This window comes from Pleurodeles waltl, chromosome 3_1, assembly GCF_031143425.1.
Source record: "Pleurodeles waltl isolate 20211129_DDA chromosome 3_1, aPleWal1.hap1.20221129, whole genome shotgun sequence".
NCBI classification, from domain to species: Eukaryota; Metazoa; Chordata; class Amphibia; order Caudata; family Salamandridae; genus Pleurodeles; species Pleurodeles waltl.
Genome location: NC_090440.1, coordinates 1,764,437,512 through 1,764,509,600, shown reverse-complemented (window position 1 = coordinate 1,764,509,600; position 72,089 = coordinate 1,764,437,512).

Genomic DNA, 72,089 nt, shown 5'->3' with positions numbered 1-72,089 from the left:
CCAACCCACCCCAGTCCAGTCCACCCAATCAATCCATCCCTCTCAATCCATTCCACCCCATAAAACCCTAATCCATCTCATCTCAATCCAATCCACACCACTCAATCCAATCCACTGTACTCAATCCAATACACCCCACTCAATTCAGTCTAGCCAATTCCACTCCAATCAAGTCCACGCTACCCAATCCACCCTACTCCAGTCAAACCCACCCCACTCCAAACCACCTTAATTTACCTCACTTCAGTCCAGTACTCCCCTCTCTAATCCAATCCACCCCTCTCCAATCCATTCCACCCCACACCAATACACTCCACTCAAGCTGATCGACTCCAGTCCACTCCATCCCATCCCACCCCACCCCATCCACCCCAATCCTACCCAATCCACCTCAGCCCAATCCACCCCAATCCATCACACCTCAATCCACCCCATGCAATCCAATCCACCCTACTCTATCCAATCCACCTAACTTAATCCAGGCCAACCCACCTACTCCAGTCCACCTCACTCCAGCCCAGTCCACTCCAATACAGTCCAGTCCTCCCCCGCTCCAGTCCAGTTTACCCCATGACAATCCAATCCACTTCACCTCCGTGCAATCCACCCTCCCCAATCCAATCCACCATATTTCAATCCACTCTACCCCACTCCAGTCCACCTCATCCACACCACCTTATTCCAATCCACCCCACTCCACTCCAATCCAGCCCACCCCATCCCAGTTCAGTCCACCACACGCCAGTCCAATCCATCCAGCCTAACCCACTCCAATCCACTGCACTCTAACACAATCCACTCTACTCCACCCCACCACAATCGACCCCAGCCCAATCCAATCAACCCCACCCAATTTCAGTCCACCCCACCCCACTCCAATCCATCCATCCACCCCACCACAATCCATTCCAGCCCACCTCCATGCAATCCACCCCAATCCAATCCACCCCAAGCCAATCCAACATATGTCACCCCAATTCACCCCACCCCAAACCAATCCACCCCACTCAAGTCCACCCACTCACTCCAAACCACCACTCTACTCCAGTCCACCCATTCAATTCCAATCCATTCCACCCCACTGCATCCCAGGTCAGTCTGCCCCACTCCAAATCATCCACCCTACCCCAATCTAATCCACCCACTCCAATCTAATCCACACCACACCACTCCAATCTAATCCACACCACCTCACTCCAATCGTATCCATCCAACCCCAATCCAATCCACCCCATCTCTCCAATCAAAACCACTCACTCCAATCTAATCTACCCCACTCAAATTCACCCTAGTCCCATCCACCTCACCCCCCTTCCATCCACCGACCTCCAATCCAATCCACCCCACACCAGTACACCCCATTCAATCCACCCCATTCTACTCTAATCCAATCTATCCCAGTACCTCAAGCCACTCCAACCCACTCCACCTTAGTCTACCCCACTCCATTCCACTCTATAACACTCTCTGCCACTGAGCCCTACACCCCTCTGCTTAACTCTACAACACTCTAATCCTTCAACTCCACTCTATGACATTCAAACACATCCACTCTACTCCCCCACTTCACACCACTAAGTTTTAGCCATGCTGAACAGGAGCCACACTGGTGTACAACATGGAAAAACACATTGCCAAAGCCAATAGCTCTTGTATAAGCGAGACCTATTGGCTTAGCAAAGCTTGTTAAGAAGTGTGTTCTGAGGTCATTGTTCACTGGGATTAACTTGACCTTCTTCGTTTGTGAGTGTGTGTCTTACAAGTAGTGTTTGCCTCTGTTGTATGTCTTGTAAGTTTATGCTTTTTCCTATGCTTCTCTGAAAGCTGTTTTTTTCGCCCTCTTTTGGTTTTGTCTGAAATCTAAAAGTAGGAGTGCTGGAGGCCAGAGACCCTTAATTTGGGGTGTATTCTTTCTACCTATGTCTGTTAGTTTGTAAGCGCGATAGACGTGTATTCTGAATTGGCGACTAAATTCTCTTCCAAGGTAATTCGCGACCTAGGGGAAGGGAGGGAGCTTGGGTGGCCATTTGCTTTCTTAAAACATTTTAGTTCTCTTTATACAGCTCCTTGGGCCCTCTCTTCAATGAGTAGGTACTGCATCAGTAACTGCATCCATGCCATTTTCTGATTTCACCTTCTCTTTCCTTGTTAGTTTTCTCTTGTTTAGGAGTGGTCTTTTTGGACTAATTACCTTGATTCTGTTAGGAGAGAGAGGACCCACGTCTCAAATCAACTAATAGCAGCTATTTAGGGATAATAATTCCCCAACTTTCGTTCTTTTGATAGGAACAGCTCTCTCTTCCTTGGGTGCCCACTCTGTGTCCTTGTGTGCAATGAGATTCTCCTAGCACTGATCTTTTTTGTAATAACCTTGAAGAGCTCTCTCATAATCCCTTTGCATTGTTAGGAAGCTACTCATTGGACTGGAGATGATCATCTTTGACCTACCATTTGCTTATGTATCTATCACATTTTTGGCTGTTCTTAGGGAAAACTGTGGAGAAAGCAAACTTTTCCCACTCCATCTAATGCGTTGTGGGCTCACTTGTTTTTTGTATTTGCTCGTAGGAAGCTGGCTCTGCATATACTGTATCAAAATGAGATATAGTGCGCACAGAGTCCAGGGGTTTCCCAGAGACATTAATAGATAATACTAATTGTCTGTTTGTGGTAGGTTGGTCGAGCAGTTAGGCTTATCAGAAGGTAATGTTAAGCATTTCTTGTACACACACAAGCAATAAGTGAGAACATACACTCAATTACTTAACTCCAGGCCAATAGGTTTTTATATGGAAAAATATTATTTTCTTAATTTAGTTTTAGAACCAAAAGATTCAGATTGCAAGTAAGTACATTAAATGTAAGGTACCTGACATAGTAATACTTAGAACTTTGAGCCAAAACAGTAATGTACACAGTTTTTCAAAAAATGGCAATAAGCTATTTTAAAAGTGGACACAGTGCAATTTTCAGCAGTTCCTGGGGGAGGTAGGTGCAGTTTTGTTAATACGGCCAGGTGCAGAGGTCAAAGAGGAGCCAAAATAACATGGGCACCTATTGAGACAGGGGGTGCTCCAGTCCCAGTCTGCTGGCAGGTAAGTAACCGCGTCCTTGGGGGGCAGACCAGGGGGGTCTAGTAGAGTACTGGGGGGGCCCAAATAGGCACACAAAACACACCCTCAGCGGCACAGGGGCGGCCGGGTGCAGTGTGTAAACAGGGCGTCGGGTTTTCAATAGGATTCAATGGAGGGACCCGGGGGTCACTCAGACGTTGCAGGCAGGGCACAAGGGGGCTTCTCGGGCCAGCCACCAACTAGGCAAGGGTGAGGGCCGCCTGCTGGTCACTGCTGCACCAGTGGTCGGTTTCTCACGGGCCTGGGGGCTTCGGGTGCAGTGCTTCTCCAGGCGTCGGATATCTTCGTCCCGGGCAGTCACGGTCGGGGGGGGGTCCTCTGGTTTCCCTCTGCAGGCGTCGTCATGGGGGTGCAGGGAGGTCAGCCCAAGGTGGACACATTGTCGGAGTCTCCTGGGGCGTTGGCTTCTCTAGACATGGGCCAGGGGAGTTGAGTGCAGAGTGGTGGAGACTCACTCTTCTGGAGTGAGGGTCCCTTTAAAGATGGTTTCTTCTTTCTTTGGTTGGACAGGTCCGCTGTTCACAGGAGTTCTTGATCCTTTGTAGTTGCAGGGCAGTCCTCTGAGTCGGCAGAGGTCATTGGGCCTGCAGGATGCGTCGCTGGGGTGCAGGTTCTCTGAAGTAGGAGACAGGCCGGTGGGGCTCGGGCCAAAGCAGTTGTCGTCTTTCTTCTTCTCTGCGGGGTTTTTCAGCTAGACAGTCCTTCTTCTTTGTAGGTCATCACGAATCTAAAATCCTGGGTTCAGGGTCACCCCTAAATACTGAATTTAGGGGTGTGTTAGGGTCACAGGGTAGTAGCCAATGGCTACTGCCCTTGAGGGTGGCTACACCCTTCTTGTGCTCCCTCCCTTTGGGAAGGGGAGCACATCCCTATCCCTATTGGGCTAAATCCTCCAAAACAAGATGGAGAATTTTCCAAGGAGGGGGTCACTTCAGCTTTGGTCACCCTAGGGGCGGACCTGGCTGAGGGGGTGACTTCTTGTTTTTCGCATTATCTCTCCGGACTTGCCACCAAAAGTGGGGGCTGTGTCTGGGGATGGGCATCTCCACTAGCTGGAGTGTCCTGGGGCATTGTAACACCAGGCTTGAGCCTTTGAGGCTCACCGCCAGGTGTAACAGTTCCTGCAGGGGGACGTGTGAAGCACCTCCACCCAGGACAGGCTTTGTTTCTGACCACGGAGTGCACAAAGGCACTCACCCCATGTGGTAAGAAACTCATCTGGAAGTGGCAGGCTGACACAGACCGGTCAGTCACACACTAACAGTAGAGCTGTCATACAGGGGGCATCTCTAAGATGCCCTCTGTGTGCATTTCTCATTAAATCCCACACTGGCATCAGTGTGGGTTTATTGTGCTGAAAAGTTTGAAACCAAACTTCTCAGTATTTAGTGTAGCCATTATGAAACTGTGGAGTTCGTTTCTGACAAACTCCCAGACCATATACTCAGTATGGCTACCCTGCACTTACAATGTCTAAGAATTGACTTAGACACTGCAGGGGCATAGTGCTCATGCAGCTATGCCCTCACCTGTGTTATAGTGCACCCTGCCTTAAGGCTGTAAGCCCTGCTGGAGGCAGTGGGTTGTGGGCATGGCACTCTGAGGGGAGTGCCATGTCGACTTCTGAGTAGATGATATCGGCATCCGAGGAAGAAGATGTTTTTAAATGTAAAACTGATGGCATTTTTTGCCTTTTTCACGTTGTCTTGTTTGATATTTATAGATCCTGTGATCCCTTGGCCTTTTTTCTCTGAGTGCAGCCGTACCTGGGTAACCAGAGGAGAGGAGAGTACTGCTAAAACAGACATAAAACACTGCTGTGAGAGTGTGTTTCCAATAGGTCTAGAGGGCTGTAAAGCTAAGAAACTAGAGACTGGACTGGTTAAGAGGCATATTCTTGATGTTGCTTTGAAATTCTACAGGTTAAGTGCTCGGAATGCCTCGGAGAACCATTTGTGGATAGGAGATAATGTTCACAAGTAAAAAAGAAGTGTTCTGGTTATGTAATAGTAAGTAAAGTATGCCAGGATCTAAGAGACTTAAGGTACAGTAACATAAAAAATTCCCAGTGTTTTAACTGGGCTGAGTTCCGCCAGTGCTCAGCATAGGCATAGTTGAAAAACGGGTATCAACATTTTTATTTCCCATGCACCACAATCCTTTCATATGATTTCATACAAAACTGAGAGGCTCACAAAGAGGTGAAAACTGGTTGTTCTCAGCACTCATTGCTCGCACTACCCCAGCCAGTGTCAGGACTTCAGGAAGACCCGGTCAGGAAGGGACCGGTCTGAACACCGTTTAAAAATCCCCCTGAGAGTTCACTATTCCTTCTTTAGTGTTTCTTTCTCCGTCTCTGTAACGTGGTACGGAGCCCTCTCCCTACATTGAATAATGACACACACTCATGGAAGGTTAATCCGGAACTGCTGGGTCAGCAGCCCCAACTTTATTTATCACCTCTGGCAGTGGCGCGCCCTTGCTGGGCAACAAAGTGTAGGAGAGCCCGAGTGGCTCGCTACATCCCTCCAAGGCTTTAATTGAAAAGAAAAAATTAAAAGAACAAGGGGAGAGGGGAAACCCCACCCGAGGTAAAGATCTAACAGAAAGGTCCTCCAAGGGTAGCGGAGTCACAAATGGGGAACATACCAAACCACTATCCAGTTACCAGAGCCTGTCACATCTAATGTCATACGATCTCTGTTAGCAGGCAAAATCTCTGAATCTCGGGCTGGGTGCAAGGTTGGGCCGGAGATGATACCTCTCACTCCGACCACCCGACACCAAACCGCCAGTTTCGTCTGCTAGCCCCGCCGATGCAGGACATGGCACCTCCTGGATACCAGATCTCTCCTCCGTCCAATACTCTCCTCCTCCAAAGATACCCTCGTCTTCTCCGTCCTCTTCACCAGTCTCCTCTGATGCACCCGCTAGTTTGAAACACGACATGTTTCTTGTCACTTGTCTCTCTCCTCTGAGGGTTGTCACCATGGTCCCTCTGACCACCACGACCTTCCACACCTCAGGTTCGAATGTGGTCTGAAACTTTCCTCCAGGACGCTGGTTTCTCACAACTACTCGGTCACCCACCTGAAGATCAGGGCATCTGGTTCTCCTTCTGGCAGTCGCCTTCTGATTGGTCTGCATTCGTCGTTGTTGCGTAGCTTCTACATCAAACTTCAGGGGCTCCCACTGAGAGTCAGCCGGGATGCAATCCTGCAGAGCTACCTTGAACATCAGAGCAGCTGGTGCACAACCCGTGGTGCTGTGGGGTGTCTGTCGATATGCTCTCAGGAACTGATGCAGACACCTTTCTACATCTACATCTTCACCTCTTTCCACACCGATCCTCAAGGCTCTGTTAAGTGTCTGCATGAATCTTTTGACATCACCGTCGGCCTGCAGCCAGTACAGCAATGTCTTGTGGAAACGTATTGCAAACCCTTCTAGATGGAACTTAAATTCCTTCCCCTGAAATGGTGGACCATTGTCTGTTGGGATTTCATTGGGGAGACCAAACAACACAAATGTTCTCTCTAGCACCGGTCTCACATTCTCAAAGGAATTAGAAGTCACTACCTCCACCACGGGAAACTTTGTGTAAGAGTCAATCAGAACCTCTGTTTGCCTCCCATCAGGAAAACTCCCAAAGTCCATGCTCAGTTTCGACCACATCTTCCGACTGGGAGGTTCAGTGACTACTGGATTGGTGGGCTGTTCAATGGAGGTGATTACACAGGAGTGACAGCTTCCTACAATGGTGTCTACCTTGGAGTCCATGCCGGGAAATCAAACCTTGGCTCTGAGGTGCACCTTCCTCTTGGCCGCTCCCTGATGCCCCTGATGGGTTAGCTCCACCACCCTGTTCCATAGGCACAGTGGAAGTACTATTTTCTGACCTCGCAGGAGGAGACCATCGCCCCCCACTGACAGCTCGTCTTTCACTCTCCAATTCCTTGCATGGCTGCCCTCTCCTCCGGGTCACAGGCTCTCACACTGTCTAGGAAATGCTTCCATTGTCTTCTGCTCAGAGCCTCCTTTGCACGGTTGAAGACAGGATCACTTTCTGCAGTGTCCGCTATGTCAGCCACTGTCAAGGTTACAGGGCAAGCAGCCTGTACCACCATGTTTATGAAACTCTCCATTCTTTCTTCTTCATGTTCCTGCGATGCATACTGTGGAGTTGTCGGGGGATGCCTGGACAGGTAATCTGCCAGATTGTTCGCACCAGGTCAGTAGATGACCTTAAACTGGTACAGTTGGAGCAGGACAGCCCAGCACTCAATTCTCTGAGGAGCCAACCGCATGGATCCGGCAAACAACGACACAAGAGGCTTGTGGTCTGTGACCACTTGAAATTCATGGCCGTATAGGAATAAGTGGAAGTGTTGCACGCCCACCGAATCGCCAGTGCCTCTCTCTCTACCTGTGCATACTGGGCCTCCACAGCGGACAGAGCCCTACTGGCATATGCTATGCCAATTCCTGGTGACGCTGCTCCTGCAATAGAACTGCTCCCAGCCCCATGGGGCTGACATCCACAACCACTTCCATTCTCTTCTCAGGGTAGAAATGCGCCATGGTCACCTTGTCTTGTCTTTTTCCGCTTCTGGGCTCCACTCCCACTTATGAGTCACCTTCGTTAGTTGTCTGAATGGTTTCGCCATCATGGCTAGTTGGGGAATGAACTGGCTACAGTATGTCGCCATTCCTAGGAAGCTCTAGACTTCTGTCGCGTTTCGAGGAATGGGAGCCGGTGAATGTCCTCTACATTTCTTGGGTCTACTTGCAGCCCATCCCTCGAGAAGATGTATCCAAAGAAATCGATTGAAGTCTGATAGAATGCACACTTTTTCCAGTGAAGTGTGAGGCGCGCATCGGAAAGCCTCTGCAGGGTGGCTTTTAAGCGGCGATGATGCTCCTCACGTGTCTCTGAAAAAATCAGGATATTGACACTCAGGTTGGTCACCCCTGCCAGGCCTGAGAGTGTCTCTCTCATGGCCTTTTGGAATACTTCTGCGACTGAAGATACCTCAAAACTCAGCCTTTTGTAACGTCGCAACCCAACGTGGGTAGAGAACGTGGTGGCATTCCGGCTGTCAGGGTGCAACTCCAGCTGGTGGCAGCCAGAATTTAAGCCCAACTTCGAGAACCACTGGGCTCCATTCAGATCTGCAATCATGTCATCCATTGTGGGTGTAATGTGGCGCTCTCTCTTTATGGCACGATTCGGTAACCGCATATCCACACACAGGCAGATGGCCCCTGGCTGTTTCGGCTTAGGCGCGATTACCAGTGGCGAAACCCAGGGAGTAGGTCCCTCAACCTTTTCAATCACCCCTTGGTTCTCCAGCATCTGCAGTTCTTTCTCAACCGCTGGCCGAAGATGAAAAGGCACCCTCCGTTGCTCCAGCGCCACTGGTGTCACATTCGGGTCAATACGCAGTTTTACTTGCTTGCCTTTGAGCTTTTCCAGTCCCACGAACAGTTGTGGGAAATCGTTGAGGAGGGACTCTGGGCCTGATTACAACTTTGGAGGAGGTGTTAATCCGTCCCAAATGTGATGGGTATACCACCAGCCGTATTAAGAGTTCCATAGGATATAATGGACTTGTAATACGGCTGGTGGTATATCCGTCACATTTGGGAAGGATTAACACCTTCCTCCAAAGTTGTAATCAGGCCCTCTGTGTGTGATTCGTATACCTGGTGTGCAAAGAAAACAAGTTCAAGATTTTACGCAGTATGACACCCCAACAGAGTGCCTCGGTTTCCTTTGACCACATAGAACTTGGCTTTGGTTGTGTCTCCTTTGTTGGTAACGTACACTTCTATGGTGCCTTGCAGGGGAAGTGGGTCACACCCTCCATAGGTGTAGATCTTCATTTTACTTGGCGACAAACTTGGTTTTGGAGACAGTTGTTGGTACATTGTATTATCCATGACGTTGACCGAGGCGCCTGTGTCGATTAGCACCGTTGCAGGGGTGTCATTTATCATGACTGTGCTCATGGGGGCCAGTCGTTGATTATGCTGTCGCGATGACGAAGATGTCCCCTTCGTCGTCCTCCTCATACATCAGCATCTTTGTGTCCATGCGCCCTCCAGGCATACCATCCCCAGGACTTATGTTCTTTACGGTGGCCATCTTTCCTTTGAACTCTCTCTGCCTGACTCTTCCCATCCGGCACATCTTGGCGAAGTGGTTCCCTTTCCACATTTGTTACAGAATTTCCCCTTTGACGGACATCCGCCCAGTGTCTTGTGTTCATATCCACAGCTGCTGCACATCCCTTCCCCTTGTTTCAAGGTGTTCGGCCTCCGCTAGGGGATCTGGCGAGCTTGAATGGCATCGACCTGTTCCTCTTTCACAATTGGCTGCCGAGGGACAGTGGCTGCCGACATTGACTGCCCCCTCACGGCGGCCATGGCATCGGCATGGACAGCCGAGAGTTCTTGGGAATGAGCCAGAATCAAGATTTCGTCCAGGGAGATGCCAGGCTGCCGCATGATGAGTTTCCGTAGCATGTTCGAACGGCATCCAGGATGATTTGCGCACTGATTTCTTCGTGTTGGTTGATGCCTACACACAAGCTTGTGAGCTTCCTCAGCTTGTCATAAAACATGTCTACAGATTCTACATCCCTCTGCTGGGCTTGGTGCAATTTAAACCGTTCGTAATCAGGGTTAAGCCTAGAGTCGAAATATCTATTAAGCGCCACCACCGCAGCGTCAAAATCCCCTGCGTCACCTGTATTGGGGAGTGAGTCGAAGAGCTCATGAAGTTTGTCACCTCCCATCTGCAGCATCAGTGACCTGCGCACTGTGCCATCAGTTTCCCTAGTTGCGCAGAAATAGTTCTCCAGGCGGCCAAGCCAAAGGCGCCATCATGGACCGCTGTGGCAGGGTCCGCCAGCTAAGTAAATGTGGGCAGTGCAGCCACTGACGAATGGGCCTCTGCATGGGTGTGTGTGTGGGCTGCTGCTCCCGACTTTGCTGCGGTGTGCTAATTTTTCTTTCTCTTTTTTTCCAGGTTGCAAAGTCTCGAGGATTCTCTCTTTTTTTTGTGTTTTCTGTGTTAAGAGCCTTTTGTTGTCACTCTTTATTATATACTTTGTTTTTTCTACTTTAGTGTGCCGTTTAGTCCACGTACACGTGATGTTGGTGTCGTAACTTTTCATGTGCTTTATTCTTTTGTTCTCCTTTCCTTTTATTACTTGTGGGGATACAGCTGGTGTTACCGTTGTGTGCCACGTGCACCCGGTCCTGTAGATTAGAACTTGGGAGGCCAAGGAAGGCAGCCACTCATCTCCGTCGTGTTCTGGGCAGGCACCGTGGTGGACACCCTCTTGGGTCCTTGCTACCATGCGGCCCAGCACCTCTCGTCGAGCAGCCATGGCACACACCTAAGCCACTTCCTGACCGGCCACGCCCAGCATCGCTCCGCACCCGCGCTTCGCTTGACACAGCGAGTGCAACCTTCCTGGAGCTGAGGGCAGAGAAGAAAACAGGTAGGCACCTGCAGTCTGTCTCTTACCGTGCCGTCTGTGTTACGGTGTGCCAGCTCCAGGGAGGGCAGGGCACCAGTGGGTGGAGATGCTGGGTGAAGCCACAGTCTGAGTGACGTAGGGCGGCTGTTGAACCCTTGCTCGGCGTGCCGCAGAGGAGTCGAAGCACCACGGGGTTCCCGGCCTTCGTCGCCAGTGTAACGTGCCGCAGAGCCCTCTCCCCACATTGAATAATTACACACGCTCATGGAAGGTTAATCCGGAGCTGCCGGGTCAGCAGCCCCAACTTTATTTATCACCTCGGGCGGTGGCACACCTTCTCGCCTTTGCTGGGCAACAAAGTATAGGAGAGCCCGAATGGCTCTCTACAGTCTCCATCAGTGTGTACTGCCAGGACTGTATAGACAAGTGATTATGCCCCAAGGACAAGGCCACAGCAGCCACTTAGACCCCACGGCTGGCGCAGACCCAGGTGCATCTTCTGTTTTAAGGCTGACTTGGCCCCAGGAGATGCTGCTACTCCAGGGCATATGCAGACAGCTGTAACTTGATGCAGCAGTTGCCTCCCTAGAACCTCAGAACTGAACTATCCAGGTCCCATTTTCCCCTCCGCCTCGAAAGGAGCCGCAGCCATGGCATACTTAGTGTACCACAGCACCACTCTAGACCTTGTACTGAGTCACTGTAAATAGTTGTTCAATTGAATAGTTACTTATTCATCCCAAGGCGACATTCACTGCCTTTTTCTCTTTGCTTGATTTAAAAAAAATGAAATGTGAGAACAAAAGGGAAGAAATAAATACAAACTACATAAACCGCCTTTGATAATATAAATATAGATCATCTGACTCACATTTCTGTTATCAGATCTTGGATGTGCCCAGCAACTGAACAGCTTCTGTTGCATTTAAAGGGAAACCCTGTACTGTTTCTGGCGTTGCTTTCAGATCAAAGGTGTGACCTTGTTTATTCTGGCCACAAACTGTGTATAGACATTAGTTCCACTGTTGTTCAGTTGTCCGGTGTTCTATCCAAAAGCTATGTTTCAAATTGCAAGCACCATATTACACCATAGGACACATTTACAAGTCCCTTGTGCCACACTAGTGTCAGTTTCTTACTCTAATATGGCATTAAGGAGGCACTTTCACAATGCCATATTAACAAAGTGGTGCAATGCATGCATTGTGCCACTTTGCAACCCCTTGTGCCACATTATGCCTGCGCCAGGCATAATGTAGGCCAGGGGGTACTCCGGCGCCGGGAGGCCCGCAGAAATGGTGCAATTAAATTTACAAGATTTCACTGCACCATTTTTCCCGTCATTTTTGAAGCCGCTAAGAGCAGGCGTTAAAATGCCCCCCCCTTTGCAGTCAATGGGCCACCCTGAACTTTGCTGTACTAGCGTGAACATTTTTGACACTAGTGTAGCAAAGCGTCACAAAGGCATCAAAATTCTGACACTATTGTGTTAACAACCACCATGGTGCACTGTATCATAAATATGGCGCACCCATGGTGTCATTAGGTGCGAGTACGGGTGCGCAAGAAAAGTGGCGCATCATAGCTGATGCGCCACTTTCTTGTAAATATGCCCCCATGTATTTATTTGTTCATGCTGAAGAAACTCAAAGCTTCAGACTCCACGGTTTTCTAAAGGTGCCTCTCTCCTTCAAAATAACCTACATAGATTCCTAATAGTCAAAACTCGGAGCTGGGTGTTTAGCATATAAAAGGCTGCTGCACTTTGAACATTACATTGAACTTGCCTATTATAAAAAGAAGATCTGTTCACAGCCATACAAATACCCGAGTTCGCTTCACATGATCTAGCCTCTTGCTGACTCACACTTCCTAATCCTGCAAACTAATTACTTAGGGAATGAAGAGACAGGAGGCCAGGTAGTCCCACACGTTTGTGCATTAGACTCCGAGACAGGCTTGTCAGAAGTTACTTCGCGGCCAGCAGCCAAAGCAGTGCGGGGCCGTCTAGATAGCTGGGTCTCTTTAAAAAGTTAAAGCGATTAAATCTGATGCAGATGCCACTATATGGGCTAAATGTAGTAGTCTGATAGAAATTTTGCTATTAACTCAATTACATATAAAATTGACACGAAGACGCATTTTTAGCTAAACATACCACGTAATGATAGATTTGCATTCAACATAAATGACACATAATTTTGCATAATTTTCATATAATTTCTCGTAAGTATACAAAAGCAAATCACGCACATGTTCACACCACAAATACATATATTTTTTTTAATGATCGTATTTTTTTGAGTATTGTTGCAAAGGGCAGGTCCAAAAACAGCAAAATGATGGAATTACTGTCAGCCAATGGTACATACTTGGGTCTGCATTTCAGTCCATCATTTTTTACCCACTATACCCCTCCAGAGAAAGACCAGCAATATCACATATCAGGCTTCATTCTGTTCCAGTAGGTATAATCCAGTCCGAACAGCCAGGCCACGTACCCACCAGAGAGGAGCACAAACATCCCCAGACCAGTTTCAAAATTTTTGGTAGGGGCAGCTCCGCTGCTAAGGTGGAGGAGCGACGCCCCACTGGATTGTGGAGAAAATAAAAATAAAATGATAATAACTCAGTGTTATTATCATTTTATTTTTCTGGGAGTAAGGGGTGGGGCGGAACTGGGCTGGAGGGAGGGGGCCAGAGGAGGGCTTTTGCTGCACAAAGTGCGCATGACGCTTTGGCTGGCCGTATTGCACAGCTGGGTGGAGAACATGCCCAGGCACCCACTCCCATTCTGAGCGATGAAGCAGGCCGTTCAGACCAACCACAACACTGCTGTCAGCAGCGTCGTGATTGGCTGGGAGCCTGTGTGAGCCAGGAAGGTAGAGGAAGACAAATGCGTTTCCCCTGAAAGTAAGCTTTTAAAAAAAAAATGATTTCCCCCCTCCTCCGTCGTCCCATCCCACCAGCCCTGTTGAGTGGCAGCCGCCACTGTTTTTTGCACATATTGCCTGTATGTTAAGCCTGTTTGCTCTGTGCCCTTGCTACCAGGGGGTTAAGGTCAAGTTTATATAGTGACTTAACTTAGCGGCAATGTGTGAAGTATTTATACATTAATAAAACAGTTGTAAAGTCAAAATGCAAAAAAATAAAAATCTCTAAATAAAGTCTATAAAATGAGTAATATGTAATACACAAAATAACACAAAAATGACAGAAATTCAATAAGGGGAATCAGAGATGTGAATTTTCTAAACGTTAAGTCAAAATAGTGGTCAAGAAGTATAAACTGCAAATGATTGTCAATGATTGTGGTACAACAGAATTTAAACACAATTTGACACTGCCTGGGATGGAGGGTGGGTCCAATACACTAACTAAGTTCGTCCTGGTTCAAGATTTCATCTTATAACTAGGCCTGGGCAGAATTTCAATCACACTGGATTAATTTCAGTAATTCAACGTTACTCTTTGAAAAGGAATTACTGACAATTACCTGATTGCTTTGGGTAATTAAGAATAGTTTTGGGGGGGAAAAGTCCCACTTCACAAGCACATTTAGCAGGCACATGCAGCAGCTCAGGCTCGGTATTTGTGTTCTGCATTCTCGCATCGAGGGACTCCAGGATGGGCGAAGGTGACCTTCTAAAAGCCATCTTGCCAAAATATTTATTGCACATTATATTTATCCGACTTCACCAGTGAATTGAGCTAGTAATAGTTATTTCAAAAGTTTCATAAACCTAATTTTAAAGGTGTTGCCTGGGCAAAGATACATTTAGTAAACTTAACATTGTATCCTAGTGCTTTCCTATGTAACAGCCAGTCCTGCTACAGTGAAAATACACCTTTTAGGGCTTTTTCATTGCAATGACATGTTTAGCATTAAACATTTACATGTCCTACTTTTAAACACCTTAAACTCAGTCTTATGGACAATCATGCCTTCTTCGGAATGACTCAATAAAAAGGAAGATATAGGCCTGTCAAAAGGGGCTATTTTGACAGGTCGAATTGGCAGTTTTGAAAATGCTCAGACAGGTTGCAGTGGTAGATCTTGAGACATGCTTCACAGTGCCACTGCAGCGGATGGAGCAATGAATAGTTCATTCCACTGGTAACATATAATTACCAGGCCCAGGATGCACTTGGTACCACATACTGGAGATGTATGTGTAATCTAAATGTGCCAATAGGAGTATATCAATTTAACCATTTTAAAAGGAGGAGTACAAACACTTTACCATTTGTTAGCAAGGATAAAGTGAACAGAGTTCTCTAGGCAGCAAAAATGGGGTTCAGCAAAAAGGCCAGAGTGACCTTGCAGGAAGGGAAATTTTCCAAAAGCTCTCAAAACCATTATCTGGCCCTCATAGGCCCTCAGCTATCTATCAGAAACCTCTCATCTTTTAAACTGACACCAACAGATTTCCCTCCAATGTCCTTGGCATGTAAAAAGGCATCTCTGTCATGTCTCAGGGACCTTAAGACCATAGACATTTTTTGACTTCTTTCAAAAATCCCCAACCCAGTGCCAGATACCTCTGGCCTAGATATCTCTGACTGGCCCTCAAGATCTTAAACCTGGTTCAGACATCCTACCCAATGTGAAGAAATCCCAAGCAGGCACTCAGACTCAGTCGCGGCTGATAAAGGGGGCGGGGCGGCGTGCACGAGGGGGACTGAAGCAGGGGGGAGTGGCAGGAGGGAGAAAATATTAATAAAATAAAAATAAAATAAACTTACCCGAATGCCGTTCCCTGCTGCCGCTCCTCCGTCTCCTCATCATGCTGCAGGCACAGGCTCCCAGCCTGCCCTGTGGCCAATCTTGACACTCCTCAGAGCAGCATCATGATTGGCTGGGAGTGCCCAGCCAGGGCGCTCCCAGGCAGTCTGGGAGCCTGTGCAGGCTCTCTTCAGCCCAGCAACTGTGATGACAGCTGTCAAACAGCTATCACTTGCTGCAAGTGGAGGGTTCCTCTGTTTCTCTGCCTGAAGACATGCAGTCAGGGAAACCAAGGAAAAAACTGCTCTCATAGAGAGGGCGCTGCACCTTTAGCAGCTCTCGCACTGTGATAGCAATGCCGGCTCCCACAGGAGGCATCGAGCTGACTGGGACAGCGGGGGCATTGAGGCACCCCCATGGTCCTATTGCACACTGGGAACCCTGAAGGGCACCCATGTGAGAGAACTGGGCCCCAGGGAATGGGGCCCCTGGAGCTGAGATCAGTCAGGGGATGGGGGCCGTGTGGGTCTTTCCCCCAAAAAATAGTTATAATAAGGCTGGGACCTGAAGGATGGGGTCCCTGGTGCTCAAATCGGCCAGGAAAGGGGGGCCGAGCAGCCCCCCAAAAAATATTTTAAAAATTATAAAACCAGGGCCCTGGATTATGGGATCCCTAGTGCTGAATTAGGCCAGGGGAGAGGGGCCACATGGCCCCTGTTCCTACATTTTTTGAAGGCCAGTCCCTGGGGGGTGGGGTCCCTAGGGCAGAGAGCAGCCCAGGTAGGGAGGCCATGTGACCCTTCTCTATGGAAGTGTAGTGTACCCAGGAAGATGGGATCCCCGACTCCACAATGCACATTTAACCATGAAGTAGCACTTACTAACTAACCAGTAGAAAGTGCTCAAGTTGGGTTGACATTTTGTCTAAACTGTGGACTCTTGGATAAACGAGAAGGTGAGCTTCCATTCTGGCCATGATGCTCATTTCACAGAAATTAAATCTCAAGAGGAAGCCCTTACAAATATGAATGTAACAAGTGCCCCAGTTGAAGCTCCACTTCTGGAAAGGACGAATGATCCTAACTCTTGAACTTGGCGAAAGCAAACCAAGTGTGCTTACTCAGCGATTCCATATTGAAAAACAATCTGAAATCCTTTGTGGAGGTGAATGCATCTTTCATCTATTGGAGTGCAATCATAGACTCTCACACCCACTCTTACATCCACATAGACCCTCTCACACCCAAACATTCTCACAGCCACTCTCACACCCAGAGACACCCTCTCACACCTATTCTCACACCCACAGAGACAGGCCCTATGACCAACTCCCAAAGCCAGGCCCTGCGGCCAACCCTCGCCACGCAGGGCCAAAGGCTGTGCATGGCGGTGGTTGGATTAATGTATAGTAATGAAAATTACTTTAAGTTGAAAAAAAACAGAAATTCACTGAAAAAAACAAAGATTACACAGAAGGTATAGTTCGCAAATAGAATTAAAATCACCTTATAGATTTACTTAAAAAGCCAAATGTTACAGGGATGTTATACTTGAGCTCAGATTTAATTGATACAAAAGCACTGAAATTCAGCAGTTATAGTTATTTCAGATAACTATAAATCGCGGCCTAAATTAACTATAACTCTCGTCAGTGCCATACACGGCTAATTACACCAGATATGATAATACTCATAGGAACTTTTATAATGTCAATAAAATTATCAATGAAACATTAAAAGTTAAATTATTGAAGACAAAACTGTGCATGGTGGAGGTACGAGTTTAAGTTAACTTAGGCCAAGAGTATAGTTACTTGAAATAAGTAGAACTACTGAATTTCAGTGGTTTTGTATGAGTGAAATCTGAGCCTAACCATAACATAACATCCCTGTAACCTTTGGTTTTTTAAGTGACTATATATATATATATATATATATATATATATATATATATATATATATATATAAGAGTTAGGACCTACTTTCCGTAAAAAGAGTGTTTTTCGTTTTTCCAATAACTTTGGCACCGCTTGATGAATTTTCACACAATTTTCAGCTGCTGTCTTGAAAGTTTTCTGGGTGATCCGCTAAGTGGGGGCCAAGAACTAATTTTCCCCATTTATTTTCCCATAGACTTTTAAACATGACTACAGCTTGAACTGCTGGACGAAATTGCACCAAATTCCACGCATCTGGATTCGCAAATTTTCCCTACATTTTCTTTTTTTTAAAAGAAGGGGGTCTGCTGCCCTCTTTTTTTTATTTTGCCCACAGGTAGGCCAGGTCTTTTGGGCCCTAGGGAATTGAAAGAGGAGGGGGGAGCATGGGGCACCCCTCTTAAGGCTAGTATTTTATTGTTGTTACAACAGCCACGGGCCGCCACCTCCCCGGGGTGAAACATTAATTTCAAATGAGGAGGTACATATGGCCTCCCCCACAGACCTGGGAACAGCCACCACCCGGGCCTAAATTGAAATTTCAATGCGGGGAGGGCGTGCACCCCCCCTGCAATCCTGGGGAACACCACCTTCCTGGGGAAAATTTCAAATGCTGGAAGGGGGACACACGGCCCCCCTCAAGGAGTCAAACATGGCTGTAGGGCCTGCTACCCCCAAGGGCCGGGTCCTGCTATGTCCCTGGATGCCCACCTCTGGGGACATGGCTGTTCGCTCTGACTTGGTTTTGACAGCTCCCACGAAGTCAGAGCAAACATTCCGGGTCCAGCAAGCAAGAGCTGTCAAACAACTCTCGCTTGCCGGAAGCGGGGGTTTCCTCTGCTTCCCTGCCCATAGACATGCGGGCAGGGAAACAGAGGATACAACTGGTTTTACAGACAGGGAGCTGCATCTTTAGCAGCTCCCTGTGTTAAAATCAATGCAGGCTCCCACAGGAGGTGGGGAGCCAGCTGGGACAATGGGAGCCTTCAGGCTGCCCTGCGGTCCCATTGTACACTGGGTGCCCTGCGGGGTACCCAGGACTGATGGAGAGACCTGGTGATGGGGTCCCCAGGATCAAGATTGGCTGGGGGGGAGGGAAGCTGCACGGCCACTCTCCCTCCCCCCAAAAAAATCTATTAAGGTTGGGCCCTTGGGGAGGGGAGGCATGCAATCTCCCCCCCACTGAAATGTAAAAAAAATGTATAAGGGCTTGACTAAGGGGGGTGGGTTCCCCGGGCCGAATTCAGCTGGGGGAGGAGGGCCGCACAGCTCCGTTCCCAAAAACATATTATTACATGGCTCGGCCGCTAGTTTTAGTTATTTGAAATAACAAGCTATACCGGCTGAACTTCTAAGGTTTTGTGCGAGTAAATTCCAAACCTAACTGTAATGTCCCTGTAACCTTTGTGTTTTTTAAGTGAATATATATATATATTCAGTGATGTCACTTAGGCTCTCATTATTCTAATGAGACTACTGGATTTTGAGCGGCAGAATCGCCCGCGGTGTGGGAGACTGAGTCTGACCCACTGCAGGTGACACCTGTTGCTGCAATCCGGGTTTTGCTCCGGCCAACTAACAGTGCCTCATCCCTACCCAAGGGCAGGGATGACTGGGCAGCCGAGCGCATGACATAATTGGTTTCTCAGGGAAGCCGTGATCACTCAGGTCTCATCCGTTTCTCTTGGTTACCTCAGTCTCATATATAAAATGACGAGCAGAGGCAGTATATGTTTCAATAATGATTTTAATAAAAACAACTGCATCTTAGATAGCAAAGCATGAGCTACAATAACCAGAACGGCACAGCATGACAGTATTAATATTGTGACGAGGACAGTGAAGCATAAAAATAACGCTATCATATTGTCACTTCGGTCAATAGACTAACTCCTACCTAGCCTATGATAGAGCACAGTGTGTTAAGCTCTAATTCTGTCCTTCAGGTTCCCCTGGGAAGACATCAGACCCCCATACCTGAGCAAAGGCCTGTGGTCTGCATTAGCATCTGTAGTGAAGCATTCGGCAATCAGCATACAGTTGTGGTTCTCTGGCTGGAATCTCCCTCTAACTTGTAAGGAACAGGGAAGTGTTTTATAATAAAACAGCTGATGTTCTGAGAAAATGTCCCTATTTAAGGATGTGTGTTTTCTACGAATGTCGGAGACTAAACTTATACCACGTTCATTGGCAATGTGCGTGCTGTAGCCTTGGAAGAAGCACAGAGTGAGCTAGAATTTCTTGTTTGAGAACAGTGTGCTGGCATAGACAAAAACATTTATGTAAATGGAAAATAAAACAAGACCGTAAAAGTGGCTATTGTAACAACAATAAAATAAAGCTGAATAAAATATATCTAGGTTAGAGTGCCCAGCAGCTTGGCCTAGTGTGTTAAAAAACATGCATGGAGCTATAGCTAAAATGGCTACACAAAAGTGATGCCTCCCATTTATTTCTTGCCTAAAGTACACAAGAATAAAAAAATCCACCTGTTAGGTGCCAATAGTGAGTGCCACAGGATTCTTGCTAGATAAAACATCCAGGTTCATTGACATCTTTTTAGTTCCGTAGATAAATGCTCTTCCATCATATATCAGGCTTTTTTTGAGCCCCTACAATGGTATACCCTGGAATAGGGAGTTTCTGATGGTGACAGTAGATGTTGTGTCATTGTATACTTAAATAGAGCACAAAATGGAATAAAGGGTTGTAGGTACTTTCTCGATCAACGGGTTTTCTTGAACACACAGAGATGCTGGAGCTCTGTTAACCGCATAATACATTTCTATTCAATGGTAAATATTATCTGCAAAGTCGGGGAACAGCTACGGATACCTTGTTTGCACCGACATACGTAAATTTACTGGTGGGCCACTGGGAGGTGGAAACTATTTGGACAGATGACAAACATAAAATTCCTAGAAAAAATTGTATTATGGGTATGTTTTATTAATGACTTATTCCTTATATGACATGGTTAGGACAGAGTTCATTAGAGCATGGGAGAAGAACCCACAGAAACTTAAATTCACCTATGAAATAAGTGTGACAAAAATCATGTAGCTGGACATATTAGTATATGCTGAGGGTGAAGAGCTGTTGGTCCCCAAGAGATCCACAGGAGAGACTATTGATAAAGAACAGATATCGTTATATAATGGAATATGATGCCTAAAGTAGATCTGTTAAACAATCACTTGAGCAACAATGGTGCTTACTAAGGATGGATGAGACTATGAGAAATGTGTTACCAGAACATCCAAAGGTGATGTACAGTAAAACTAGGGGGCTAGGGGACAGTACCTAACAAGTAGTTTTATGTGAAATACTGACAAAAAAAGAAAAAAGTAACTGGCTATAAAGGCGACAAAAAGATTTTTGGTTCTGTCAACGATGTAGGGCATGTTAATTTGGCTAGAGTATTAATACATTGCAAATTGCAAAATGGGAGAACATTCAAGATAAAAGATTGGATAAACTGTGATATCCCATATGTTGTCTATATTTTGGAATGTGTGTGTGGCAAAACATATGTTGGCTGTACTATTACTAAGTTTAAACTCTTTATCCTGCAACATCAGAGAGCAATTCAAAATAAGGATATGACATGCGATTGCTAAACACGTATGGGAGACTCATGGTGGGGATAGTACGTGTCTCTTTTACTATGGCATCCACTATATAACTAGAATACCAAGAAGTGGAGATCATGAGTGTGCATTCTGAGTCGAGATGGATAATATTGATGAACATAGAGATTCCATGAGGCCTAAACTATGATGCAGAACTCCATGTAGTTCAACGATGACTATATATAGACTTCTTGACTCCTCCAAGTGTTTTGCTTTTCTGTAGTACTGATTAAGGGTTTAAACCCCTCTGGAGAAAATGTGGACAAGTTACATTTAAGGTTTGAAGAACAGAGAAATGTGGTATTAGTGGTATTGTGATGATATGTGTTTTGTAGGAGGGGAGGGGCCTTCCCCTCATCAATATGAAGTATTATGTGGAAGCAATGAGTGAGTTTTAGATTGATTGATTGAAAGAGTAGAAGATTATTGTGGAATCATGAAAAAGGTGCCATTTTATAGACCAAGAGTTGAAGTGTTAAATAGTAATGTGCCTGAAGAGTTTGGCCAGTATTATGGGGCTTTAGGAAAGTAATGTAGGTGAGTGACTAGACATGAGAATGAATTCTTTGGTGCTTCAGATAAATGTATAACTAAGGTATCTTGTAAAGAACATCTCATTTGATGAGGTGCCATAATGCTCTAGCCATTATTAGGACCATTATTGTGATCAGATAAGGGAACGAATACTGTCAAACTGGTGGTATACTAGACAAATATAGAAATTATGTATTCTTTAGAGCACGTCATTTTAGTTATTCTTAAGACCCATGCACTTCCACAAAACACTTGTTACCTTATACTACAGTATTGGAAAAAACAAGGTATTTTACAAGATACCAGTGTGTTCCTGCTATTATCAAAATGCATGTATTTCAATAAGCACCTGTTACTTTACATAATGTATTTGGGTAAATGAGTACGTGCCGCTGTGCTTCAACAATTCTTATGTATTTTAGCTTAATTTTTGTAATTTGGCATTGTGCTGTTGACGAGATAAGTTTACCCTGGGGGGGGGGGGGCTCCAGATATATAAATTTAAAAATAAACATGAGGGTATTATTCAAAGCACATGTCACTTCACTAGGTACCACTGTGGTCAAGCTATAATTAAAATTCTTGCAGCTTAACGGAGTAGTTGGCACTTTAATTAACATTTATGCACTTCAGTAAAGAGTTTGATATTGGTGACTTAACATATATATCCTTGTTTGGGGGTTGGTAGAAACTATGAGGATTAATGGAGTGACATCTAGAAATCAGGAAGAGGACATATGGGGTGCACAAGAGAACAGATCACATGATGGGTCTTACCTACTATCTCTTGTCATTTTGTGATAGAACAAGCAGGAGTTGAAATTTGAAAATAATAAATAAGAATTATTGTGCACAACTTTGGAGGATAGAGTATATTTCATTCTTGGATTTGAATACTATATGCAGAGTGATGTAATGAAGGTGTCTCCATAGGAGGAATAATTCGAAACAACAGTACTATTAATGGGGCAAATGTATTTTTGTATTTTGTATTACATTACAATCTGCCAATATGTGAGAATGCTCAACTATTTGGTATTGAATTTGAGGTATGTTTAAATGTATATGCATACACATATGTTGTTATTATGGTGGTAAGGTAAATGCCACTTTTCTAGTCTGCATCACTTATCCTTGAAAAAGAAAAAATGAGAAGTCTTTTATTCCTCATCTTTTTTATATATACATTTAAAGAAAGTACCTCTTCAATGTTGAATCATGCATAAATCAATATGGGATATATATATATATATATATATATATATATATATATATATATATATATACATATATACATATATATATATATATATATATATATATACATGGTCTGATTATGAAAATAGTGATTATTTATTTGAATTGGAATGGCTTTATTGTGCCCTGATGTTCCTTTCATGTCCGTGAGGGAGGGAAAGCCTGCCTCTGTTTTAAAAGCACTTGCACTTTTCTTTGTTTTCATGGACAGTTGAAGGCTACGGCTGAAACCATGTTGGGTGAATGGCATCACCCACGCACTTTCATATGATTAAGGAAGAATATTAATAAAAATACATAAATGCACCTGATTGTGCCACTTTTTTGTTTGAGAGCTGTTCCGTGGCTCCATGAGTAGAAGTGGGGTGAAACGAAGTGGCTGTTAAGGTGAAACTGTATATATATATATATATATATATATATATATATATATATATATATCACTGAAAAAAACAAAGGTTACAGGGACGTCATAGTAAGGTTCTGAATTTACACGTAAAAAAACATTGAAATTTAGCATTAGAGTTAGAGTTCTTTCAAATAACTATAACTTGCGCCCTCGCCATGCACTCCTAATTAGCCCAGATATTACAGCGATCATGACAACCTCTATAATGTCCTTAAAACTATAAATGAAACATTAGCAGTCAACTGTTTTAAGAAAAAGCTGTGCATGGTGGGGGCACAAGTTACACTTACATTAGGGCGCAAGTTATAGTTACTTGAAAGAACTCAAACTATAACTGCTGAATTTCTATGGTTTTGCACAGGTAAATTCAGAACCTAACTTTACCGTCCCTATACTTTTTAAAATTCTATTTCCTAACAATAAATTCCCTTCAACCTTTGCTTTTTTCAGTCAATTTCAACGTTTAAAAAAAATTTAAAGTCATTTTCATTGCTATACATTAATCCAACCACCACTACTGAGCGTGGTGATGGTTGCCCGCAGAACCTGCAGCCAACCCCTATAAAAATCCTCCCTGCAATGGCAGGGGCTTTAGCTTTGCACAACCGGGGATGGTCGCAGGATCTGGACCCCGTGGTCAACCCCCATAACCAACCAACCCTACACCATGCACAGCCAAACAGCCTGTATCTCTTTGTGTGAGAATATGTGTGAGGGTGTCCTGGGCGTGACAGCGTCTGTCTGGGTGTGAAAGTGGGCACGTGAGGGTCTGAGTGGTTCTGTGAGTGGGTGCATGAGGGTCTGAGTGGGTCTGTGAGTGGGTGCATCAGTGTCTGAGTGGGTCTGTAAGTTGGTGCGTCAGTGTCTGGTTGGGTCTGTGAGTGGGTGTGTTAGTGTCTGAGAGGGGTCTGAGTTGGTCTGAGTTGGGTGCATGAGTGTCTGAGTGGGTCAGGGACTTGGTGCATGAGGGTCTGAGTGGGTCTCTGAGTGGGTGTGTCAGTGTGTGAGTGGGTCTGTAAGTGGGTGAATGAGGGTCTGAGTGGGTGCATGAGTGTTTAAGTGGGTGCGTGAGGGCCTGAGTGGGTCTGTGAGTGGGTGCATCAGTGTCTGAGTGGGTGTTTGAGTGGGTGCATCAGTGTCTGAGTGGGTCAGTGACTTGGTGCATGAGGGTCTGAGTGGGTCTGTGAGTGGGTGTGTCAGAGTGGGTCTGTAAGTGGGTGAATGAGGGTCTGAGTGGGTGCATGAGTGTCTAAGTGGGTGTGTGAGGGCCTGAGTGGGTCTGTGAGTGGGTGCATCAGTGTCTGAGTGGGTGTTTGAGTGGGTGCATGAGTGTCTGAGTGGGTCAGTGACTTGGTGCATGAGGGTCTGAGTGGGTCTGTGAGTGGGTGTGTCAGTGTCTGGGTCTGTAAGTGAGTGCATGAGGGCCTGAGTGGGATTGTAAGTGGGTGCATGAGTGTGAGTGGGTCTGAATAAGGGTGAGGGAGTCTATGAGTGGGTCTGAGTGGGTGTATGAGTGTTTTGAGTGAGTGTGTGAGTGGGTGTGTGATTGGGTGGATGCATTATTTATGTGATTCAGTGCCAAGGTCAAAGCTGTAAAAAAACAATATGTAGGCCAAACAGTGAATTACCTCCGTACACGATTCAGGAACCACAGATCAGCAATTATTAACAATTATTAACAAGAAACTTGACCAGCCTGTAGCCACTCATTTTAACCTTGTGGATCATTTACTATCAGATTAGAAGATTTTCCCCGTGGAACATGTTTTAAAGGAAGAACTACTGGACATCAGAGAAAACTTCTGGATGCGCTATTTAAAATCACTGCATCCAGGTGGGCCTAACATCACTGACAATACCATTTGACTTCTGCATATCTGAAGAGTTCTCAGGACTGCATTGATTCCACATTCCATTTGGAATCTTCACTTATGATGCTTTTTGAAAATCCAGCAGTGTCAGCTGTGCATCCAATGAGCAAACTATCTTGTATTACCTGAGGAAAGCAGAAGCTGAAACGTTGTAGTAGAAATATATTTTTGTTCTTTGGTGAGACCATCTGTTTGAGTCTCTTCTTTCTTGGATATTACATTTTCTTGTGACTCATTCCATCCTTTGGGATCCAGATTGTTGCCCTGGCTCGCTGTTTTTTTCTTGTGATCCTTCATCTTCTAGTGTACTGTTTTTAGGATTACAAACCTGTATCCTCCTTGGATCAGACGCTCAAGCCAGAAGCAACCAACATGTCAAGAAGAAACCTACATCCTAGATTTGCACTGTTCATCCAGTAGAAAATCAGTAAGTGCCAATTTACAATGGCACATTTACAGATCTATAAGGAACTTAACATCTATCCCATGGGGGAGAAATGAGGCACTGCTAGTTAGCCGGAGCAAAAACCGGATTTAGGGTAACAGAGTTCCTTACACGTGGGTCAGACTCAGTCCCCCACACCGTTATCGATCCTGCTGCCTAGAAATCCAGTAGTCTCATTTAGGATAATGAGAGCCCACACGACATGGCGCCGCCAACGTTTGGTCTGGCTCTAATATTTAGGTCCGACTGACTCTCTCGGTCTCATATATATTTTGACTCCTCGGTTCCGTACGCGGAGACGTCCGTGGGGCTGAGGGTTTCCGCCACCACGGGATAGGTACGTCCTATTGCTTAGTGGTTGGTTGTTCAAGCTTGAACTTTGAAAGGAAAAACCCCGATCTTGGTGTGCCTTCTCTGACCTAGAGCTATTATTTTTTTAATAAATGGCGAATCCTAATGTAGTGAATATAGCAATCAATATGCATCACCCGCTCACTGGACATCTGGTAGCACATGGACTGACGGTCCAGGGGGGTCCAGTCACTTTTGTGGTGGACGCCCATGCAGCCTATAGAACAGAACGTTTTTATTCTTGGGTCGTATTTCCGGCAGTTGATGGGGGTACAAATACTTTTCACGAATACACTGTTGCGAATGTCCCTGGACAGTACAGGGCTTACGCATAATTAGAGATACCTTTATCTTATCAAGAACACCATAATTGGCTTGATGGCGCCCTCCCACACACAGTAGCACAAGTGAGGTTAGGTCCACTGAGTAATGATGGTCCGACCTGGCCTTTATTAACTACTTACACACCATATCCTGCGGTTGCAAATTTGGCGGTGGCTGAAGTTCGTCGTTTATATACAGACTTAACGGCTACATATAGACGATTAGTTCAGTTTGTAATGCAGACACTAAATACGAACGCAGCGCGTGCTGCTCCGGCGCTCCCACAAGCAGTGGTTCCGGGTATTAATCCAGCCACTGTACACTCGGTTATGGGTAAGGTACCGGCTAAACGTGAGGAGACTCCATTTTGGCTGGCGCAAAAAATGAATACGCTGGAAGCAGTATTTCCCCATACGGGACCTCAGGATAATCATAAAATATTGACGATGTGTTTGCCTTATGGCATGGTTCCTCCGGTGGACCTTTGTAATACTTGGGGCACGGTGTTTGCCGCGCTCTACAGTACGGCACACGGTACACCGACATTAGCTAATTTACCGGAAGTGCTTAAACAAATTCAAGATGAATATGGGGCTGCCCCTGCCTTAGATTTGGGCATGCAGTTAAGGGCAATTTTGCAGCGGTTTCTTCTATTATTTTGAGTAATCTCAAGGGAGAGGCAGTAGCACTAGCAGTGCGAATGCGTCTTCGGGATGTTCCGCAGATTGATCAGGAGCGGGAACTTCCGAGAATAATAGCAGAAACATATTCCAGTATTGGTCGCGATAGCCTAGGGGCTAGACCACAAAAACCCCAATTATAGGGTAAAAATAATAAAGATAATGCTAAACAGCAGCAGCCTGAGGGTACTAAAAAGCACTGGGAAAAGAAACAGCAAACACCTAAGAAAGATGGGGGACAGTCTCCTCAACCGGAGACCCCACAGAATAGGTATAATCTCAGGAATAGGGATAATTTGAAGACGCCTGATAGATATCAGTATACTGATACATGCCAATCTCGTTCCTTTCAGGACTCCTCCGAGAAGAGAAGTGAGAGAGGTGGGCGGTCAGAGCGGAGGACGGATTACGTGAAACCAAGACAGGATTCACAATGCTCGGCGGAGGTTTCTGTTAAACAAGAAGAGAAACCGCTGCAACAAAAACAACAATTTAAAAAGAAGAAAGTGGCAGCAGTCTCAGTTAGACATGCCGCTCAAGAAGAGAGTTCTCTTGGCGAACAAGACATGGGCGTTAGCACTGTTAGACAGCGCGGCAGAGGTCACAATAGTTCGCCGGAGTCTTCTAGAGCATCTGGAGGTGAAAGCAACTGATGACTTCATACAAGTCGAAACGGCGGATATGCGAGTCTCTGATCCTGATAGGGTTTATCAAGTGACTCTACGATTAGAAGGGGACATTGACTGCATTGTACACGCCATCTTTTGGGACCATGTGGTAAAATCATATGATGTTCTGCTGGCCGAACAGGATTGGCCACCTGACTTTGTTCGCGACTGTCCGGTTGGGGAGGAGGTTATTGCACCTTCCTTCTCACCACTTGTTCCGAGAGAACTAGCGGAGTCCTATAGTAAATCATGGGCTCTAGCACAGGCCCCCGCCGTATATAGAAATAACGTGGGGTGGGATAGACAATCACCTTATCATGTATTTCCAATAAAGGGCGAACCTCAGCCACAGCCGCAGTATCCTATCAAATTTGAGGCAAGGGCATCGGTTAGGAAAATTCTTACACAATTGGAGTACCAGGGTGTTATTGAGCCCTGTGTCTCGCCGATGAATAATCCCTTATTTCCGGTTGCTAAACCGGACCATTCATATAGGATAGTGGTGGATTACAGACATTTGAATAGTCATACACGCACATATGCAATACAGAATTCACATAGCGCAGTGCTTATGAATAAAATAGTACGTAAGAAATACAAAACAACGTTAGATATCTCGAATGGATTTTTCTGCCAAAATATAGCGCCCGAAAGTCGAGACTATACCAGTTTTAGTGCGTTTGGTTCTCAGAAAAAGTTTTGTCGTTTGCCTCAGGGGTATAAGAATAGCCCAGGACTGTTTTCGGCTCGTGTGACTGAAATGCTACACGAGTTGGACCCTGAAGCGTTATCATATGTTGATGACATATATCTGACAGACGATGAGATTCTGCAACATCTAAGGCGTGTATCGCGCATTGTTGTGGGGTTTGCTGATATTGGCTATAAGTTTAATTTTAAGAAATCAAAGATTGCCTTCCTCAGCGTCATTTTCCTGGGATATGAGTTGTAGAGTGAGGGCAAGAGCTTAGCGCCACATTTTTTGGAGAAATGTGCTTTATTGCAGCCTCCTAATACGGTTCGGAAGCTCCAGTCATTGTTGGTGTTTCTGAATTTTGGCAGAACTTACATTCCTGATTATGCTACGCGTATAAAACCCTTATACGAATTGATTCGCCCGAATTTTTCGAGTAGATTTTGGACAATTGAGCATACACACATACTACGAGAGGTACAGACTGATCTCTTAGCGGTTAAACACTTACACACACTGGACAATAAGACACATTTAGTCATCAGGGTGATACCTGGGGCTGTTGGGTTTACGTATGTCACCTTTAATGAGGGTGAGACAGTCCCGATTGCATACAAGTCCCACTTGTATTCTGCTGCAGAACAGCGATTTGCACAGACTGAGAAAATACTCACTGCAGTACAGATGGCTGTGATTAAAGAAAGACCGCTTGCCCAGGGCCAACGCATCATTGTTGTTTCCCCGATTCCGGCCTTAGAGGCTGTTACAAAAGCGAGTGTTCCTAATTCGAAAGCTTTACACCCGCGATGGATACAATGGGCTACGTCTTTGACAGCCACTGATGTAGATTACATATTTGACCCTAAACTGCAGACTTAAGAATTTCTTCAATATGAACTGGAATACCCAGTTCCTGCTGGTACATTGCCTATTGACCAATATCAGGTGGTCATGTATACCGATGGCTCTGCGCAACCAGCGTTTGGGACTAAACAACAGTATTCTGCTGCATGTGCGGTGGTGAGCGGCACTATGGAGGGGGAAGTGTTCTGCCCCCGACATACTTACACTAAAACCTTGGGGGATTGCACAGCACAGCTGGCTGAGCTCAAAGCTCTATTGTTAGCGTTGGAGCACGCGGATCCGGCGATTTTGACCTTGCTGGTCTGTGACTCCTACTACTGTGTTCAGTCTTTCAATGAATATCTGCACTATTGGAAGATGAATGGGTTCAGAGATTCTAAAGGCAACACCATTAAACATAAATTGTTGTGGGGTAAGGTTGCGGATCTGAAAGAAACGCTTCCTAAGGTCCATGTTGTGCATACACTTGGACACCAGCGCGATGGAATACACGTTGCTGGGAATACTTTGGCTGATGAAGCCGCAAAGTCGGCAGTGGCTGTCGCTACTGTGGCCGCAGTGACTCGTTCGAGTTCCAAAGCAGACACAGAGATTTCGGCTGCCATAAAAGCTACGGCTGATGGCACGCCGTTTCCTAAAGGATTTCCTTCTAAATATGGTTACTGCTTGAGTAGTGCGCTAAATGCTGTTGTTAATATTCCAGGCATTGGTGTACGTGAACTACCCAATAAAATTGAGAGACCTCGATTAATTTCTGCAGCACATGAGGGGGTGACATCTGCACATGCTGGTGTGGCTGCCACGATTTCACTTTTACAGGCTCGTTACTGGTGGCCTAGTCTCTATAAAGAGACAAAAGCAGTATGTCCTTTGTTGTGACGTTTGTCAACAAATTAAAGCTTCGTCGGCTAGACGCCCGCAGCAGACGCCCCTTCTGATTTCAAATAAACCTTTACAGTGTGTGTACTTGGATCATTGTGGTCCGCTGACACCAGATAGTGCATACAAATATATATTGATTGCTGTAGATTCGTGCTCCAGATTTGTGTGGGTATGGCCACAACGCTCGGCTGACGCTCGGACTGTTATTAAAGATTTGCGTATCTTTGTCGATACATTTGCAGTTGCGGCTTTTCATTCGGACCAGGGCCCTGCTTTTGCCTCTAAGGCATTCAGGGACACCATGGCTTCGTTGGGGGTCCAACTCCAATTCTCGTCTCCATTTCATCCCGAGGGAAATTCTGTCGTGGAGCGTTTAAATTGTGATTTAAAGCAATCCTTAACGGCCAGAGTTATAGGTACGGGTCGTGGTTGGCTAGCCCACCTGTATGGAGTACAGAGAGCACTTAATAACTTGCCTAGAAGGTCACTGGGGGGTCGTACTTCATATGAGTGCCTGTTTGGAACACAAATGTATGTTCCTGATCTAGATGGTCCTGGTGTGGATGCGGCGGATACGCCCTTTGACATAAATTATCGTGTCACTGTTTTGCAGGATTTACAACAATTCCGATCTTCTGCAAGTGCTGCCTCCTCAGGAATTAAGGATGAGCCAGTAACTCCTACTGGTTGGATACCCAGGATTGGGGATCTAGTGCGTGAAAAGGTCGCAGTGAAGAAATAATTTGGTCCTTCTTATCGAGCACCTGTCCCTGTGTTAGGGGTTAGCAGCACGAGAACTGTGATTTTACCGCCGCTGCACAGGGCCAAAGGAAATCACTTTGTTTCCATTGATAATGTCAAGTTACAACATGTGACCGATTCTGCACAGCAGACCAAGAGGGACACCTAGTAGTTCCGGAATCCCTCTCACTACTGGGGAAGAAGTCCCGCTGCAGGTGATTTACACCGACGCTGTTTCCTCTCCGAGCTTGGGGAGGGTGGATGATGATCTTGCGATTGTTCCACAGACGACGATTAATATGGAATCTTTTGATCAAGTTGCTGTACGTTCTACTGATGTTTCTGAACATGTGGTTTATAGCGTGCCTAGGCGAGAGCCTCCATCTGCTTCTTTGTTCACAATTGCACCTTTTGCAAGAACTGCCTCTGGCTGCTTCAACGATGCTGATGATGCAGTGTCCAGCTCCTCGTCCTCGATGTCTTCTGTCCGAGGTCCACGTAAGCTGCTGGTTGGCTTAAACGCACATATTTTGTTTTTCCTTGGAACTATTTGTGGCTTTTTATGGCTGTAATGACTCTTTTTTTATGGTTGGGATTTGTGGTTCATTTTTTTCTAGTAATACATGGTAATTTTCTTCCTCATCGATCTGACATTGAGCACGTGGAGACTGTGTTAAGACCACATTTTTCGTCTCATATGGTTCGAAGAGACTTGTCCAATGTAAACATTTCTGCAATACCGATTCCGGATGGGATTGTGTGGGATAAAGTAATGTTTGATATATATGGTCCCACTGAATTGATTCAAATACCGTATGTCCTCAAGTTATCAATGAATGATATTGTTATACCAGGCATTGTTTCTGATGATTGGGATGTGAAGACAGTAGATTCTATGCTAACAGATTTGCAATATTATACTGTCTATGACAATGAAGATGCTTACCAATTTAGAGATAATCATGGTGACATGTTTTGCTACAACTATTATGGACACCACTTTATTCATAAAGCTAGTAGCCCTAAGTCCATATTTAATTATGTGCAATGGGAACATTGCTCGACTCCTCCACAAGGGAGTTCGAAAACATATTATGATAAATTTGCATATTTTTCTGGGCATAATCAACGAAATGCTAGGTCTTACTATTTTAAAGTTACTCCGTATTCTAATAAGCAAATGTTATTGACTGATACTAAATTACTGTATTCAAATTTGTTTGTATCTAAACTTTCGGTCGAGGGGTATGAATACTGGTTTAAGACTGTTGACTTGAAAAGTGTTTGGGGTACGAAAAATTAGCAGATGCAAGGCAGGGACACATTATTTAGAGCATGTATTATCCCTGTGCAGATGATTTTCCTCAATGACACAGTACAACAGACTAGCTGTTTGGGCTTGGCGACAATTAGAGAGTTAAATTTGCCTAGTATACCCGTCCCTTCCAAATTAAACAACTGGCAGCACTATGTGAATGCTACTTTTAGTGAATTTACACATTGGGTCCAGAATGGTACGCTTAACCCTTCATCGATACATCCGGGCGGGTTGTTATTATGGCCTATAGACACTAATAAGTGTCATCAATGTTTTGTCACCTCTTCAGGGGGGTTCAGGACTAGTAGGGCAGACCCTCGTTACATTTCACCAGAACATGCTGATATTATAACTACATACAGCGTGGGGAAGCTTTGTCAGCAATGGTTGAAGTCATCCACGCTGGATGCAGTTAAGTCACATCTCACGTTACTGTCTAATGATACTGATTTACAAGATTTTTTGTCAGGTCCAAAGGTACCACGGAAGAAAAGGTTCTTATACGAAGTTTATAATGAGATTTGGAAGCTTTCACAACAGGAGGCTGCAGCCCGGTTGAGGCAGATTGACCAGGAAAACCTGATGCAGACTTTGTCTGTTGTTGATAATGGCATGCATACCCTTTCTGACCGTGTTTACACGATTGACAGCATTGTTTCCTCTGCTATTGAAATTATTAAATCGGACATGTCTTCTTTATATCATGGGCAGAGTCAGACGCAGTCCATCATGCAGCTGGGTTGGACTCTTCAGACCTTGAAGGCAGGTCGCGTTCCATGGCAGCACATTCTTGCCAGAGAGATCTTTGTCTCCTTTAATTTGACTCGTCAACAACAACTGATGGCTAAAAAGGAAGCGACATATGTTATGTTGAATATTGAGAAATTGGAGAAACTGCCTTTCACTGTGGCTGAGATTCCGTCAGCTGAGTGGATGATTCATGGGGTTATTAATTTGCCTATCTCCACTCTTTGGACTCTCTTTTTACTTCTTGTTTGAAGCACATTCCGGTGGGTAGATATGAACTATTGGGAGACAGTTACATACACGAGCTGTGGGAGCTTCCCTTTCAATACAGATGTGTTAATGGTTTGAGGGAGGTTTTTCTTAGCGGTAGCGAATGCAAAGCTTCTGTCAGCCATTCCATGGTTTGTAAACAGCTGTCCTTGCACGGGGCGTGTAACGCTTCGATTGCTAACTTAGCTTGTTATCTGAAGGGAGTTCCAGTCCCGGTTATTAAAAACACTTTCCAGGTGCTTTCTAACGGCAGTTACATTGTTCTTAACAGCGAACGCTGCTGTGGCATGCATGCCGGAATAGTTTATGTTGTCGTTGTCAACAAGGCCGTTACGTGCTGCGGGAATGTGTTATTTCCCCCCACTCAAATTAGGGAGGTAGCGGACATCTGGCCTCATATTGCTACTTCCAAGGTTAATTTCGACAAGTTGAGTCGACTAAAAGCTTTATTGTTTCAAAAGCATGTGGCCCTTACATCTGCTAGCGAGACCTACGCACTTCAGGTGGCAAGGTCATCGGCGGAGATACAGTCCCTTTTGAATACTAACTTTCCGAGTCACTTCGGTGAACTTGTGGGACGTATATTTAATGCATCCAGCACTGCTGGTATTGCTCATTTTTTCAAAGCCGTTGGTGTTGGTTTTGCTCACACCTTCTCTTCCATATTCGGTTTGATACCTTCGGCTATACACTCTATTTTCAGAAGCATTTTGGGGAGTTTCCCGATTACTTTGGCTTTGTTGGCTGGAGTCTTGCTATTGTTGCTATTTTTTCGCAATGGCTGTCCCGCCACGACGAGATCCTATATTGCTGCTCCTGTCAGCGCAGCTGTGTCGTGAACTCATGATGCAGCATTTTGGAGCACCACTCCTGGGACATTTGGAGTGTGACTGGTCTCTATCATTCCGACCAGTTTTGGATTGTGTGCAACCCGTGTTTCGGTGCCTTTGGTGCGCGTTTGAACATGCACTGGCTTTCTGTCTCTCACTGCAGCGTCATCCAGTGGTCGAAACTGATCTGTTGATGTTCCCGATTAGGGCTCATTCCCAGACTTGTGCACTACGGTTGCGTTTGCTTCGTGAGGCGGTTTATGAGATTCCCTTCCTGGAGGAAGATGGTGTTGTCTCTTTCCTAGGCCCTGCGCGGGGTGCCGCCCTGGATGGTTTTGGGGCTTTGGAACACACCTGCTCCATGGTACTTTGTTGCGTGGATCTTCCGATATTAACATATATCGAAGTGGAGGAGCTCCTACGTTCTATTGCTTCTGTCTGACAATTGGATTTTTTTTCTCTCCTGCAAAATTGACACTCTGTTGAATTTGGCTTTATCGTCACATGTTTCCTAAATTTATGACTTTGTTGTCTTCTGACCTTGTCGAAATATATAGTTTTATGTATTGTTTGTATTTGGGGCATACTTTTATATTATTGGAACCACTTGCTACCGACAACGGGAGGGTGTAGTGTGGTTAGTTTTACGTATCCTTTGCACATTAGCTTCAGGCTTTAGGCCTTTGTGCACTTTGCCCTAGATGTGTTTTATTCATTTGCTGGCAGCTTAGAGCCTCTGTGCACTTTGCTCTAAATGCTTTTTATTAGGCTTCGTACTGTTATTTTTCAAATAGCCAGTTCTACGGTGTTGTTTTTTTATTCATATCACACTGTTTTGCCTACTTCAGCACTGGAGTTCTCCATAACATATTCACTCTGTGCTTCAGTCAAGGATACAGTCTGGTACATTGCCGATAGACGTGGTAGGAGTTTAGATTTGGCATTCCTGCATAGGGACATTTTGTGATCACGATGACATATTAGTTATAAAATCACTTCCTTGTCCCAATACACGCAAGAGGGAGATTCCGACCAGGGAACCACAAATAGACGCTGACTGCCTCGTTGCAGATGCTGAACCAGATCACAGGCCTTTGCTCAGGTATGAGGGCTGATGTCTCCCCAGTGATTCGGAAAGGCAAGCTAGAAGCTTAACATGCTGTGCTCAAAATAGAACAAGCAGAGGGAGAGTAGAAACTGTTAGGCACTATGATAGCTTTGTTCTTATGTTTTACTCTCCTGGTGACTATTTCAATCCTACTGTGTTGTATTGTTCTGGTTATTGCGGCTCACGCCTTACTATCTAAAATACAGTCGTTTTATTAAAACATTATATAAAACTTATACTGTCTTTGTAATTTGTATATGAGATCATATTGTAAATGAGAGAGTTGGTTTGGATCTGAGTGACCACGACTTCCCTGAGAAGTTCCAAAGATGTCATGCGCTCGGCTGCCTAATCATTTCTTCCCCGTGGGAGAAATGAGGCACTGCTAGTTAGTCGGAGCAAAAAACGGATTTAGGGTGACAGAGTTCCTTACACGTGGGTCAGACTCAGTCCCCCACACCGTTATCGATCCTGCTGCCTAGAAATCCAGTAGTCTCATTTAGGATAATGAGAGCCCACGCGACAGGATTGGAGATTAAATCTAAGCCACCTTTTCAACTAAGTAACTGTGAATGGTCTGCTTCTTGGAATATTTTACTGTATAATGCATCAATGGCCCTACTATCAGTATATGTTAAAGAAACCATTCAAAAAATGCAGATGCTTAAAACCAAGCTACAAAAAGAATTGTAATTTTTAAAGAACACAAAAAGTGAATCTGGAGTGGCACACATACTGCATAGGATTGCAGAAGTAAAAAAAGATCACAGCAAGGAATGCTTTTAAAATGAAATCAGCAAAACTGAAAAGAGACATGTTAAGATTTCATATACCTCCTTTCCCAAATCACCACTTTATAAATAATTCGGTTTTTGGAGATTCATTTGTCAAGGTACATTCCATGGATAAACAGAATAAACAAAACAGAAGATTTCTAAGACAAAAAAGACTGCATAGCACCAGCCAGCTGCAACCCTTCCAGACATCAGACACAGTTATTGACTTAACTGGAGAGCTGCTATCACAAGGTGAATTAAACCTCTTGAGCAAAGGCCTCTATTCCTGTCCTGTACTTAAGGACCAGCCAACATGAAGAGAGACCTAAAAACCTTCGAGAGAAGATGCAGACTTGCAGAATACTTTAACAATAATTCTAATGTTGATCTGCCAAGCTACCTTCCAGATCCATTTAAGAAGTTCCGCCGTCCCAAATCATGGACTCCTCAATGTGGTAAAAATCCTGTACTTGAAACATATATTTTATTCATTAATAAACTCATCAAAGAATCAACACTTATAAGGATTTTTCATAACATAACCAGAGAGGAAAGAAAAGCTCTCTACCACCTTCAACAAAGAACAGATGTCACTATAAAACCGGCAGACAAAGGTGGTGCAGTGGTTGCCATGAAAGTATGTGATTATATTGAGGACAACTGATTGATACCAACACTTATAAACCTTTAGAAACTGATCCAACAAATGACTTGAACAAAGAAATCAAGAACATGGTTGCAAAGTACAGGAGCTTAAACCTCATTGATGAAACAACAGCAGATATACTTGTTCACCCCAAACCAAGACCTGGAAGATTTTATATACGCTTCCCAAAAATCACAAAATGAACACAAAATGAACAATCCTGGTCACCCCATTATCTCTGGCAATGATAGGGCCACTGAGAGACTATCTTTATTTGTCGACCTGCACCTCCAGCCCATTGTCCAAGAACTTCTATCATTCCTTAAGGACACCAGTCACTTTCTTCAGATTATTGAAATATTAAACCAAACCAACATATTTGATGATGAAACTCTTCTGGCTACATTTGATGTTAAATCATTATACACCAATATACCACATGATGATGGACTTATGGCATTATCTGAAGCTCTTAATAAAAGAACTGTGAAAGAACCATCAACAAATGTACTTACCAACTGTGTAAGAGTTATCCTTAAATCCAACAATTTTACCTTCAATGGTAAACACTACCTGCAGATACAAGGGACATCCATTGACATTCAGATAGCTCCTTCCTATGCAAATATCTTCATGGGCAAACTGGAGTACTATATACTTGCGATTTCTAACATCAAACCACTGGTATGGCTACGATACATTGATGACATATTTATAATATTGAATGCAGGAAGCAGAATACTGGAACAATGTACAGCTTTTATCAACAGTATCCATCCTACTATCAAATTCACTGGCAGTAATACTAAACAGAAGAGTCATCTCCCTTTCCTAGATGTGTTACTTACCATTCATGAACAAAAAAATATAACTGATCTGTACCACAAGCCTACAGATGCTCAGTTGCATCTAAACTGGAATTCATGTCACCACAACACACTAACCTCAGCATCATCTACAGCCAAGCACTCAGAATAAGATGCATCTACACCAATGAAGACACTTCTAAAGACCATCTACAGGAGCTTGTTACATTATTTAAAAAGCAAGGCTATCCTCTGCATATCATTCTGCAACAAATTGACAAGTCTTTGCTGTTTCCCAGGAAGCATTTATTTGGCATACCAACAGAAGGAACAAAAGTTACAGAATCCCAGTTGTGGTTGACTATCATCCATCAGCTCCCAACTACAGAAATATAATACAAACAACTTTTCCCTTGCTATCCACTTGTGAAAAATTTCAAAAGCTTTTTCCAAAACCGCCAGTCATTGCTTACCGCAGAGCTCCCAATTTACGATCGCTTATTGTGAGAGCTGAACTTAAGCAAGCTGTAACAAATGCAGGAGGAGTTCATTGCTGTGATTCTAAAAGGTGCATCACATGTGAATACCTTTTACAAACATCATCAGTAACTAGCTCTGTTACAGTAAGGACCTATGGAATAAGACAGCATCTTACATGTCGCTCAACATGCATTATTTATGTGATTCAGTGCCAACGTCACAGCTGTAAAAAACAATATGTAGGCCAAACAGTGAATGACCTCCGCACACGATTCAGGAACCACAAATCAGCAATAATTAACAAGAAACTTGATCAGCCTGTAGTCAACCATTTTAACCTTGTGGACCATTTACTATCAGAGTAGAAGATTTTCCCTGTGGAACATGTCTTAAAGGAAGAAGTATCGGACATCAGAGAAAACTTCTGGATGTACTGTTTAAACTCACTGCATCCAGGTGGACTGAACATCACTGACAATACCACTTGACTTCTGCATATCTGAAGAGTTCTCAGGACTGCATTGATTCCACATTCCAATTGAAATCTTCACTTATGATGTTTTTTGAAAACCCAGCAGGGTCAGCTGTGCAGCCACTGAGCAAACAATCTTGTACTACTTGAGGAAGGCGGAAGCTGAAACATTGTAGTAGAAATATATTTTTGTTCTTTAGTGAGATCATCTGTTTGAGTCACTTCTTTCTTATATATATATATATATATATATATATACATACATATATATACACACATACACACACTGAAAACACCAAAGGTTACAGCAACATTATAGTTAGGAAACTGAAATGAAATTCACTAAATAACTTAAGGTTATAGCTATGTTACAATTAGGCTCACATTTAAAAAAACCCTGATAACCACTCAAGCCTGTGCCACACCTGGCCTTCGGGCCTTCGGCCATGTGTGGAGGGGGATTGGCCTGTACCCTTTAAGAAGCTCCAAACCCCATGCCACGCACAGCAGAAGGGGTTTGGAGTTTAAATATATATATATATATATATATATATATATATATATATATATACATACAGTGTCGCCACACAGGCACACAGGCCAGCCACCTTTTCAGTTGCCACCTGCTAAACAATTTTGGGGGGCAAAGTGGACCCCCTTGGGCCTCAGGGACCACCTCCTCTCCGGGCAACAATAAATAAATATATGGTGGGGGCACACGGACCACCCGGGGACCGCCACCTCTCCTGGGTTCCTTAAAAAAAAACTTATGGGAGCCACCACCTCCACAAGGCTATTTTAATATTTTTTATAGGGGGTCCGCAAGGACCCGCTTGCCCCCAGGGACCACTATCTCCCAGGGGCAATCTTTAAATTATTTTTTAAATTACTTTTTGGGAGTCTGCATGGAACCCTCTGAGCCCCAGGGACCACCACCTCCCCAGAGCTACAGTTTAAACCACCACCTCCTGGGGCTATTTTGAATTTGTTTTTAGGGGAGGCCACAAGGAGCCTTATTGGACCCTGGACCACCTCTTCCTCATGGCCAAATACATATTTTAAAAAGAGAGGTGGCCACATGGCTTCCTTTCGTAGGCCTTGTTCTGCCCAGGCACCCCATTTCATTGGGCCCGCCACTTATTTATGGGTGCCCTGGCTCAATACAGGGCACCCTACAAATAGTTATGGGGACCACTGGGGAGTCTCAAGTCCCCCGTGATCCTATTGGCTTTCATCCCCTGTGGGAGCGGGCATTGCTCCTGCATGCAGGGAGCTGTGGCAAATAGCAGCTCCCTGCATGCGGGAGAGATGTTTTTATCTCTTTTCCTGCTCGCATATCTGCAGGCAGGGAAAGAGATGAATACTCTGCTTTCAGCAAACCTGGAGCACTTTTAAAGCTCCCACTTGCTGAAAGAGGATTGTTTGCTTCTGCTTGATGGGAGCTGTCACAGTAAAAGCAAACAGCTACCTCCTGCGGTAGCAGGAGTAGGCTCTGGGTGGTGGCAGTCCCTAGGGCCATGTATAACTCAAAGAAAGGGGCCACGCAGACCCCCTCCATGTTTTTCGATTTTGCCCCGGGGAGGTGGTGGTTCCCAGGGCAAAGATCAGGTCCACAGGACCACACTTTTACTTTTTTTGTATATGTTCTCCTGGGGAGGTGGTGGCTGGTGGGATGGGGGGGCCACGCGCCACCAGCATACTTTACATACATAGCCCTGGGGAGGTGGTGGTCCCCGGGGCATGGGAGGGTCTGCAGAACCCCCCATCATTTAATTTTTTAACTAGCCCTAGGGAGGGGGTGGTCCTAGGGGCATGGTGAGGGCTGTGCGACCCCCGCATATTTACAAACATAGCCCTGGGGAGGTGGTGGCCCCTGAGGCCCAGGGAGATTAACGTCACCCCTGCATACTTTGTAGCAACTGCCCTGGGGAGGTTCTATTTTCTAGCTCCGGGAAGGTGAGGGGCTCGGGGCTCAGGTAGGCTGCTCGGCCCCCTGCTTTTAGACTTGGCATCATTGGAATGGTCTCCCCTAACATTTTGCCTCTACCTCCCAGGTTGCTTCTGCGTGATGGACTCTGTTTTTGCTGTTTTGTTTACTCTGGACACTTCACCACTGCTGAACAGTGTTAAAGTGTAAGTGTTCCCTGTATAAATTATATGTGTACATTGGCTTATCCATGATTGGCATATTTTATTTACTAGTAAGTCCCTAGTAAAGTGCACTAGAAGTACCCAGGGCCTGTAAATCAAATGCTACTAGTGGGCCTGCAGCACTGGTTGTGTCACCCACATTAATAACCCTTTAAACATGGCTCAGACCTGCCACTACAGTGTCTGTTAGTGCAGTTTTAAACTGCCAATTAGGCCTAAACCTTCCCTTTTATACATATAAGGCACACCTAAGGTAGGCCCTATGTAGCTCAGTGGGCAGAGTGCAATGTATGTTAAAGGTGGGACATGTACTTATGTGTTTTACATGTCCTGACAGTGAAACACTGCCAAATTTGGTGTTCACTGTTGCAAGGTCTATCTCTCTCATAGGTTAACATTGGGGCTACCTTTAAATTTGATTAAAGCACAGATTCCCTTTGGGAGCCGATAGAAATGTGGAGTTTAGGGTCTCTGAACTCACAACTTAAAAATAAATCTTTTAGTGAAATTGTTTTTTAGATTGTGTGTTTGAAAATGCCACTTTTAGAAAGGAGGCATTTTCTTGCTTAAACCATTCTGTTACTCTGCCTGTTTGTGGATTACCTGCCTGGGTCAGTTTGACATTTGTGCTGTTTGCACCTCTCCTCTAGACAGTGACACAAAGGGAGCTGGGGTGTAGCCTGCATATCCTGATGGGCCATCTGGGATGAGGGGAGGAGTAGTCACTTACACCTGAAAGGGCTGTGCCTGCCCTCACACAATGCAGTCTCCAACCCCCTGGTGTGTGTCTGGGGCCTGATCTGGAACAGGCAGGATCTTGAAAACAACAAAGACTTCTCTTTGAAGTAGTCCTACTTCAAAGGCATAAAGGGGTATAAGAAGAGCACCCAAAACTCCTGAAAATCAGATTACTTCTGGAACCAAGAGGAACCTCTGCCCGGGAGAAGAGCTGGAGAAGCTGGAGGAGTACTGCCCCTTTGCCTGTGACTGTGCTTTGCTGGGTTAGCCTGCAGTGGCTGCTTCTACCTGAGAGAGGACAAAGACCGACTTTTGTGGGACTTCCCACTGGTGGAGAATCTCCAAGGGGTTGAACTGAGCTTGCCTCCTGTTGTTGAAGTCTCAGGAACAACAAAGACTTCTCTCTCCCAGCACCTGGGCTTTCTGTTGAGAGTCCTGCCTGCCAAGTGGAGCCCTAATCTGACTCTGGGCCCTTGAAAGGTGCAGCTGGTGGAAAAGGACAGAAATCCTTTCAATGCACCAACCGCCTAGCAGCTGCTAAACAACGCGCCGCCAGCCTCACAGCTAAAATCGACGCCTGTCTGCATCGCTGCTGGGAGATTGACACAACGCGCAACACCTGCAGTGGCTGCTGTTAACGACTGACCCCCCCATGCAGCGTGGTTTCTTGACACCGTGCCACCAGATTTCAACACAACATTGCTGGGTATGGAAAAACAACGCAAAGCCTGCCCGGACCCGAGGTGCCCATCCGGAATCGACGCATCGCTCTCTTGCAGGAAAGAAGAAATGGCGCACGCTCACCCGACTGGAGGAGGAATGACGCACGGTCTCGCTTGCGAGTGAGAAATCGACGCATCGCTGGCCTTTTCTGGCGCACACTCGCCCGTGCGGCTTTATTTTCACCCTGCCCAGGTACTTTTGTGCAATAACAGTGTTCTCACTGTTTTCTAAAGGATTTAAGACTCTTTTTCTTTTTAAATTCATAACTTGACTTGTGTATGCCGGATTTTTATCGTTTTGGTCATGTTTTGTTCAGATAAATATTACCTAATTTTCTAAACCTGTGTTGTATCATTTTGTAGTGTGTTCACTGGATTACTGTGTGTGTTGGTACAAATGCTTTACACATTGCTTCTGAAGTTAAAACTGCCTTCTCGTGCCAAGCTACCAATTGGGTGAGCAGGAGTTAACTGAGGGTGAGTCTCCTTTACCCTGACTAGAGTGCAGGTCCTTGCTTGGACAGGGCGTAACCTGACTCCCAACCAAAGACCTCATTTCTAACACCCGCATTTCTCTTTTGTTTTGGTCCCGGGAAAGTGGTGGTCCCCGGGGCATGGCAGGGTCTGCACAGTCCCCCTGCAGTTTTTTAATAAGCCTGCTTGTCCCTGGGCCCCAGACCCTTTGGGACAAAACTGAAAGCATGTACGGAAGACCACACTTTGTTTTAAAACAAAATGCTTTTAAGCCTTCAGGGGGTCCCAGAGGAACCCCTGAACCAAGACTAGACTCTTAGGGTAAATATACACTGCTCCCTTTTGTGTTTTTTACATTTTTTTTTTAGACTCAGCTGAAGCCAAGACTCAAAAAAGCTGTCAACACTTCCTGGTTGAAGTGTTTGCAGCCCATCAGATCTTAAGGGGATTTGTGAAGCCTTTGTGCCTCTAAATATACAAATTTGGTTTTCTTTCAATATTTCAAAAACTACTAAACAGATTTACAATAAATAACAAAAAGGGCGCTTTCTGGAACAAGAGCTACCTTTCTGCCAAATTTTGCGTAATTCATCCATCAGTTCGGGCTGCAATCGTGTCTAAATTCCCTATGGAAATTAACATAGGAAACACACTTTTTGTAACCCACCCCACTTTTTCTCAGCCCCCACTTGATGGAGCATCCCAAAATTTTCCATGTACAATAAGACTCTTGGGCACACTTTTTTGGGAAACTTTTGTGAAAATGCGTAAACGGCGCCAAAGTTATAATACAATTTTTCAATGGAAACTAGGCCCTAACTATAACTACCCACTGGAGAACGCCACTTGGGTATAAATATATTTCTCCCAGTGGACACCACTGGGTAGATACAGTTAGGTCAGCTTTTCCATAGACATGGCCTTTTTTGGTTTGCCAACAAATCTTTTCGACAAGTCTTCACAAACTTTACAAACCAAAAGCAAATTCACTTCAGCTCTTTCCCGGAAAAGTGTCAGGGTGATCCGTTAACCAGGAGCTGAAAAAATATGGGGTCTCAAAATACAAAAACCCCATGCATTTTCTACAGGCTTCTTTAAAAAGCACTACTGCAAAAACATCTGAAGCGAATGAAACCAAGTTTGGAAGGAAGCTACATTTTGGTCTGTAGATTGTGCTTTTTGTGATTTGGTGAAAATCCATTTAGTAGTTTTTGAAAAATAAAGGTACAAAAATATTTATATATCTGGACCGTTGAGTTCAAGAGAATTTTGCGAGAGTCTTGTGAGAGCGCCTTATCAAAAATTGAGAGTTCTGATCGGTGCAAGGAAAATCTTTTCTCTTGGGCCAATTTGCTCCTGAAGCAGCCAGACTCCTGCAGAAATGAGTGCTCTGGCTGCCAGCAATATAAGAAAAATCCTGTTGCTGGCAGCTATTGCAGGACTCGGGTATTTAGTCCTCTGTCCTGAGTTAAAAAAAAGATATATAAAGGCACAGATTAGGAATCCCCTGAACCCCAAGTCCTTGTGTGGAGGGGGCAACAGATTCCCCCATGGCCCAAAAAAAAAATAATGGCATTTTCTGCAGGATCCTGTAGACCTCCCACCAGACCACAGCAAAAAAAAAAAAAAAAAATGGTGGCTGCCTGGGGGGCGTGAGTAGATCCTCCATCGCCAGCCCATTTTGAACCCCGGGACGTCACCCCCGCATAGCCCCATATATTAATAAAGGGACTGTGTCACTCAGCACCCTCCCTAAGCCAATGGTGGCCCTGGGGTCCTCATCCCTGGAGCCAAATTTGTAAAAAAAGGGGAGGGGGCCCATGCAGCCCCTCCCGCCTCTAAAGGCCCCAGGGACTCCATTACTTGGCGCTGAAATGTAAACAGAATGGGAGTGGGGCTGTGAGCCTCCTCCCCCCCCACTCACTGAGCCTTTAAAGACCTCTAGCACCCCATCCGCCAGGACCGTTACTTTAATTAAAAGGGATGGGGGCCACGCCGTCTCATCCCCTGGGGCCGACTCACCTACTGTTTACTGGGGAGGTTTTGAAAATCCAAATGGCTCTAGCCACTCTTTGCATCAGCCAGCATTGTTTCAACCTGTGAGGGCAAGAGGTTGCCTGACTATTCTTGGCAGTGCTCCACACCACCATTACAAAGTCCTGGTGAAGATTTCTTAATCGCAGTGCTCTCTACAGTGTTAAAGCCCAGCCCATACTTGGCCACCACAGACTATCACAATTTTCTGCTCTGGCATGTCCTGTTCTTGGGACACACTGGTGCAGGAAGCCATCACAGAAAAAAGGCTTGGTGTTTAAATGATTCCAGATAATGACATTATTTACACGTCTCATTCATAGAAGGGAACCTATCTTTATACAAGCCCTTTTCAGTGAGAATGTCATCTAATGCCTGTTATTGGAGTCTGATTTTCACACAGGCACTGAAAATGTACAGTGAGCTAGAGGTTGGTAGATCATAAAGACTGTTGGGGAAAATATATGCTTTGATATAAACCAAATCTAGTGCAATCCTTACATCATGTCCTTGCATTAATATGTTAAGTCATAATTTCAGTAAATGAACAAATATAAGGAGATAGTTAATGAACCTTTATTAATTCGAGGCGTAGTTTGGTTTGTGTTTGGAAGAAGGAAGCATGTTGGATGAATAACAGAAAATACATGTTTTACCATCTTCTCATGAAATCAGTTTTTAAAACGTGCCTATTATTGCAAAGGATTGCCTTCTTTCCTGGTCTGAACAGGCGGCTTTGTTAATGACCGTATTGAGTCTGATCAGGTAGGTTTTCCAATGACCTTAATCAGCCCGCGACAAAATTCTCACCCCACCGTTTTCAAGTATTTTAAGTTCCTAATTTTTCGACTTTTGTAGCGTGGTTACTTTAAAATTGGCAATTCACAATGTATTATATTGCAATTATTTTTATTAATCAAGCAATAACAGGAGTGATGAGGCCAGGAGTCACAGGTGAGGTAATGGAAGAGGTTCTTTAACATTCCAACTGGGGTTACAGGGCTCATTTCACACTCTAGGATTGAAAGAGCTGAGATGTGTTGAGGCCAGAAGTATTTTTATTTCCTTTCTATTGATAGGGAGGAGCTGTCCTGGTGCATGGGTATTTTTCCATATCTCTCTGTTGATGGAGATGAGCTGTCCTCGGGCGCACAAACAGTGCTTAATTTGTGGAAAAGTAACTGTCGGCCCAAGTTATTTCTCTTGAAGCCACTGCAGTTTTCACTGCCTACTCTTGCTGCCAGCATGGCCAAATGCCAGTGCCAATGCTACCTACTTAACATCAGACTCCTGCACTATACCATGTCGCCCACTAATGTAAGAATTTGTCTTGCAGTGGAACATTTTCTGCAGTCAAACATTGTCTTGAGCTTTCAGACTCGATCCTGACCCATAAATTTGACATCCTGATCCTCACAGAAACATGGCTTAACGCCACATCTAACCATGCTCTTGAACTTCTTCTCCCTCCCACCTACTCCATTTTGAGGTGCGACTGGGAAGATAGACACGGTGGAGGTCTCGCACTCATTCAACGAAACTCTCTGAGATGCCGAACCCTCCCAACAACTCACTTTCAGTCCTTGGAAAGCTTGTCGTTGTACTGTCCACATTCACTTCCTCCATCCTCAAATTGAATGTGATTTACCATCCACTGGGTCAAAACAACACCTTAATGAAGGAATGCATTGATTTCTTCACCGCCCCACTTATCAGCTCTGACAACAATATCTTCCTTGGTGACTTCAACATCCAATGGGGAGACGTGGACAATAGTGATGTGGACACTTTTACCTCCTTTCTCAATACCAACAATCTCGACCAACATTGTCATGCACCTACATACCACAAAGGCGCCATTCTGGATCTAATAATCTCCAATCACTCCTACCTAAGGACATACAACCCCATTCCAGTCTACTGGTCTGCTCATATGCAGGTACTGTTCTCTCTAACCAACTCTTACACCAAAATCTATGGGCAACCCAAGAAAGAGAAAATATGGCTTAGAGGCACATCCAACCTTGACACAGAAACCATGACCATCATTGCCCTTCCTACCCTAATTGCGATCACAATCTATCTTGACATCGAGGCCACCGACAAGTTCAACTCCTGCATGAATGATTTCCCTTATTGACAAATGTGCACCACTGAAGTGCAAATTATCCAGACCAAAGGTCTGTAGGCCCTGGTTCTCTAAAGATCTTAATGAAGTATGAAAGCTTATCAGAAAATACGAGAAAGGATAGAGGAAAGCACCATCCTGCCTGAGTATGACTAAGCTTCGCATAGCAAGAAAACACTGCAAAGACCAAATCCTTAGAGTGAAATCCTCCCATATTAGAACCCTTGTAAATTCCACAAAGAATAGACCAAAGCGCTTGTTTGGGATTACTGCCCAGGCTACTATCCCCACTATGACTTCGGCTCCCATGCCATCCGTGCCCCGTTGAAATGACTGTGTATTTCTTTGATAAAAAAGCTAGAGACATCCTTATTTCGCTTCCCATCAATGACTCCCTTGAATCGGTTGAATCTTTACCATACAAATCAATACAATCATGGTCATATTTCTCTCCAATCTCAGAGCAGGACCTACTACTACCTATCTCCAAGTAAAACCCTCTCACCATCATCGGGATGCTATTCCAGGGTCTATCAGCAAATCTCTTGCCTCACACCTACTTCCCATATGGACCACCTTGGACAATGTCTCTCTTAATTAGAGCCTCCTCACCGAATGACTACAAATGGATCAAATCACTCTGCTCTTAAAAAACAAACTCTTGATCCAGGGAACTTGAAGAACTACTGCCCAGTCTCCACACCCCCATTTTTAGGCAAAGTCATTGAAAGCTGCATAGTGTCCCATTGGCCTCACACATCAAAAACAAACAACCTCCTAAACACTCTCCAATTAGGTTTCCACCAGGCTCACAGTACAGAAACTGCGATGCTCCAAATAGTTGATGTATCCCTTAGAATCTTTGACCCCTGCAACTCCTGCCGTCTGGTCCTCCTGGATTTATCTGCCACATTCAGCACTGACAACTGTTAGAAATGGTGTCTTTGGTTGACAGTCAGGTTACCCCCTGTTCAAGCAAGGACCCTCACTCTAGTCAGGGTAAAAGAGAATCACCCTCAGCGAACCCCTGCTTACCCCCTTGGTAGCTTGGCAGAGCAGTAAGCTTAACGTCATAGTGCTAGGTGTAAAGTATTTGTACCAACACACAGAGTAACTCAATGAAAACACTACAAAATGACACAACACCAGTTTAGAAAAATAGGAAATATTTATCTAAACAAAACAAGACCAAAACGACAAAAATCTAACATACACAAGTCAAGTTATGAATTTTTAAAGGTTAAACTCAAAAATAGCGCTTAGAAACAAAAAATGTTTTGATGAGGTGTTAACACGGTGTCGTGACGGAGTCGTTCCCAACAAACCGACACCAGCGGCACTGGACACGAAGTCGCATAGACCCCCAAGTACCGCACCTTTGGTGAAGAGTGAAAACAAGTCGATGCGTGAAGTCGGGGATTGCGGCGTCTGTGCGAAACGTTGAATCCGCGCAGTTTGAGGGGCGTCGGTCACGATGTGGTGCGACGCCTTCCTCGGAGTCGCTGACTTCAGCGGGGCTGCAGCGGCTTTGGGCCTGCGAAGGTCATCGCGTTCCATCGAAGATCACGGAGCCGGTTGCAGACGGCGTCACCAGATTCAGCAGCGGCGTCGGTCCGAAGTCGATTTCCTTGGATTTCCACCAGCTTTCCTTTCAAGGGCCCAGGGACTGAATAGGGCACCACTTGTCAGAGCAGGAGTCTCTCCTGAGACTCCAGGTGCTGGCAGAGAGAAGTCTTTGCTGTACCTGAGACTTCAAACAACAGGAGGCAAGCTTTAAATCAAGCCCTTGGAGATTTCTTCACAAGATGGAAGGCACACAAAGTCCAGTCTTTGCCCTCTTACTCTGGCAGAAGCAGCAACTGCAGGATAGCTCCACAAAGCACAGTCACAGGCAGGGCAACACTTCTCCTCAGCTCTTCAGCTCTTCTCCAGGCAGAGGTTCTTCTTGATGTCCAGAAGTGATCTAAAGTCTGTGGTTTTGGGTGCCCTTCTTATACCCAATGTCTCCTTTGAAGTAGGCCTACTTCAAAGTAAAGTCTCTTTTGAATGTGAAATCCTGCATTGCCCAGGCCAGGCCCCAGACACTCACCAGGGGGTCGGAGACTGCATTGTGTGAGGACAGGCACAGCCCTTTCAGGTGTAAGTGACCACTCCTCCCCTCCCTCCCTCCTAGCACAGATGGCTCATCAGGAAATGCAGACTACACCCCAGCTCCTTTTGTTACTGTCTAGTGTGAGGTGCAACCAGCCCAACTGTCAAACTGACCCAGACAGGGAATCCACAAACAGGCAGAGTCACAGAAATGGTATAAGCAAGAAAGTGCTCACTTTCTGAAAGTGGCATTTTCAAACACACAATCTTAAAATCAACTTTACTAAAAGATGTATTTTTAAATTGTGAGCTCAGAGACCCCAAACTCCACATGTCCATCCGCTCCCAAAGGGAATCTACACTTTAATCAGATTTAAAGGCAGCCCCCATGTTAACCTATGATAGGGACAGGCTTTGCAACAGTGAAAACCGAATTTAGCAATATTTCACTGTCAGGACATATAAAACACATTACTATATGTCCTACCTTAACCATACACTGCACCCTGCCCTGGGGGCTTCCTAGGGCCTACCTTAGGGGTGCCTTACATGTAAGAAAAGGAAAGGTTTAGGCCTGGCAAGTGGGTACACTTACCAAGTCGAATTTACAGTTAAAACTGCACACACAGACACTGCAGTGGCAGGTCTGAGACATGATTACAGAGCTGCTCATGTGGGTGGCACAACCAGTGCTGCAGGCCCACTAGTAGCATTTGATTTACAGGCCCTGGTACCTCTAGTGCACTTTACTAGGGACTTACTAGTAAATCAAATTTGCCAATCATGGATAAACCAATTACATACAATTTTACACAGAGAGCATATGCACTGTTTAGCACTGGTTAGCAGTGGTAAAGTGCTCAGAGTTCAAAAGCCAACAGCAACAGGTCAGAAAAAAATAGGAGGCAGGAGGCAAAAAGATTGTGGATGGCCTAAAGCCAGGGTAGAACAATCAATACCTTGATGTACTTCCCTGATTGGGGCGATAGAACAAGGACCCAGGCCCACAACAGCAGGGTCATGTTCCAGTTCTACACCTTCCTGACTCCAGTCGGATCCCTCTGTCCATATTCTCAGTGCCTAGTAAGCTAACCCATGGGGAACCCTTCTCCACATCTGCAGATACCATCTTTGCAGCACCTAACTTTACTTTGCTCACAGATGTATCTCAATGGGCAGATAGCACAACCAGGGCCAACACATTGGTGTTGCCCACTCCACCCCTGGGGTGTGACTCATGTCCCCCCCCAGGGGCAACTCTGTCCACCAGGACAGCAAGCCACAGTGGCCCCAAACAACTGTCAGGAATGAGAGCCGGACCTCAGGCTTCTCCAACCACTGTGACTGCGGAGAGTGGGGGGCGGTAGACCCAGGTGCCTGGCACCTTTTGACCACTCTCTCTTCCACCAGGTCAGGGATAACAACCTGACACTGGTCCTCCCCTCTGGGGCTCTGTACCCTCCCTGCAGGAGCGGCACCCCCAGAGTCCAAAATTGTCAGGATGCTTGTAGAAGCAGTCCTGCACAATTCTTCCACCAGTGCAGGGCTGTTAACCTGCAACTGGTCCTCCAACCTGGGGTCTATACCTTCAGGTTGGACCAGGGCCAGGGGTGAGGCTTTCCTCCCCCAGCCCTCCCTTCTGGGGTCCTGCACCCCCCAACAAAGAGTGCCCCCCAGAAGACAATATGGTAGGGGCGCTGTTAGCAGTAGCCCCTTCCTCCAGGTCAGGGGGGACACCCTGGACCTGGCCTTCCAATCCAGGGTCTGTACCCTTAGATTGCACTGGAGCCAGGGGTGAGGCTCTCTCTCCCCTGCCCCTACTCTCAGGGTTCTGCACCTCCCCCCTCAGGGAGAGTACCCCTTGAAATCACACCAGGGGGGGGTGATTGGGCAAACTGCCCACCCCTTCAGGTCAGGGTTTACCCCCTGCACCTGATCCTCCAGTCCAGGGTCTGTACCCACAGACCGGACCACTGCCTGGCAACCCAGGGCTTCCTGGGGGGCATAACTACCCCCCACCAGGTCAGAGTTTACCCTCTGAACCTGGTCATCCAACCCAGAGTCACCACCCTGCGGTTGAATCACTGCCTGGTGCACCAGGACTTCCTTGGGAGCACACTTACCCCCCATCAGGTCAGCGTTTACCCACCTGAACCTGATCATTCAACCCAGAGTCACCACCCTGCGGTTGAACCATTGCCTGGCACTCCAGGACTTCCTGGGGGGCACACTTACCCCCCTCAAGGGGCACACCGTCCCCAAGGGCCACACAAGAGTCTGGCTGATGCAGGTCTCCTGACCTCTGCCCATCTGACAGATTCTGGATTCCCCCCAACCCAGAAATGGTCTCACCAACGTCATTCCTGGGAGGCTCTGCTCTCAGAGCTGACCCCTGACCCGCCAGGTTCCCAACTGGGGTCCGCAACCCCCTCTCAACCCTCTGTCTGGACTTCTGCACCCCCTCACTAGGAGTGGTACTGCCAGACACCAGAACTGGTGGGACGCTGGCTACAGCCACCCCCCCAAGTTCTCCTGACACTCTGGGGTCTCCCTCAACAGATGGTCCTACGGTACATGCTGGGCTCCCCTCCTGGTGTTCCCTCATGGAACCCTCCCGGACCAGGAACCGGATCTCGGGCACCTTGGGCCTCAGCCCATCCCCATTCCCTCTCCTCTGAGACTGGACATGGGGTCCCTCACCCATCCCACTACACTGGGACCTACCTGGGACACTGCAATCCTTCCCTACCTCACCTGGTTCAGAATTACCTAGACCACTCCCCTCATGAGCACTCCCAAATGCCTCTTCAGACTCTCTGGTACTCACCCAAAGGTCTGCCTCCAGTGTAAGTTCTCTGGGGTCAGAGGACTCACACTCCACCTGGTGTTGGCGTAGCTCTGGAAAATAAGGACTAGACATATGCTCTCCAGCAATTACATCACTCAGCCCTTCACATGAATTAACCAAAGTACCCTTCACCGAACCATCCAGTGACTCAGCCTTGAAAAAGCACCCCACATCACACTCCTGAAACTGGTGAGATAGTACCTAACTGTCCCTGACACTCAACCCACACTCTTCTGGGATGTCTTCACACTCCATAACCAGGACTTCTACCTGGGGTGAACCCCTCTCTCTGTCACTCTCACCTAGAGTCAGTAGAGTGTACCTCCCACCAGTAGGAATATGACTCCCCATGCCAGTTCCCCAATCCACCTCAGGGACCCTGTGCATCACTGGAGCTACCTCATACCCCTGAACCTCCTGGCATGTGTTAACTCCCTCCTTCAAGTAAGGCACCAGATCTCTGGCCAGCTGGACTCAGCGCTTATGACTTCGAGCTCCTTCATTTAAACTCATGAGCCCAAATCCTCTTTTTGATCTCTAAGTCCCTCCTCCTTTCTTCTAACTCCTTCTCCCTTTGCATCCTCAACTCCTTGAACTTCAAACGGTGAGCCCTCTCTGCCTGTCTGTCCTGTAACTCTTCAGGAGTCAGACCCTTGGATGACATCCTGCTACCCCTGCTGAGGACCCTCCCCCCAGGCGTAACAGGTACCTCCACTACACCACTGTGTATCCTTTGCACTTCCCCACCCACAATCTCCTCTTCTGTGTGCCCTCCAGCCTCCTTGACTGTCACCCAGGCCCTATGTGCCTTTTGCAGCTCCCCCTCCCTGGTGGAGCTTTCAGTGGGACAGTCAAGATCTTTAAGGAACTGTTTCAATTGAGCAACTGAGTATTCCTTCAGTTTCTCTATTTCAAACACAGGTCCAGCTGTTGCATCTCCAGACTGAGACATGATGGTCACAAGTGCAAAGTTCCAAAGGCAGAAAATAAGTTCCCAATGAAGTAAAAAGAATCAGTCAAGGGATCAGTAAAATCATGGAAGTAGAATAAAAACAGTCTCAAAGAGAAAAAATCAAAGATCACCAAACAAGTAGTATGTGGTTACGTAGTGGTCTGAACTCAAACAGTTGTGTACACTTAGGGCCAGATGTAGCAAAACTAGGTTTTGCGACTCGGAAATTGCGACTCCGAGTGACTCGCAATTTCCTAGTCGCAAAACCATATGCAGAAAGGTGTCTCAGACACCTTCTGCGAGTTGCTATGGGGTCGCAAAGACCCACCTCATTAATATTAATGAGGTGGGTCGCAATTTGCGACCCCATAACTACTCTGGGCACTCATGGGGATGGAGGCCTGCTGGGAACAGCAGACCTCCATGTCCGTGACTGCTTTTAAATAAAGCAGTTTTTTTTTTTCCAAGTGTAGCCCGTTTTCCTTAAAGGAAAACGAGCTGCACTTAGGAAAAAAAACCGAAACCTTTAGTTTCAGATTTTTTCAGGGCAGGTAGTGGTCCCTCGGACCACTGCCTGCCCTGAAAAAATAATTTTGGGTCCAGTCACAAAGGGGAAGGGGTCCCATGGGGACCCTTTCCCTTTTGCGAGTGGGTTACCATCCACTTCAAGTGGATGGTAACTGCGACTCCATTTGCGACCGCATACGCGGTCGCAAATGGAATTGCATACCACTGCAACTCGCAAATAGGAAGGGAACACCCCTTCCTATTTGCAACTCGGAAATGCATTTTGCGAGTCGGTTCCGATTCGCAAAATGCATTTCTGCATAGCAAACACGCGTTTGCGACTCGCAAACGGCGATTTTCGCCGTTTGCGACTCGCAAACCGTTTGCTACATCTGGCCCTGAATCACTGTATGTCAAGTACAAATACAAGTCCAAATCCCAACCGCTGATCACCAATGTTAGAAATGGGGTCTTTGGTTGACAGTCAGGTTACCCCCTGTTCAAGCAAAGACCCTCACTCTAGTCAGGGTAAAAGAGAATCACCCTCAGCTAACCCCTGCTTACCCCCTTGGTAACTTGCCAGAGCAGTAGGCTTAACTTCAGAGTGCTAGGTGTAAAGTATTTGTACCAACACACAGAGTAACTCAATGAAAACACTACAAAATGACACAACACCAGTTTAGACAAATAGGAAATATTTATCTAAACAAAACAAGACCAAAACAACAAAGATCCGACATATACAAGTCAAGTTATGAATTTTTAAAGATTAAACTCAAAAATAGCGCTTAGAAACAAAAAATGCTTCGAAGAGGTATTAACACGGCGTCGTGAAGGAGTCGTTCCCAACAAGCCGACACCAGCGGCGCCAGACACGGAGTCGCGTAGACCCCCAAGTACAGTACCTTTGGTGAAGAGTGAACACAAGTTGATGCGCGGAGTCGGGGATCGCGGCGTCTGTGCGAAATGTTGAACCCGTGCACTTCGGGCTCCGTCGGTCACGACGTGGTGCGGCGACTTCCACAGAGTCGCAGACTTCAGCGGGGCTGCAGCAGCATCGGGCCTGCGAAGGTCGTCGCGTTCCAGCGAAGATCACGGAGTCGGTTGTAGGCTGCGTCACCGGATTCAGCAGCGGCGTTGGTCCGAAGTCGTCCGAAGTTGATTTCCTTGGATTTCCACCAGCTATCCTTTCAAGGGCCCAGGGACTGGATAGGGCACCACTTGTCAGAGCATTAGTCTCTCCAGAGACTCCAGGTGCTGACAGAGAGAAGTCTTTGCTGTCCCTGAGACTTCAAACAACAGCAGGCAAGCTTTAGATCAAGCCCTTGGAGATTTCTTCACAAGATGGAAGGCACACAAAGTCCAGTCTTTGCCCTCTTACTCTGGCAGAAGCAGCAACTGTAGGATAGCTCCACAAAGCACAGTCACAGGCAGGGCAGCACTTCTCCTCAGCTCTTCTCCAGGCAGAGGTTCCTCTTGATGTCCAGAAGTGATCTAAAGTCTGTGGTTTTGGGTGCCCTTCTTATACCCAATTTGTCCTTTGAAGTAGGCCTACTTCAAAGTAAAGTCTCTTTTGAATGTGAAATCCTGCCTTGCCCAGGTCAGGCCCCAGACACTCACCAGGGGGTCAGAGACTGCATTGTGTGAAGACAGGCACAGCCCTTTCAGGTGTAAGTGACCACTCCTCCCCTCCCTCCTAGCACAGATGGCTCATCAGGAAATGCAGACTACACCCCAGCTCCTTTTGTTACTGTCTAGTGTGAGGTGCAACCAGCTCAACTGTCAAACTGACCCAGACAGGGAATCCACAAACAGGCAGAGTCACAGAAATGATATAAGCAAGAAAGTGCTCACTTTCTAAAAGTGGCATTTTCAAACACACAATCTTAAAATCAACTTTACTAAAAGATGTATTTTTAAATTGTGAGCTCAGAGACCCCAAACTCCACATGTCCATCCGCTCCCAAAGGGAATCTACACTTTAATCAAATTTAAAGGTAGCCCCCATGTTAACCTATGAGAGGGACAGGCCTTGCAACAGTGAAAAACAAATTTAGCAATATTTCACTGTCAGGACATATAAAACACATTACTATATGTCCTACCTTAACCATACCCTGCACCCTTCCCTTGAGGCTACCTAGGGTGCCTTACATGTAAGAAAAGGGAAGGTTTAGGCCTGGCATGTGGGTACACTTGCCATGTAGAATTTACAGTTAAAACTGCACACACAGACACTGCAGTGGCAGGTCTGAGACATGATTACAGAGCTGCTCATGTGGGTGGCACAACCAGTGCTGCAGGCCCACTAGTAGCATTTGATTTACAGGCCCTGGCACCTCTAGTGCACTCTACTAGGGACTTACTAGTAAATCAAATATGCCAATCATGGATAAACCAATTACATACAATTTTACACAGAGAGCATATGCACTTTAGCACTGGTTAGCAGTGGTAAAGTGCTCTGAGTTCAAAAGCCAACAGCAACAGGTCAGAACAAATAGGATGCAGGAGGCAAAAAGATTGGGGATGACCCTGCATAAGCAAAAAAGTCCAACAACTACCATCTTGACCTCCTTCATATTCTTGAACTACGCATGGGATGTGGAGGAATGGTCCTCATCTGGTTTTCCTCTTACCTATCCAACCGTTCCCAAATTGTGAAAATGGCCAACTCATTCTCAAGACCAATCAGCGTTCACCAAGGTGTTCCCCAAAGTTCGATCCTCTCCTTAACCCTCTCCATCCTCTACCTAGAACCACTATCTGTGATTCTCAGAAAGTCTGGGATTCTCTTCCACCTCTATGCCAACGATACCCAAATATTTTTGAAAATATCATCCCCAGAGTACTTTGCCCTGCTTTCAAATACACTATCAATAATTCAAAACTGGGTGTCTAACCGCCATTTAAAACTCAACCCAACTAAAACAGAATCTTTTCGATCTCACCTCCAAAAGTAAAAATGCATGTACAAGAATGGGTGGCCAACTTTCCCACCTTTGTAGGCTGCCTTGCCATTGTCACAAGTGCCAGATCACTCAGAATCACACAGGACAATCGTCTTAATCTCCACATAGCAACCATGGCCAAATGCGCACAACACCAATTTAGGCAGCTTTGGAGCATAAGACAAATGATTGTGGAACAAGATTTTTAAACAATGATTTAGTCTCTTGACCTTTCTGGACTAGACTATGGAATTTCCCTTCTGTGTGACATTCCCAAAGTTCACCTATGCCCACTGAGGGCAACACTACATGAGGTCCAGGTGGTATTATTTTTGTATATTTTGCATTGTTAAATCATCTGCTGGTGTTTGAAAATATACAGACAGTGCCACCACTAGGTGGGCTATCAGAAAGAAGGACCAATGTGAGCACCCACAAATACAGGCACAAATAAAGCAAGGGCATGGCTATTATTCCAATGCTCAGTTTGTGCAGAGAAGGAGCTGTTTTGAGGCACAGGTATTCTTCCAATAATCAGTGTTGGCATAAAAGAGGTGCAGTGGGGTGCAAGTATTCTTCCAATCCTCTGTATTGGCAGTAGAAGCTGGTCTTGGACACAATAATTCTCTCAGTCCTCAGTGTTGGCATAAAGGAGATGTACTGGTGGCACTGATCCTCTTCTCTCCCTAGTGTTGGTGGAAAGGAGTGGAGCTTACACATGTCTTCTTTCACTTCTCAGTCTCAGTAAAGAGAAGAGATGCAGGGCAGCAGAGGTTTTCTTTATCTGTGTTGATGGAGAAGATATATAAATCCTAATTAACAAAGTCCTTTTACACACAACTGTGCAGTCGAAGACAATCTATATTTGGGGGCAGAAGCCTTCAAAAACGAATTGCACTGGCGAGACATGCATTGTGTTTCTCTATTGTTGAAGGAGATTAAATGTATTTTGGGGGGCACATGTATTTTTTTTATACCTCCTTGTTGGTAGAGAGGGCAGATGCAATGTGCACTGTCCGTTTCACTTTTCACTTCTGACTATGTGAGGCTAGGTGGGGCACTCAGAATAAATGTACTGTGGTGCACAGGTCCTAATCCACATCTCTATCTTGGTGGATAGGAGATACAACAGGGAAGAGGTGTTTGTATCCCGCCCAAACCACCTGTGTTGGTATTGGTGGTATAGATTCTCTTCTCTCACCAATATTGGTGGGCGTTGTCATTGTCTTCTCCCTCTACTCTTCAGCCTTATAAACTTGGCAGATGACTCAATTGGTAGATGTAAGTCTATGAAGAAGGAACATTGTATATATTTAGGTTTTTTTTCAAATAAATTGGTGGCATTTTGTATAATAGAGGGTAGGTGGAATATTAAAATGTTCTAATGTTTGAAACCTTTAAAATAGCATTGTACCTAGCTTAAGCCAATTCTTCCCTACCTTGACCCTTTGAAATTTAATTTGTGGTCCTCAAAACATATGGGAGTATATTTACTTAGAACTCACACTACGCAGTGCAGCAACCTAAATTGCTCCACCTCATTGCATGAGAGGGAGACAGAGCTGGAAAGTGCCATACCTACTAAGATATGTCACTGTCCCGCTCGCACGGTCTCACAAATAGACTGCCAAGCACACACACACACACACACACACACACAGCTTTGCACCATAGTGCAAGGATGTGTGTGTCATGTCTAGCATTGGTTTTGTACTGGAAAGCTACCCTTTCAGAAGAAAATCCTGTGCCTACATAAACTTTATAACTTTTCCCACTTTGGATGTGTGCTGTACAGTCCAGCACAGATGCAAATTCGTAAACGTTTGGACAAATAAAAGCATTTCACCAAGTTAACACCACTGTCAAAAGGCATTATTTTTGCCACAAAACCTTGTCTCCTATTGTTAGTAGATAGGGCTTTGCGTCAAAACCAGTGGGTGATTGAACAGGATGCCCAGGAACCACCCATGGAATGCCTTCCAGAAGTAAAGTTATGTGTTTTACTTCTTCAGCTTAATCGGCCTTTCAGAGGCACCAGCCTGTTGGGTAATATCTAGATCTGTTTGTCAGTGCTTTCCGAGCCATTTATCATCAAATCACACAATAATAACAACACAATAAGGAAGATTAACCAACCTCCCACGCAAACAAACACCCAATCTGCTTTAGAACTTTGAGTGTGTTCATCTATAATATGCTTTTTCGTTCAGTGTTCCCTCAGGGGAACACGGCTGCAGCCTTAGTCAGGCAATTAATCCGAACAACACACTTTCCCTTGCTATTCCCCCAAGGTAATTAATGTAAATGACAACACCAACAAGTTACTTTTAGAAGCAAGCCTTTTATAGAGGAGGTGGATTCTGCATGAGGGAACTTTTTATGGCTTTAAGAACAAACTACCTAGCAGCAGTATCCTCCTTGAAGGCCTGTGTGATGATGAATCTGTTTTATTCTATTTTTATTACGATTCACTTGGCTGCAGATCTTTGTGATACATGGTCAAAACTAATTATTGATTCAATTATATAGACAGAAAATGCAATTATATTCCTCGTTCAATTCCTACAAGAACCTCAATGCCCATATGTTTTCTCCTTGCAGATTACTTCTTATGTATTCTTTCAGTTTGTGCTAGTTTCCCTTTAAGGTCCTTATATTAGTTTTTTGTAGTCTTATTTGGTCTAGTGCACGTTTTCTCTTTTTCTAATCAACGACCATAGTATATCATGTGCCATACTTCACTGTATTGATGTCTTGTTTAGGGTGATAGTTTATGTGTTTGACATTTCTCAAAATGGTCCCATTTAGGTGTTTTCTTTGCCCTGGTAGGCTTTGATTTCAATTTTGCTCCTCATTTCTTTCCTCAGTTCCTTTTGGGGGCCTGTTCCTCACTGTATTTTGGGGGGCTTGTCGATTTTGTTTCCACTGTTTGTTGCCCTGCTTTGTTTCATGTCGTCTTGATGACTACCTGACTGACAGCCAGAACTGGTTTCATCCCTCGCTATCTGAAGAAAGATTTGATCTGCTTTCAATCATCTCCTATGTGTGTCTAAGGCACAATGGCCCATATTTAAGAAAAAGTGGCGTATCAAAGCTTATGCACCACTTTTTCTCTGCCCCCCTACGGGCACCTAACAACGCATTCGTTAGCACAATAGCATCAAAGTTTTTGACGCTATTGTGGTACTTTGCAGCACTAGCGTAAAATAAATGTACACTAGTCTCTCAAACTGCAAGGAGGCCCATCGATTTTAAGGAGAACATCATTTTAATACCTGCTCTGAGCAGGCGTTGAAAATGATGCCAAAAATAGTGCAGTGAAATCTGTTAAATTTCACTGCACCATTTTTGCAGACCTCCTAGTGCCAGAACATCCCCTTGCATACTTTATGCCTGGCGCAGGCATATTGTGGTGCAAGGGTTTAAAAAGTCGCGCAATGCAAGCATTGTGCCACTTTGTAAATATGGCACGTGGAAAAAGCCACTTTAGCTCCACCTAAGTGCCAAAAAATGGCACTATAGAGCGCTAACGTGGCTCTAGGGGCTCGTAAATATACCCCAATGAGTCTTCCTCTTAATCCTGGCCCTACTGCTCAGTGTGGCTCCTCGTTGGGAATCAGGGCTCACTGGTTCCAAAGTCCAATACCGGATTCCTGCTCTGCTGCTATCATGAAACCTCTGAGTTGCTTGTAAAGGAAGAAAGGTTAGTTAAAAAGAAATACGGTGTTGTTTCTGTGTGCAGGTGCGAGTGAAAGTGTGTTTGTGAGTAACTGAGAGAGAATGAGCTCGAGTGTGTGTTATTTTATTGTGTTTAAGAGTGATAACAATAGTGTGAGAATCAATGAGTAAGTGTGAGTGAGTGAGTAGGACAAAGTGAAAGTGAGGGAGTGAGTAAAGCAGTGTGAGTGAGTTGGAGTGAGGGTGAGATTGTGAGAGGGAGTGGGAGTGAGTCAGGATTGCCACTATTAGTGGTGCTGCAGGTGCAGTTGCGCCAAAATCAAGAGGACTGAGGAGCCTACTGAAACATATTTGTTAAAGCAGTGCACCTGTACCCTAGGAGTTCAAATCAAAATCCTTGTACATCAGTAGCTGTGAGTGAGGGTCAGTGGTTATGAAAGTGCCTGTAAGTGTGTTTGCGAGTGTATGGGTACACTTGTTTGTGAGTGACAGTGAGTGGTAGTATGAAGCAGAATGAGTGAGAGGGTTGCTAGGAAGAGTTCACCTTCAACTTGTGCCTGTTTGAGAGCAGTTTTTCCTTTTGGGAAAAGAAGTAGAAATGTGTATGAGAGTGAGGCCAAGGGAGCATGGGGGATTGTGTGAAGAAGTGCCCAGAGTATGTTGGTGGGCCATGGTCTGCCATGTCAAGTTTGCAAACATCAACTAGTGCTACTCTGCCAAGGGGTCCCCAGTCCAGACAACGAGTATGGGAGATAGCCCCGGCCTCAGATTGCCACGAGCAGCAGAGCACTGGGGAAGCCAGCAGTGGCACTGATGACAGGCCAGACTGGACACTAAGCCGAACAGTAAGAGGGCAGCCCTGGAGGGTCACGTACTGCATGGAGTTCTGTGAGGCCCCCTCAGGTAAGGCACGGACTCAGAGGACCCCCAAGTTCAGCTCAGCCTGCTGCTTGCTTCACAGAAAGGTGTTAGGCAAGGAACTGGAGCCTTCGAAATTGCTTGTGGCCATGAGGGGTGGGGAATGTACGGCTGTGGAGGGCCTAGTCACAATGCCAGCAGGGGCCATGAGTGCAGCATACAGAGAGCCTCCCTCCTGCTCGCTGCTGCTACATGGCTCCCCCCTTTTCCTTTCTTATTGGAGAGTCATGGCCGGGCCTGTTGGAGAGAAATGGCAGCGGGAGGCCAGATTAAAGGAGGGCCAGCCCCGGACACCGGCACGGTGCACAATGGATAGCTCCTTGTGCTGCGATGACAAATGCGATGCTAGATGGCAGTTGAGAGCAGCACCTGATCTGCAGATGCCCTAGGTGAGACTGCTTGTGCCCCTCCCCGGCAAATTCCTCACATCTTGGCTGCTCATGCTTCCCCAGACTGACCAGTGTGTTTTAGGGAATGGTGGGTCCTTGTCCATCGGCAGCTGAAGCACCTGGAAGTGGGGAGGGCCTTCCCCAGCAGAAGAGACATGCGTGGCTGAAGGAGAGCCCTGCTTTAAGCATGGGATGCCGGGGAGCAGTGAGGTGCGCCGTTGGTGCAGTTAGATAGTGACAGAGTCGAGCACCAGGAGCCGACTCCTGGCCCTGTTGGTGCTGACCATCACCACCACAGAAATACTAGGTCCTATGAAAGCCCAGCCGGACAGAATCCTTATGGTCATAGCTAACACAAGGCAGGACCTGGGTAGCAGGCTGGATGTGGTGGCAGTCAAACTGAGCCTACTGCGTGATGACCAGAGTAAGCTCTCAGACCGGGTCATGCGAAACCAAAACTGCCCTCTGAACCCTTCAACTGGCCACAGCGGACCTTCAGGGGCAAGTCAAGGAACTAGTCGCCAGAGTCCGAACACTGGAGAACAGAGTGGAAGATGCTAAATGGCAGTCATGTTGTAACAACATAAGAATCGTTGGCTTCCCGGAGGGAGCAGAGAGGACAGACCTCGCCACCTTCATTGAGTCCTAGCTGACCACAGCCGTGGCACCTACAGGACTGTCCCTCTTCTTTTCAGTGGAATAGGCTCATCAGGTGCCTGCCCAGCGGCTTCTGTCCTGTGTGCCACCACACCCAGTGGTGGCCAGGCTGATGAGCTTCAGGGACAAGGAAGCCATCCTGCGCAGTGTCCTTGGTGCGCAGGACCCATAAACTACGACAACACCTGCATACTCCTTTTCCCTGATTCATACCTTACTAAGCCAGTGCCACCAGGCCGCATTCTTGGGGGCAAAGGACAAGTTGCAGCCTGCTCGCCTTGCCTACTTGTTGATTTTTCAAGTGAAACTGAAAGTTCTTGTGAATTAAACAACCTACCTTTACATAGAATCAGCGGAGTGCACTGCTGATTGGCGTGGCCCCGGCATGGCAGGTGATGGCACTGCAGTCGCAGAGGGGGACTGTGAGTGTTGGAGGCACCAACACCGAGCCAGACCAAAGAGGAGCACACTATGGCATTGGCAGCCACCACCAAAATGCAAGAGAGAGGGGACATCAGGGCCCCAGACAACTGAAGAAGTGCACCTGAAGGCTGGGTCATGCTCCTCCGGGCTCAGTGCAGCCTCGTTCCTCCTCCCCATAGTTATGCAGCAAACTCCAGATGGCAGTGCTTAACTGGCCAAAGATGATGCATCAGACTTAACAATAAGGTAATTATTGCACAAGCAGTGAGCCCCCACAGATTTGCCCCGCCATCCCACCATCCTGGCTCACCACCCTACTTAATGCTGACTCTCCGGAGCTGGAGGGCTCAAAGTGTCGAAGTCAAACGTATCCTTTAACTCAGACTTAATAGTGTCAACACAGTCACAAATTCACTCATGCTGCATGGTGTAAATGTACGACCAATTGTACATGCTGGCCTCCTTCTTTCCACAGGAAACTTTGAACATCGAGGTGCAACATCTTGGAAAACACACTCTCAAAGATGTTTGGTACTTGTTTTGCCAGTTAGATGTTACTCTGCCATCCTGGGACTGGGAGCGGGGTAATTAGTTTGTTGTTATTGTTGAGTCAAGCATCATTCTCGCTGCACAGCACATGTGTAGTCTGCCCACTATCCAGGGCATTGAGAGGACCAAGCCTAACTTATCCCTCCTCTGAAGGCACTCGACTGTCAACTCTGAAGGGCTAAGCTACTGTTTGTAACATGGAATGTTTGTGAGATGGACACAGCGAAAAAGCATCTCTTGGTCCACCAATATATTAGGAAGAGTGGGCCCATATGGCTTTTTTAAAAGAGACACGTCACCAAAGGCTAAGATCTCAGGCTCCAGAAAAGGTAGAGGGGCAAATGTTATAGCTCAACCTACTTGGGAAATGCTAGAGGATCACTCATATGAATGCGACCATCCATGCCTTTAAGAAAGTCCTGGTTGAGGCTGATCCGGACTGCTGATATGTGTTTGTGGAGGGAGGGCAGCTAGATGGCAGGCCAGTACTGCTGGGTGGCGTCTACATAAAAAAGTGGCACATCAGCAGTTCCTGGCCCATGTGTCGTCACTCCTGACTAAATGGTCCCATCTACCCTTGATTATAGAGGTTGACCACAACTGTATCCTAGACCTTCAAATGGGCAGATCCAACCCCTGCCGCACTCCACCACTACACGTGCACCGTCACACCTCCTGCATGGCTCACACACTGGTCTTTGGTTGACAGCTGGTGTACCTTTTACCCTACCACTAGGGAGTACTCCTTCCACTCACTGTCACATGATTTGCACATGTGCCTGGGTTGCATCCTTTGCCACCACACTATATATAACTGAAAGTCACAGGGGCGGTGTATTTAGGGAAGACCCTGTCGGACCACAACCCACTCCTCCTATATGTTATGTGGGGTGAGCCCCCTTAGCCAGTGCCCTCTTGGAGAAAGCAGCCCACAATGTTAGAGGACCTGCATTCCATGAATCCTGACAAATGATATCACAGACAATGGTGGGGTGGTCACCGTGTTCCTGGTGGAATGGGAGGCCCTTAAGGCAGTCATACGTGGGCACTGCATGCATGCTATGGTGGGTGCACTGACTCAGATGGAGACCTTCTGCTGGGACTTTGAAAGAGCCGCCTATGAGGACACCTCTGTGAGGGACACTCTGACCACACAGAGAGATCATTATGTCTGCCTACTAGAATCACTCTGCTGTATAGATTATGGGGCGTATCAGGCCAAGATGCATGGGAAAGGTGACTAGCCAGGTCACCTCTTGGTGTGGCTGTTAAGAAGTGAGAGGGACTCTACACTAGTGGCCGCTTTCCAGTTCTAGATTTGCCCGGAAGTATGCTCCCTCTGGACAGAGGTCACAGGGGCCCTCGCCAGAGTCACAGGCCAAACTGAGTTAGATGGCGTACCCCGCAGCCTCTTTGACCTATACAAGCATCATAACGTAGGTGATGTCACTACTTGATTGATTGCTCTGGCATTGCTGATGGCATGATGGTTGATCATAATGCATTGGAAGGCTAGCACACTCCGCAGCGCGGAAAGTTTGCAGGCACCGACCATTAAATGGAACAGGGCCAAAGTCACAGCACTTTGCCGATAGGAAGTTTGTGGATTGAAGAAGTACCCCATTGCGTACGCATGGGACAACCTGTTGTCCAGCCTTACAGGGCACGTTGGACAGCGTCTCTGCCCCAGACTAACTTAAACCACTACACACATAGCCATAAGGATTGCATTCTTAACGTAGATCTCACTCCCTTCATGCCAGCACCCCCTAAGCTCCTTTAATTTCCCCATTTCCCACATCACACAGCCTTGTTGCACTCTCTGTAACATTGCAAGCCATCTGCACCGCAGTTTGCCGACAAACTACACATTAGTACAGCAAAACATATGACAACCACATTTTTCCACAGACTCAGTTTGTTTTTTGATTGTCATATTATTGAAACTCATATTGCCATGGCAACACCACAAACGTTTGCAAGTATTGGGCCATGCTGCTAAATGCCTGTCATGAAGTTGTCTGAAATATCTGTGCTGAAGGTTATACCCACTGGACTGTATTGCATAAAGACCCAATAAAGTTGGTTCTAAAAGTATCCAGAGTGCGTTTAGACGGGTGGTCTATTTGGGTGTCAATTTCATTTTTGATACATTTTCCTTTAGTAAATTATACAGATGTGAGGTTTGAGGAAGAGGGGCACTCGTTGTTCTTAGGTTGCAGCTTTGTGTCAAGTTTTTCAGCTTTTCACAGTGTTATCTGACCCCTCCATGTTGCTTATGTTGGTCATATATTCCAACTTGATATTTCTTTATTTTCTCCTCCGGCATCCAAAGTGAAACTTTTGTATTTTAGTGCCAAAATACTTTTTACTTTTTATTGAAAGGATGTTTAGTCTTGCGGAGACTGTATCACTGTATGCAGCAGTATCACGTTAAGTTGTATTGTATTATTTTATTTCCAGTTTTGGATTTCCAAAATGATAAAGATTGCAAAAATATAAGTACAGGTTAATGTTTACACTTTGATATTATGGCTAGGGGTGAGCGAATTTTGTGGAATTTGCTTTCACATAATTACGTGAAATTTCAGCAGAAATATGCCATATAATGTAGCCAGAAATGCATTGTTAACGCAATTTATGACTCAAAGATTCATTTTGTGCTAAAAAAAGAAAGTAAATTTCTGTTTTCCCCAAGCATTGGCTGTTTATTTTTACCAGGAATATCGAGTAATTACATGAAGTGGTATGATGGGATAATTTCAGGAATTCCACATAACAAGCCTCAACCAGGCGCGGCTCCTCCGTATGGACGGAGCAGCACCACCCCCACCACACCTCTGCCAGCACCAACTGCTGCAAATCCTTTTATCCTTTCCATGTGAAGGGGGCAGGGCATTGGGGATGACGAGCTGAGGGGAGTGCACTGTACACTCCCCTCAAAGCGCATGTATGTTTGGCCGGCCGTCTCAGGTCGGCCAAACACACATGTGCACAGGGCTCTCTGACTGGAGAGAGCCTGCACAGGCCCCCACTCTACCTGGGAGCGCCTTGGTTGGGCACTCCCAGCCAATCCTGATGCTGCTCTGACACTAGACACCAGGCTTTTTTTTTTTAGGTAATTGACATGAGGGGAGCGGCCCTTTGGGCAAGGGCCACTCCCCAAATGACCAAATTATTTTTAGGCCATTTCTACCCCCCCGGGGGCAGATCGGCCTAATATATTTAGGCAGATTGCCCCTGGGGGGGCAGAAATCCCCTAGACACCAGGGATAATTTTCTTTTTTTATATGTAGGGAGCGACCCCTCAGGCAAGGGTCGCTCCCGGGGGTCAAAATTACTTTTAGGCCATTTCTGTCCCCCTTGGGGGCAGATCAGCCTATTTTTCTTAGGCTTTTCAGCCCCCAAAGGGGGCAGAAACCACTAGACACCAGGGATTTTTTTTTTATATATATATTTTTGAATGAGGGGAGCGGCACCTTGGGCAAGGGCCACTCCCTGGGGGGAAATAATTTTAGGCCTTTTCCGCCCCCCTGGGGGCAGATCAGCCTATTATAACTAGGCCGATCTGCCCCAAGGGGGGCAGAAACCACTCAGGCACCGGGGATTGGTGTGTGTGTATGTGTGTGTTTTGTTTGGGGGAGCAGCCTCTTGGGCAAAGGTCGCTGCCCATGGGGGCACATTACTGTTGGCCATATCTGCCCCCCTTGGGGGCAGATCAGCCTATTTTTGGAAGGCCCATCTGCCCCCAAGAGGGGTAGAAAGCCCACCAGAGACCAGGGAAGATTTTTTTTCTAAAATAAGAGGGTGGGGGTATGGCCATACCCCCACCCCAAATAAATGGGGCCAAAGTTGTTTAGCCCACTAGTGGGAAGATGGGACAATTAACCCCGATCCACACCCCCGGGGGCAGAAAGTCTACTGGATGCCAGGGAATTAAAATAAAATAAAAATAGTGGGGTGGTGGCTACCAACCAGTATAGGGCTGGTTATGCCTCCACCCCAACTGAAGGGGGTAACAGTCTTTCAACTCTCTCCCCGCACACTAAAACATCTTATCCCACGGCAAGCAAGAGGACATTTGATTATTTTGGGTTTTGGTTTCAAATTTGGGCCATGAGAGCTTGTCTAACTCTCAAAATCATCCCACTTGGAATGGTGAGGGCTGCACTTTTTGGACTTTGGGACGCTGCCATGAAGAAAAATCCACAAGACCTAGACACATCTGAAAACTAAACATCTGGGTGAGTCCAGGGTGGTGTGCTTCACATGCACCCCGCACCATTTTCTGCCCTGCAAGCCTCCAACTTTGCCAGAAATCACACATTTTCCCCACATTTTTTTTTTATGGAACCTTCCGGAATCTGCAGGAATCTATAAAATTCCTACCAGCCAGCATTGTCTCATCTATACCGATAAAAATTCTGCTGCATTTGTTGGCCTAAATTTTTTTTTTCAAACTACCCTTTTGGACCCTCTTTGGTTCCCCCTCAATTTTTACACGTTTTTGGCTCTTCCCTGTCACAGGCACTTGGCCCACCTACACAATTGAGGTATAATTTTTACCGGGAGACTGAGGGGAACGTTGGATGGTAGGAAATTTGTCCCAGTGCAGTGATCCCACACAGAAATGTGGGAAAATGTGATTTGTTAGCTAAATTTGAAGTTTGCCAAGGATTCTCGGTAAGAAAACATTGGGGGATCCACGCAAGTCTCACCTCCCTGGACTCCCTCGGGTGTCTAGTTTTCAGAAATGTCTGGGTTTGGTAGGTTTCCATAGATGGCTGCTGAGCCCAAGACCAAAAACGCCCCCCTGCAAAAACAGGTAGTTTTGTATTTGATAATTTTGATGTGTCCGTATAGTGTTTTGGAGCATTTCTTTTCTCAGGCACTGGGCCTACCCACACAAGTGAGGTACCATTTTTATCGGGAGACTTTGGGAAATGCTGGGTGGAAGGAAATGTGTGGCTCCTCTCAGGTTCCAGAACTTTCTGTGTTGGAGTGTAGTTTTATAATCAAAATTAACATGAAATGTTTGCGAATTAATGCATAATGATTCCGCATAAAAAATGTATTCATGTGCTTTTACTAAATGTGCGTGTGAAATGTGCCCACGGGGAGTGGCCACCAATGTATACGATGATAAATGAAACTGACTAATAATGAAATATTATTGTACTAATGTATGATTTGTATTAGTATTAAGAGTATATGTTAAGGTTCTGCTAATTAATCACTAGGCCTTAGTTAGCATGAGTCGGGGCCTAGCTGCGGAAATTAGGGGACTGTACAACAAGATCGATATAATTCTTGGACACAAGGAGAAATCAGCCATTATGTGCCTTTTGCTATCACCTAGCCACTTTATCACTCTGACATTGCTGTTTGATTCCTCGAACCATCCTTATCTTGGTTCTGCCAGATTCATACTTTTACTCCTTATGGGGGAAAGTGTCGCTTATTGCCCCGTCTTGCTGAACTTTGCTGTGTTTCTTGGCCGATGGCGAATCAACTGATGTCCTGAGGACGAAGACTGACTCTGAATGCTGACCCATTATGGAGGGTAACTATATGATAATGAAATTGTAATTGTTTGTTTGCCTTTTCTTTCTAGGTACCAACTGCTCTTTTGATAGAGGCCATAGTTAGATGTTTTCTAAATTTGTGTTGCCAAATTCTTTTGCATGAAGCCCAACATGCTAATGCTAATTCGAGGTTAGCAAGGAGTTCATTGAACGGACGCATATAGACAAATGACTGACTCTCTGCTTTGTTGAATAATGCGCTACTGATACTCTGCTAAGACTAATCCATGTTGACGTTGTGCTTTGTTCTAATGTTTATGATCTTCGCTTTGATTAAATCTTATTCAAGTTGGCGTATTATTATTGTGTTGATGTGTTTTCTAGTATTGAGACTAGTAAACCTACTAGTAGAGTGTAATCAATAGAGAATAAATGTCATAACTCTTGCTAAATCTTGTGTGGTTATTCATGATTGAAAGGTCATGGTGGTTTTTGATTCTTACCAATGTCATTATCTGAATTGAATCGATTTGTTATTGTGAATGTTGTTGACGTTATTGATCTATTAATTGGCATGCTGATTAATTGCCTCATTCTAAGGTGTCTTCAATCAGGGTCAAAAGATTCATTGGCCTAGAACGAGTCCCAGACTAATTAAATTATCTAGAAAGGGACGCGTTAGCATCTGTCACTGAAATGTGAGGAAAAAGTGTTTGTTTGGCCAAATGTTGAGGTTTGGAAAGGATTCTGGGTAACAGAACCTGGTGAGAGCCCCACAAGTCACCCCATCTTGGATTTCCTTAGCTGTCTAGTTTTCAAAAATGCGCAGGTTTGGTAGGTTTCCCTAGGTGCCGCCTGAGCTAGAGGACACAATCTACAGCTAGGCACTTTGCAAAAAACACGTCAAATTTAAATGTAAAAATGTGATGTGTCCACGTTGCGTTTCCTGTAGTGAGCATTAGGCCTACCCACGCAAGTGAGGTACCATTTTTATCGGGAGACTTGGGGGAACACAGAATAGCAAAACACGTGTTATTGCCCCTTGTCTTTCTCATAATTTTTTCCATTCAAATGTAAGACAGTGTGTAAAAACAACATCTATTTGAGAAATGCCCTGTAATTCATGCAATGCTAGTATGGGCACCCCGGAATTCAGAGATGTGCAAATAACCACTGCTTGTCAACACCTTATCTTGTGCCCATTTTGGAAATACAAAGGTTTTCTTGATACCTATTTTTCATTCTTTATATTTCATCAAATTAATTTCTGTATACCCTGTATAGAATGAAAACCCATTGCAAGGTGCAGCTCATTTATTGGCTCTGGGTACCTAGGGTTCTTGATGAACCTACAAGCCTTATATATCCCCACAATCAGAAGAGTCCAGCAGACGTAACTGTATATTGCTTTAAAAAATCTGACATCTCAGGAAAACGTTACAGAGTAAAATGTGGAGAAAAATGGCTGTTTTTTTACCTCACTTTCAATATGTTTTTATTTCAGCTGTTATTGTCTGTAGGAAACCCTTGTCGGATCTACACAAATTACCCCTTGCTGAATTCAGAATTTTGTCTACTTTTCAGAAATGTTTAGCTTTCTGAGATTCACCAATGGTTTCACACCCATTTATGTCACTAACTGGAAGGAGGCTGAAAGCACAAAAAATAGTAAAAATGGGGTATGTCCCAGTAAAATGCCAGAATTGTGTTGAAAAATGTGGTTTTCTGATTCTAGTCTGCCTGTTCCTGAAAGCTGGGAGGATGGTGATTTTAGCACCGCAAACCCTTTGTTGATGCCATTTTCAGGGAAAAAAACACAAGCCTTCTTCTGCAGCCCTTTTTTCCTATTTTTTTTTTTAAACAAAATTTTCGCTGTATTTTGGTGAATTTCTTGGTCTCCTTCAGGGGAACCCACAACTTCTGGGTACCTCTAGAAATCCTAGGGTGTTGGAAAAAAAGGACGAAAAATTGGCGTGGGTAGCTTATATGGACAAAAAGTTAAGAGGGCCTAAGCGCGAACTGCCCCAAACAGCCAACAAAAGTCTTGGCATCTGAGGGGTGATGAAGCAGAAAAAGAAAGACTAACAAATATTCATATATCATGTAACAAAACCATATAACACAATGTGATTTTGGCAAAGAAAAATAATGTATGTAGAAAAATGTGCCCACGAAGTAGTTCGCCATTAGTATAAACAAGCTTAATTAATCATGAAAATCGACAAATGTATGAATGTGTCATAATTGAAGCTATATTCTATGGTTTTCTCGTTAAACTGTTATATGCTTAGCTTAAATTTAGCAGAGGCTTTGGCCTAGTCGCCTGGTCTCAATTTTAACTGCATAGCTTTTACTTGTATTAACAAAGACGTGTTTTAAACCTTTAAAAGCTGTATTTTTCCAGTAGAATGACTAATACACTTATCTCAAAAGTTGCTTGCTAGGCAACTTTCATCCCCTTTGAAGCAAGGTCAGTTTCTGCAGGTGCAGACAATGAGGACACTGATGTAAAATTAATTGGCAACTTTGTTGCTACTTGTGTTCCAAAACTCCAAGGACACCTTATGCGTAGATGAGCATTAAGAGAAAAGACACTGTTCATTGGTTAAAGAGAAACCACCCCATGGACCCTCCCCAATGGAAGACCCTGAAGAATTTGGAATGTTTCTTATTTAATCCCACCGGACGAAGAGAAGCCAGCCATTTTTCTCTGATGCCATTTTGAAGCCAGATTCGAGAAGCAATTTTGATGACACTTTGATGCCTTTTCTCTATCCCAGAGAGAGACTTTAAAGAATTCTCACCCTAGAGACTTTAACTTTAACTTTACTTTGCCTTGCCCATATAATGCTGCTGCAAGGAAAACTTGCCTTAAACTTTGCCCCTTCGAAGTCTGCCCCATGCTGATCGAACCGGTACCTGAAGGACGAAGACTTTTCTTGAATGCTGATTGTATTTGGTAATTATGAAAGGATAAAAGTATTATTCATTGTATTTTCCTTCTTAGGTACCAACTGCTTATTTTGACAGAGCCTAAGCTAGAAGTTTTCTAAATTTGTGTTGATTAAATTCATTTTGCATGAAGGCCCACATGCCAATGCTAATCAGAGGTTAGTTGAGGTATTCATTTGATGCACCATGCTGAATTGAAATCTTGTTATGCTGATCGAAGTATGCAATTAGTCAAATTCAGTTACTCTTATTAGTGATTTGCATTGCTATAGCTGAGTGCATTATAATCCAAGTTTTACGTAGATTGCATTTCTTCCGTCGATATGGACAGCCAGTAATGTTCGTATATGTATATCATTTGATTTTGAGACTTACTTACATTGTGTTAGCTTTGTTAATATAGGAAAATAAACTCATTAACTTTTAATAAACGGGTGTGGTTATTCATGACTGAAAGGTCATGGTGTGTTTAATTATTGATTTTCTGTTTAACTAATTTGTTGATTGATTACTAATTGAGTATTGGTTATTGATTATAAATGATTATTGATTATTGGTTTGAGGGATCCGACAATTCTTTGGATGAGGAGAGCTTAACCCGGTCAGAAGGTTCACCGACCTCCAGCGTGTCCAAGTATAAGTAATTTATAAGGACTGGACGCGCTATCAGTAGATGGTAGCAGAGATTGATGGTTTGGCCCTTTGGGACCCCTTCCGAACAATAGACGGATTCAAGTTAAAATTTTCTATAATAAAACAAGTTGGAGAGATGATGATGCCCTAAATCCCCAATGACTTTCCCGGAATCTCGGAGCTTGCGAATGGAGGAAATGGAGGTGTGAGACTGTTTTCGGCGTTTCTAGTGAAGTTATGAGTGAAGTTAGGGTTTCGCGTTTGCATAGCTTATGCCGCAGATGAATTGTGAAGTTTGTGAGGATTTTAGGGGGTTACGAACTCCAATCAAAAATTTTAGAGTAGTGGTACTCCAAAGTGTGAGAGTAGGGAAGTCGTCGAACTTCATATGTGTGTGGCGCTTTGTGCAAGAAAAATTGTCCAAGTGGTTGTTGATGTTGAGACGGGCCCTGCGAGGTCAAGAGACGCCGGAGTATGTTGAAAAGTGTATGAGACACTTGTTTGATGTTGTAATTTGTTCAGTTTAATAGGTTGATCGGGCGTGGTCAACGAGTCAGTATGAATATTGAGGAATGAAAGAAAATTTCGACTTTGAGATTTTACGAATTCTAAGGTGCACTAGAATAGTTCATTGATCAGTTGTTAGTAAAGTTTGCAGGTCAAATTTTGCTTGCGAAA